The 52,500-nt window shown below is 42.6% G+C and overlaps 1 protein-coding gene across 6 annotated transcripts; it reads left to right on the top strand.

The window, feature by feature from the left end:
* Positions 1-11,537: 11,537 nt before the first annotated feature.
* On the top strand, positions 11,538-48,544 carry PPOX (protoporphyrinogen oxidase). Of its 6 annotated transcripts, XM_085852301.1 has the most exons (14): positions 11,553-11,681; positions 11,844-11,873; positions 20,227-20,361; positions 21,830-21,945; positions 22,406-22,541; positions 22,675-22,825; positions 23,227-23,429; positions 38,175-38,235; positions 42,195-42,304; positions 42,395-42,508; positions 42,667-42,714; positions 43,064-43,228; positions 47,794-47,836; positions 48,049-48,544. In XM_085852301.1, the coding sequence occupies exons 1-14, from the start codon at positions 11,592-11,594 to the stop codon at positions 48,183-48,185; spliced, it is 1,539 nt and encodes a 512-aa protein (XP_085708427.1). In that variant the 5' UTR covers positions 11,553-11,591; the 3' UTR covers positions 48,186-48,544. The 6 variants fall into 6 exon arrangements, with proteins under 6 accessions (XP_085708436.1, XP_085708453.1, XP_085708427.1 ...); XM_085852310.1 differs by lacking the exon at positions 11,844-11,873 and having other exon boundaries at positions 11,538-11,681; XM_085852320.1 differs by lacking the exon at positions 42,667-42,714 and having other exon boundaries at positions 11,555-11,681.
* The last annotated feature ends 3,956 nt before the right edge of the window (positions 48,545-52,500 follow it).

The raw sequence follows: 52,500 nt of genomic DNA, 5'->3' as shown, positions 1-52,500 counted from the left end.
CTAGCATTTTTGCCTGGGCTAAGTGTAAAATAACATATCTGAAACATAAATTATAAATGTAAAATCAAACAGCAGCAAAATTACATGACAAAACCTCATTCATCAAAATACAATTTTGAAATACAGGACTGTACATGAAAACTCCCATTTTCATTGCATTTCATTCTTCCAAGTCTTTGGTGTCCCAAAAACATAACATAACAAGTATCATCACCACTAATTCTCACCATTGCACGCTGCACTTACAGGAATATTGTTCTATAATAAATGCAGATGCAGCAATACAGACTTCCATAGGACTGGAATGTTTCCCCCTGCACCCACCACCACCCGTGCAGTATATCCTAAGGAACAATAACTTTTTGAAAGAGCAAATGAAGCTAACTGCTCACACATTAATAAATAAAATCATGGTGATTGTACTCGTTCTAATTCTCGACTTCCTGAACCTAACAATGCTAACTTCCCCTCTTCCCAACTTGATCCCCTCTTGTTTCTGCAGGTCATGAAGTGAATTGCACCATCATTTTGCTGAATTGCAATGAGCAAGCTACCAAAGCAACCAGTTGTTTTATTTAATTTATCCTTTTCTTGTTTTTTTAAATAAAGTCTTTTAACTATTAGCTTTCATGTTTAGTCTGTCTTATCCTATCTATATCTTATGGAGGTGCTATTATTACCTGGTTGGCACACAACCTTTCCCAATGAATAATCTTTAAATTTTGCACTGCCTTTAGCTAGCTAGTCGTTTCAACCCTTCACAGCTGCATTCTAATCGGATCATTTTTGTGAAATCTCTGGTTATATTCTGCAACTGTTCTAGCTGAATGGAAGAATTGCTGCCATTCTCCACCTCACCTGTGGTAGTTTCTCAATTTTCATGCACCTGACGATCAGTGTTCTACCGCACTAAGTCCGTTGGTTTGCATTGAAGTTCAGCAATCTTACTGGCGCTCGACTATCTCGATTGGTGATAAGAGTGCTCCCAGCTTCTAGGCTGTCCTCTGTCTGATAACCCAGTAATTCCACTAGACGATAGGGGTCTCTACCTCAGGTCCTGTTGCGTATTCTGCCATCACCAACAGCGTGGCACCTCGAGGAATTGAGTACTGGGTACCAACAGACATCACAGCTTCACTTCCACCTGCCACATATAACAACTACAGCTTCTCAGATCCCACCAACATCTTTCTTCAGACAGGAAATGATGGCTTATTTATTTATTTGTATCCAGTCTGTGGCTTCTTGGCTGCATAATTTTTCTGGGGCTGCAGCTGTACCACTGATGCAATGCCCCCTGTTACCAGAAAGCTGCTACTCATTTTGCCGACCTCAGAAGGATGACAGGCTGAGCCTGTAAATTCAATGGAATACTCACCGACCGTGCATACTATACTCACTGACCTGGTGTAAATTCAATGGGAAAAAAGGGGATTGAACTCAAGACCCTATGATCTTAAGCCAGCCACCTTAACCGTTAAGCCAACACCAGGCTTTAAATGATGGCTATGAGATACGGATCAACACAACTCTACCACCCATAACCTCAATTTCCAACTCATTTGTTCCCCATTCTAACCTAACAAATCCACAGCTTAAGACAAATGCGGTAACTGCATTGCTAACTATAGCTTGTGTTATTTTAATCATGAATTCAGATTCCACCCCTCTGCGCTTTTGTCTAAAATTGCCAGCCTTACAATTGAATGACTGGCTGACTTCAGATTAACAGAATGCATCTTGTACTTTGCAGCTAAGTCTCAAATTTCTTAATCTTAAATTTACCCCTGATTACTGTCACCAAAGAAGGTTCTTAGCACTGTCTACCCCAGCCAGATACTGGCCCACAGAACTGCTATGCTTGGTTTACTGTAGATAGGAAGTCTCAGATTTATCCTCATGCTTCCACACACATTCTGAACTGGCCTCCATTGTGCTATTGTTCCTCTTTGACCGAAAAGCAAAATTTCCGCATGGACTTAATATCCCACATTTGTAACAATTCTGGGAAACAGACTTTTAATGATTCCAACTGAGCCTGCCATCTGTTCTTCACAGTTTCGATGTTTGCTTCTTTGAGAATTAAAATGTGGATTTGCTTGGGTTTCTAGACCCAAACCCATATTCACAATGTAGTTGAGGGGGTACCATCTTCATACACTGATTCAGCATTGAAGTAAATGCATTCATACTTTGACTTGCACCTTGGGTAATTATATACCTTGTAAACTCACCTTCTGCCAATTCTCCTCCTTCGTGTGCAACACAAGGCTGCGGGTAGCATCATTGGCTGAGGGCGTGGCTGTGCTGCTGATGTAATGCCCCTATGACCAGTACACTGGTGCTCATGTCGACCTCAGAGGTATGACAGACTGAGTCAACCCCACTTGGTGTTAATTCAACGGTCGATGGGGGCTCAAACTCAGGATTGCTAATTCTCTTAACCAGCAACTACCTATTGCTCAATTATCAATGTACTCTGTTTACTATCTGCCTGATCTTTTTAGGATCATTAACATTGACTAATCCAGTTGCTCAAGTAACATTCCTAGACTGTTGCACCTTCATTTGGAAACGATGTGCCTGAAAACATCTATAAACCTCTCCAATGCTTGCGTCGTCCAGATTTAGCTCGGAAAAACTTGATATTACCCTGCCTGTCTGCTCATTTTCATTGTCCAATTCAGGCACCATTTCCTTTGCTTTTAGTTTACAGACTTATTATTGTGCTCGTTCTGTCATCGTGTTTGTTTTTTGTTTTTACAGGAGCAAGCAAGAGTCATGGAAGAGCAAGCGAGATATGAAAGTTGAACAAACATCGAGGGGATTTAACAACCCTGATAAGAGGAAAGGGAGGAGGGGAAAAAACACCAACAAGCAAGTAACATTGTTGGGTTAGGAAAGGTTAATGGGGGTAATAAAGATCTGGGACAGAATTGGGAATGACAAGAGTTGGCAGTACACTGCCTGCTTTTGAAGCTCTGGTGTGAGGAGTTAGAAAGGCCTCTGGAACGTGATTCCATAGATGGGAGAAGTGAGGAATAAAGAGATGATGATGTGTGCAGTCAGCCTGGATTTTGAAAGTTTAACCAGGAGCAGGTCATTAGAAGGAGTGCATCTTGGAGTAGATGAGGGTTGGAGAACCTAAGATAGCAGAAGAATAATATTGGAGAAGATGTGGTTGAAAACGGAGAAGCAAAGAATAAAAGGGACGAAAAGCACAGTGATGGTAAGATGGTGGTCATACCCCTGGTGGCTAATGTTAATAGCTGCATAATTGACGTGTAATGGTCAACTTACCGCCTTCATCTGGTACTTTTGGCACAATTTATGCTATTTTGTGACTGAGATCTGAGTTTGTGATAGTGGCATCCCATAAGCCTTTGTGTGAAGGGTAAAAGGTCAGAGTATAAGCTCTGTTACACCTGGCTGTACTGAAGGTTATCTGGTGGTTTGTGCACACTGCTCCCCATCTCTGTTCACTGCAGCTCCATTTGCAGAGCAACAACTTCCAACATCATCCACCTGAGCTACCATGACCCCTCAACACTGTTTCCTCTTTGTAAACGTAGCAACATTTTCCAATATCCGCTGCCAAGGAAACGCCATCACTGTCCTGCACTAACGCTGTTATGAGGCATGGTGACTGACCGCAGTCCTCGCTCTCTCCAAGAGTCTCATCACCTGCAGATATGTACCACTTCCTCATCCACAAACCTTACATACAATGATACATACTTCACCAGCTGCCACCTATCTTCGCCTACACCTGTAGTACATGCAACTTGTGTTGCTACCTGTCATGGCATGCATATACTCAAGACAGCATAATCATCAGTGAAGATTCTTTCTGTCATCGTTTTCAATCACACACAAACACTTTTAACCCCTTCCGCCCGGTCCACGTGCTTAGCTCTCGTGGCCACTCTTGCCCGTCATCCATTCCAATTCCCACAACTCACCTACATCTCCCCCTGCCCCCAGCAAGGCATGGTGAGTTATGACAATGGAGAAAGGTAAATTTCGCACAATCCAATTACCATGGGGGAGGTGTTTCAATGTTGGCAGCGGCTGCTGTAGACAATCTCATTGTAACCCATGCCAATTAAAACCCAGGGCTCACTTTCCAAACTGAGCTTATGCAGATACTCTGGTTCGTTTCATGTAGGTGGTATTCAAACCTGGGTCCGTGTGGTTTGACTGGCATCCATAGACCAGCTGAGCCTGTCATATAGTCACATGCTGGTTGTCCCGGAGACTCGGGGAGATGCTGCTCGGTCACATGCCACCTCAGGCCCTTACTGGTGCCGCCAATGTGCGGTCTGCAACACCTCTCCCTCGTGGTCCTCTCAGCACACCATCATAGGTGCCCAAGAGGGACCATCTCAGTCCTCCGAAGGTCTCAACCCCCTCCAGGGTCCAACGACCCCACTGGTCCGAAACTCGCTTGGACGCCCGACACCACCAGACCCCCATGGGTCCCGGGTCGTACCATACACACGGTCGGAACCTATGTCCAAATCCTGCAAGGCCAGCTCTCCAGCACAACCCAATTTATGAATGGGGCGATCTTCAATGAGATTAACCCCATCTGGTACAAATTCTGCAGCCTGGGGCCCAGGTCCTGCTGAGGCTGCTTTAAAATAAATTTTAAAATAGACCAGTGGACCTGTCGCTTATCTGGGCCCTGTCCTAATGTTGTAATCCATATTTGGTAACATTCTGACTGGTGGGTGTGGAGAAGATTTTTGAAGGAATTTGCACGACCGCCATTTTAACACACTTCCTATCACGTGATCGCCATGGCCTCTGCAATTTAACATCAAGACCTTGTCCTAATATTGTAACCCAAATATGGTAGCATTCTGACTGGTGGGTCTGGAGAAGAAGATTTTTGAAAGAATTTAGGTGACTGCCATTGTGACCTACTTAACGTCACGTGACCGGAATAAGCTTTGCAATGCCCATTACCAGTCAGGAGGGGAACCTTACTGCCAAATTTCAACCGGAGTGGCCCAGTGGTTGGGCCAGAAAAGTTGAAATAGGAGACGTACAGATGGTGCACGATGACAATACCTTATCTTGAATTCCAAATCAGCTAAAAACCCGAGGCTCCCGCTTCCAAAATCCAAATGCAGCTGTGTACAACTACCCCGTTACTGTCAGGCCATGATGCCCCTCCCTGCAGCTGCTCCTGGCCTTGACTCTCCTGCTCCAACATTTCTCTGTTGTCATGAGTGGCCATGTACTCACAACTCACAATACGTATATCACCACAACAAAAGCATTTCAAAACCAAACCGGGCTCAAGTTAACACCGGGCCACATTGGCCTGTCTCTTTCTAAGCTCTACCGCTAAACCTCCTCCTTATTACCCTCTGCCACACGGCCGCAAGCACACACCCCATGCACGGTGGGTCGAAGACTATGGGCACTGAGTCGACTCTCACAAGCTCTATCTCGAACACCCCGGGTCTTAGTACGGCCCTCACCTACCGACAGGCGTTCGGTCCAGACATGCTCACTGGTGATCTAAACTCGATACCACACTGCGTAGGTTCACCTGCCAACTTATACGTCGCAGGCTTGAAGACCTGGTTCAGATTTGGCCGCCCGTGCGTACGCTACAGCTCACGTCATGTCGCACCCTGTCGGTCCCGGGCATACCAAAAGGACCCCTATCGGGTCCAAACGTCCTGCGAGTATCATTCTGCACACAACGGGGCTCGCTCATTTATCCCCTTCTAAATCCTCCACTCGATTAGTCACTGTAATAGTGTTTTTGCCCTGGGGCAAAACGACATCCACATCAGTGTGATGTCCTTTCAGGCCATAACCCTAACAAACATGCCCCTCTTTCATTTTCCTTTATCTCCCGAAACCAACCAACCCACCATTCCACTTTCAGTTAGTGGCCCCTCCTGTGCCCATAAATTTTCATTTATTCGTAACCCCTGCATTTGTTCTCCTATTTGCCCAATTTTCTCTTCTAATTTCCTATTCAAGCCTGGTGTTAGCTTAACGGTTGAGGTGGCTGGCTTAATATCTTAGGGTCTTCAGTGCAATGGGCTCAAGCCTGAGCCCAGTTTTGGGGGTTTGGACTGTGGGGTCGTGTTTGGTGGTGGGCCTGGCTGCTGGAGGTGTGTTTGTTTGTTCAGTTTGTGCATTCCGGGCATCTCCAGATGGTGTCTGACCCCCTCGGAGAGATCCATTTCCAGAGCAGGTAAACAGGGTGACAGCCACAATTTTAATCGCACACTTCAAGGAAAGCCCATGTCATAATCTCTTTTAAAATGGTAGTGCTGTTTGGAAGTCACGGGTGGTTTTGCTAGCCTGTTTGAACGTGCTGTTTTAAACGTGCGTTTTCTTTTTTTTTTAATCCAATATGGTGGAGGCCATATTGGATTTAAAAAAAAGATTTTGGACAGAAAAAGTCTGTACTCCATTTCCACCATTCAGGCCATCTGTTCAATATTCCTCCTGACTTACCTGTATCTGGGATTTCAAGCTGTGGAGGGAACAATGGGATGATCATGTCTCGTCGATTGTAGTCAAGCTCATGAGCAATTAGCAACTCTTTGGAACTATGTGACACAGGGCATGAGGTCAATCCTCAACAATGCCATTGATACGAATTTCACATCGGACACACTTTCCGTCGAGAATGTACTTGCCAGCAGCACATCTACGAGGACAGCGCCACATCATTCATGATCAGGTTGATTTTTTTATGAGAGGCACCAGGGGGTGTGGAGAGACCTTCAACTCGTTTTATTGTGCGCTAAAGGAGATTGCTGCCAATTGTGATCTGTCATCCATGACTGTCGAACAACAGTTTGTGATTTGGATCATCACTGGCATATCTGATTCAGAGGTGTGTCGTAAGCTTATGGCTGAGAGAGATTTCAAACGACAACATGCTCTGGTTGGATGTCAGCGAGGAAGCCAGCAGGAAGGTTGATGGCTGGACCGGACGTCAGTCCTGAGCTGTCATCTTTAAGAACTCTTGTTATCCTCACCGAAGGAGAGGGTATTGCATTAGGGTCTGTTTGTTACTTACAACATCAAACATTTTTCAAGTATATTGGTCAGTCGATTTTGTTATTCTATCTGTCTATGTCATTCGCCTACAAGTCACAAATGTAAACCAATCGTCATGAAACTTTACCAAGTCGTAGAGGTAGTCTCAACTGAGAAACCTATTGATTTTGAGGTCAAAGGTTATCTTGGAGGTCATATTTCTAAAAATCATCATTTTTCATCCAATTGACTTGAAGATTAATCAGCAATTTCATAATAGTTCATTACTGAATTGGGAAACCAACTATTTTTGAGATCAAAAGGTCAACTCAAGAGCAAACATCTAAAATCATTACTTTTCAACTGAAAAGTCGTCAATTTACATCCTATTAACTTGAAAGATTAAACAGCAATTGCATTGTCCATCATTGAATTGGGAAAGTAACTATTTTTGTGGTCAAATGGTCTACTTAAAGTCAAACCTCTAAAATCAGCAAATTTCATCTGAAAAATTCATCAATTTTCATCCGATTAACCTGAAAATTAAACAGCACCTTGTGCAGTGCATGACTGAATTTGGAAACCAACTACTTTTGATGTTCAAAGGTCAACACCAGGTCAAACTTCTTAAATCATCAATTTCAATCTGAAAAATCATCAATTTTCATCCGATTAACCTGAAAATTAAACAGCACCTTGTACAGTGCATGACTGAATTTGGAAACCAACTAGTTTTGATGTTCAAAGGTCAACACCAGGTCAAACTTCTAAAATCATCAATTTCAATCTGAAAAATCATCGATTTTCATCCGATTGACCTCAGCTTTGATTGAGGTTGTCAAAAGATCTTCACCACAATCTAATCCATTTTGTCAAGCAGGAGCAGGAGGGTCAAGGCAACCAAGTTTTGTTGGAATCCATCCATAACCTTTTGAGATATTGTGCTACATATCCTTTTTGGCCCCATGTCTCAATGGTGAGGAATCATTTTTAGAATTCTCAGATCTGGATCCGGATTCAGATCTTCACCAAAATTAAGTGTTGTTGTCCTTGGCCGGTCACCTACACAACCAAAAACATTCAGAACGATTGCTTGAAAACTGTGACCAAAAATCGTGTGACAAACAGACAGACAAACGCAACTGACCAACATACTTGGCGAAAACAATTTTTTCGCCAAGTAACAAACAAACCGAGTAAAAACTGAGTACAGCAGTGTACAATAATTATTGAAGTATGAAATGCACGTTTCAATAATTAAAACAAGGAGAGCACCCACATTCTGTGGGAGTTTGCACGTTACTTGCTGAAAAAAAGTATAGTCTGTATATTGCAAGACGATTTTGAGGTCTGTGTGGTGTGTATTTAAAGGTGTCTGAAGGGTGTAAAAGTTTTGAGATTCTCATGGATTCAAAGGGTTTATAGGTGGTCTACAAGGTTCTAAAGGTTTAACAGGTATGTTCCAAGACAAGTTGGAGTCAAATAAGTCTAAAGCCATTCACAGGGTTTTAATGATATGGGGTCTGAGGATATTGAGGGGTCAAAGGCGTGTCTAATGGGTCGAAGCAGTGAAAGGGTCTAAAGGTTTAAAGGGTATGTTCCAATAGTACGTCATTAATAGATGTTGTCATGTTTCAACTGACGTTCCAACAGTACGTAATTAAGGACATACTGCAAGTACATATGTAACTTTTACACAGACAGACATGAATGGCTTTTGATAGTATATATTATTATGAGTACTATATACATAACAGGGGGTATGCCTCTGAGTATTTGATTGGTTGTAGTATCGTGTTGTGTCCGACTTTGTCATTCCGGGGAGCTTATGGGATGGTGCATCGTCCGTCCGTCTGTCCACAAATAATACTTGCAACTTCTTCTCTGAAACTACACATACGATTTCAATGAAACTTGACTACAACCTTCATCACCCTGTATGTACCACAGTTTGTTCACACCATTAAAAAAATAGGAGTCTGAGGGGGGTTTACAGGGAAGTTGCCCCCCCCCCCCAAATAGTTATTTGCCTTCTTCTGAAAAAATTACACACAATTTCAATGAAGCTTGACCACAACCTTCATCACTCTGGATGTGCCAAAGTTTGTTCACAGCATTACAAAATGGGGGTCTGAAGGGGGTTTACGGAGCGAGTTTATAGGGAGGTTGCCCCCTCCCTCCCCAAAATATGCATTTGCTTTCTTCGCAGGAACTGCACACATTTCTGATGAAACTTGACCACAACCTTCATCACTCTTAATGTACCAAAGTTTGTTTACACCATTATAAAATGGGGGTCTGAAGGGGGTTTACGGAGCGAGTTTATGGGGAGGTTGCCCCCTCCCTCCCCAAAATATGCATTTGCTTTCTTCGCAGGAACTGCACACATTTCTGATGAAACTTGACCACAACCTTCATCACTCTTAATGTACCAAAGTTTGTTTACACCATTATAAAATGGGGGTCTGAAGGGGGTTTACGGAGCGAGTTTATAGGGAGGTTGCCCCCTCCCTCCCCAAAATATGCATTTGCTTTCTTCGCAGGAACTGCACACATTTCTGATGAAACTTGACCACAACCTTCATCACTCTTAATGTACCAAAGTTTGTTTACACCATTATAAAATGGGGGTCTGAAGGGGGTTTACGGAGCGAGTTTATAGGGAGGTTGCCCCCTCCCTCCCCAAAATATGCATTTGCTTTCTTCGCAGGAACTGCACACATTTCTGATGAAACTTGACCACAACCTTCATCACTCTTAATGTACCAAAGTTTGTTTACACCATTATAAAATGGGAGTCTGAGGGGGGTTTATGGGGAAGTTGACCCTCTTGCCCCCCCCCCCTGAAATAGTTATTTGCTTTCTTCTGAGAAACTACTAAAAATAGTGTTTTTCCTTGCGACGACATTGCGAAAAGGCAAAATACGTTGGCGCTAATTGAATAATTGGCCATTCAAACTAAATTGCGAGTAATCGTAACTGCGATATGCGAACTTCCAGATAGTGATGACTCACTGTATTATAATAATTTCTCGATTTCTTATCCGCATTTATAGCGAACGCAGTGAGCTTCATACTTAACGCGTGTACTTGAGAGAATAGGAAACATCAACAACAACAACACATTACCCCTGGCTATTTGGAATCTGTGTCGTTAGCTATGACCTTTTGCTTCAGGTTGTTTTTAAACGCTGTGCGGTGTATAAACACGGTTGGGTTTTATTTCCATCTTGTGAATATTACTTAACGCGTGCACATGAGAGAATAGGAAACAACAAAAACAACACAATACCCTGCCAATTGTAGTCAGGCCCACGGGGAGGGGCATGATGATGGGCGTGATGGTGGAGGTGTGGGCGAGGGATATGAGGTGTGCACGCCGTCTGAGGTGTCGTAGTAATACTGGAGTCGGCCGGCTCGTGAGTGTACCGCATACGGAATAAAGGAGAGCCGCGGGCACAGTACGCTCTGGCTCGCACTCGTGCAACACAGCCCGGCTCGACTGTTTCTCCGCTTCGTGTCTGCCTGCTAAGCATCTCCCATCCCAGTACAGTACAACCTTTTGCTTCAGGTTGTTTTTAAACGCTGTGCGGTGTATAAACACGGTTGGGTTTTATTTCCATCTTGTGAATATTACTTAACGCGTGCACATGAGAGAATAGGAAACAACAAAAACAACACAATACCCTGCCAATTGTGAATCCGTGTCGTTGGCTATGACCATTTTGCTTCCGTTTTTGTTTTGTTTCTGTTTTTTTTTTTGTTTCCGGTTTTTGTCATGGGGAATGATGCATGCCGGGAGATCATGACCGGAAGTGTTTATTTATTTATTCAATTATTTTTTTCCCAAAGTTAATTTTATCCTACCGAAAGTGATTTTTTTTCATGACAGGAAGTGTTTATTTTGTATTTAACATTACCGGGAGTGATTTTGAAACTCTTTCCGGAACTTTTAATTTCTTTTATTCTTGACCAGAAGTGATCGTTTATTTATTTATTTATTCAATTATTTTTTTCCCAAAGTTAATTTTAATAAATATCTCTCCCGCATCATCAAAAATATTTTTTTTTTATCGTGATTTACATGATTTGATCGCTGATCCCGAATCCAGGCCGAAGTAACCGGAAGTTGCGTCAAAATCATCAGCTGTGCGGCGCTTACATGTACCACGGTATAGTTGACAAGTATACAGTTGTGAACACGTATTAGGTAAAGTCAGAAGCGAATGTAAGAAGAATTCTACGTTCGCTTCTCGGCTTTACCTATTCCATATTAGATAAACACAATGCCCCAATCCAGTCTTCGTTTACGAGAGCGAAGGAACGGCCTGTGCATTTGTTTGAAAGTTTTTGTTGTTGTTTTGCACGTACGGGCATGCGCTAGTATTAAGAAAGCGATAACACGAGAAAATGTAAATAAAGTTAATTTGAAGCAGAAAAATTATATTGAACCTCACATATACTCAAGGTTTCTGTATAGGAAAAGTCCAAAATTGAAAGCAACATCTCCACCCACTTGGTGACGTCTTTTTCATTTGGTACAACCCAACAGCAGAGAGGAAGGCGCCAAAATGGGTCGAACCATCGCTGTACTTGGGGGGGGAATTACCGGACTTTCAGCCTCCTATTACCTTTCTCGCGTCAAGGCAGGAATAAAGAAGGTAAATATGGTTTCATGTCCTATTGTAATCCATTAATTGTAACATGTTGTTAAACCATCGGAGAAGTCGGCCTTTTTTTAGGGCCTTGCTACGATCCAGGTTGCCTCATCGTTATTGCGTTTGCGTAACTCTGTTTTATCCTCACGATATGTTGTTCCTCAGCACGAGAAAGAAAGAGAAAATTTACTTCAAGTGAGATTCATGTTATTTTGTTGTTGTTGGTTTTTTTTAAACGTTGAATGGGTAGATTAACCTTCCGGTACGTGAGATACTCTCTGCTCTTTTTGCGCTTAAAATACCTGTGGTAATTTAATTACTTCATTATATGTTTTTTTTTTGGTTGAATGTTAAAAAAAAAAATTAAATTGTGCAGTTTGTATCAACGTTTAGATTTATTACTTCCGGGGAACAAAATGTAGTTTTTAGGATTTATAGTTTTTTTCTTGTAATTATCGCTTTAAACATCTGTACTTTCGTTTTGTGATACTGTCCGTTCGTTTCATGTAATAATATTCGTTTTTAACGATTTTTTTTATTAACATTTTTTTATTCGTTTAATTTTTATTCACACATAAAACTTCCCACATTTTACCTCTTCCTCGGCAACATCCGCTTTTATTTGAGCACCAACAACAACACGAACAATTTTCAACTCTTTTACCCACCGAGTCGTACCCGTCTCCATCGGGTTCGAGTTGGTGGGTAAAAAAGGTTGTCGATGATCAGTCCAAACTTCACGTGTTCTTATTGGATAATTGGCTTTTATCTGAATTTGTGGATGAGGACGACTGACATCCACATCCCACACATCTTCACCATTGTATCACGTGATTAGGCTGAGGGCGTGGAAGAAACTTCTAACACCGGCAGGCAGCACGACAAATAGCACGACATCCCCTTCACCTCATTCCCCCACCACCCCTTCACCTCATTTCCCCACCACCACCTTCACATCATTTCCCCACCACCACCTTCACATCATTTCCCCACCACCCCTAACCTCATTTCCCCACCACCACCTTCACATCATTTCCCCACCACCACCTTCACATCATTTCCCCACCACCCCTTCACCTCATTTCCCCACCACCACCTTCACATCATTTCCCAACCACCCCTAACCTCATTTCCCCACCACCCCTAACCTCATTTCCCCACCACCACCTTCACATCATTTCCCCACCAGACCTGTTCACTTAATTTCCCCACCACCACCTTCACATCATTTCCCCACCACCCCTTCACCTCATTTCCCCACCACCACCTTCACATCATTTCCCCACCACCCCTTCACCTCATTTCCCCACCACCACCTTCACCTCATTTCCCCACCACCACCTTCACCTCATTTCCCCACCCCCACCTTCACCTCATTTCCCCACCACCACTTCACCTCATTTCCCCACCACCACTTCACCTCATTTCCCCACCACCCCTTCACCTCATTTCCCCCACCACCACTTCACCTCATTTCTCCACCTTGTACACAGATACGTACCACTATTTTGACACTATTGTTTAGTTAGATTATAGTGACAAATATAATGCAGACCAGTCACACAAATGGGCACACATTTAACACTGCACACAAACTACAACAGAGTCTGAGTTTATACCTAAGTGTTGGGGCAGGTAACGACGACACATTCTCTTATAAATCCATATAAATTATTAATACTTGTCAACTTTGAGGCACTTATTTGCTTCGCTTTTATCCTTACCCCTGCCATCCTTCATCTATCTATAATTCCAGCTGTGTGTCTGTGTGTGTGTGTGTGTATGTGTGTGTCTGTGTGTGTATGTGTGTGTATATGTGTGTGTGTGTGTGTGTGTGTGTGTATATGTGTGTGTGTGTGTGTGTGTGTGTGTGTGTCTGTGACCGCTGTTTCTCGACAACCACTGGTCCGATCTAATTGAGACTTGCCAGGTATATTGCTGGAGACCTGAGGATGTGCCTTTTCGAGGTTTGATATTAATCAGACAAGTGGTTCCCAAGTTATGGCCATTTATTTATCAACCAATGACAGGACACGTTGCTGCGTAGGCCGGTGCGCGGCCAGCTGACGATGACATCACGGGCCGTGCCGGTTACATGGCAGCGAATGTCATGGCAAGCAAAGACAGGGAGGTAAACTTGATTTTAATTTGCATTTTAATTAACTCTGTGCGTGGAAGTGTGGTTGTCGCGAGGACGAGAGAGCGAAGGAACGGCCTGTGTGGTTGTCGTTTCTGGCTCGCGGTTTGAAAGTTTTTTTTTTTTTTTTTTTTTTTTGCACCTACAGGCATGCACTAATGGAAATAAATTAATCAAAAGGTGGAGGTTGGGAGGTTTGAATACTTTGGGTATCTATTTGCTTCCCTTTCGTACCTGAAAGAAGGGACGAGGTTTGTTTACGGATGTGCTGCCCTTGTTGAGGAGTGCTCCTGCAGCCCAAAATAGTTTTCTGCACAATAAGGGGCAGCTGCGTGCCTTGCCATCAAGCTTTAAATATCCAAACCTCCCAACCTCCACCGTTTGCTTGATGATCATAAATTTATTGCATATGTATATACAAAAGAAATCCCCATTTCCCCCCCACACCCTCCCCCACCTCCTCACCCATATTCCAATTATTCTTACCTCCTCGACCATTACTCTTACCTTTACTCAACCTCCTCTAACTTCCCACGCTACAGTGCCGATAGAAAGTCTACACCCTCTTTCAAAATGTTCACCTTTTGTTGCCTTCTCGCTTGGAATTAAATTGTATTAAATCAGACTTTTTCCACTTTTATTTACACCTCGTAATCCACAACTTCCAAGTGAAAAATAAATTGCACAAATTTCAGAAAATTGATTAAAAATACAAAACTAGAATATCTTGGTTGGATAAGTGTCCACCACTCTGAGTTAATACTTGGTGGAAGCACCTTTGACAGCAACTACAACTGTGAGTCTGTTGGGATAGGTCTCTACCAACTTTACACACCTTCATTGGACAATATTTGCCCATTCTTCTGTGCAAAACTGTTCAAACTCAGTCAAGTTGTGTGGGGAGCGTTGATGGACAGCAATCGTCAAGTCATGCCACAGATTTCCGATTGGATTTAAGTCAGGGCTCTCACTGGACCATTAAAGGACATTTATCTTTTTGTTCCTTAGCCACTCCAATGTAGCTTTGGCTGTGTGCTTCGGGTCGTTGTCATGCTGAAAGGTGAACGTCCGTCCCAATTTCAGCTTTCTTGCAGAGGGCTGCAGGTTTTCCTCTCGGATTTTTCTGTATTTTGCTCCGTCCATTTTCCCTTCTATCCTGCCAAGTGTCCCAGTCCCTGCTGATGAGAAACATCCACATAACATGATGATGCTGCCACCATGTTTCACAGTTGGGTCGGTGTTCTTTGGGTGATGTGCTGTGTTGAGTTTGTGCCAAACATAATGTTTTGCATTTAAGCCAAAAAGTTCCATCTTGGTTTTATCAGACCACAAAACTTTTTGCCACATGGCTTCAGTATCTCCAGAGTGGATTTTTGCATTCCTCAAACGGGACTCAAGGTGAGCTTTTTTTTTAGTAATGGCTTCCTTCTTGCCACCCTACCGTACAGGCCAGACTTGTGGAATGCTTGGGATATTGTTGTCACATGCACATAGTGACCAGTCTTTGCCATAAAGGCATGTAGCTCTTTCAAAGTAGTCATTGGCCTCTTGGTGGCTTTTCTGATCAGTCTCCTCCTTGCTTGGTCATCCAGTTTGGAGGGCCGGCCTGAATTCGGCAGGGTCTTGGTGGTACCATACACCCTCCACTTATTAATGATTGTTTTGGTTGTGCTCCAAGGGATATCCAAGGCCTTTGAAATATTTTTATACCCATTTTCTGATCTCTGCCTTTCCACAACTTTATCCCAGAGGCTTTTTGGAAGCTCCTTGGTGCTCATGGTTGAGTTTTAGCTGTGAAATGCATTACCCAGCAGAGGAAACCTACAGGGACAGCTGATTTTATTATGAAATAATCAGAATTACTACAGTTTAACACAGGTGGAGGCCAATTAACTTGGTGTGTGATTTTAAAGGTGATTGGTTACACCTGAGCTAATTAACCTCCGCCATCGAAGATCGGCTGTTTTCACCCCTTTCTGTTTGTTTGTTTGTTTGTGAACAGTATTATGGAAAAACTCCTTGACGGATTTCGACAAAACTTAGTGGGGGGATTAGGTATGGTCCAAGGATCATGCCATTAGATTTTGGACTTGGTCCAAAATCCAATATAGCCGTTATGGTGGCCATTTTGAAAAAAGATTAGAATTTTTTTTTTTTGCATTTCTACATGTTTTAAGTGATTTCCAACAAAAAACATGCAAAAATTATAATTGCGGCTGATTTTGGAACTTCAGGTGGATATACCCACGTAAAATCAATTTCTGTCTCAAGGAATCTAGTTACGACGAATGAGCTGAGTATGTATAAGGGAAAGTTGCAAACTATAACTCTGTGAGCACTGTTGATGTCAAATTGAATGAATAGGATATCAGGTTCACTTGAGTGACCGAGCAGTATTTGCGGTGGAGGTTTTGCACTCTACCGAGTGCTCCCCCTCTAGTTTATAATTGCTATTATAAGGGATGTGGACACTTATCCAACCAAGATCTTCTAGTTTTGTATTTTTAATTAATTTTCTGAAATTTGTGGAATTTATTTTACACTTAGAAGTTGTTGGTTACGATGTGTAAATAAAAGTGGAAAAAGTCTGATGTAATTCCAGGCTACACAGCAACAAAATGTGAAAATTTTGAAAGGGTGTAGACTTTCTCTCAGCACTGTATATACCACAATATCTCAAAAAGTTGTGGATGATTTAAGACAAAACTCTGTGTATGAGTTGGTTAAGTGACAAGAACAAGCCGATTCGATTTTGGTTGAGGTCCGGTTTCAGATCCGACCTATCGGTGGGATATAAGACGTAAACTGTTCGCCTGGCGGAGGTACACGCTCCACCGAGTGCCATTCTAGTTACCCTCACCAGAGGAGAGGGTATTGCATTTGTGTCCATTTGTTGGATTCGCTATATATGAGATATCCCTTATTGTCGGGTTTTCCGGCTGTGTGTGTGTGTGTGTGTGTGTGTGTGTGTGTGTGCGTGTGCGTGTGCGTGTGCGTGTGCGTGTGCGTGTGCGTGTGCGTGTGCGCGTGCGTCTGCGTGTGCGTCTGCGTCTGCAACGCGAGGCTCCACAGCACGAACCGATTTCGATGAAATTTTGCCAACAGGTGGAATATATACTGGGAATGTGCGCGTTTGAATTTCGTTGCCTCGCAACCACCCGTTGCTGTGCAGCGGCAGAAAAACCGCATACAGTATTTTCAATACTTGTCCTTCAGTTTTGAATGGAGAGAAACAAGACTTCGGGATTAAACACTTCGAGATATTTAGAAAATTTTACTCGAGCCGATTTTTGATTGAGGTTTTATTTTTCAAATTGTCGTCCTTCAAAAATCAGATGTCTATTTACCGTCATTTAAGGTGTGTATACAGTGTTTGTAAGGAGCTACACCGTCGTTCCACCTTCGATCTCCTCGATCCAAATGTTATTGACCAAAGTGAAAAGGATCCAAAATAAATGGAATCACTGTCATTTCTGTCTTTGTGGATTTCTTATAACATGTTTATTTATTTACCGAAAACGATTCCGCGACCCACACACTACCTCCAATTATTTATTTATTTACCGTAAACGATTCCCCACCCACACACCACCTCCAATTATTTATTTATTTACCGAAAACTATTCCCCACCCACACACCACCTCCAATTATTTATTTATTTACCGAAAACTATTCCACGACCCACACACTACCTCCAATTATTATCTTGCCAAAACGAAGTTTTTGCAAGATCTGTTACTTGGTAAGTTTTTTTGTTGTTGTTTGTTTGTCTGTAATCATTGAATTTTTCACCTTTATAGCACTCTGTAGAGCACAATTCTCATCGGAAACTCTTGTGGGTACACATATCGTAGTATTATTACAATACCCTTCAGCACACATAAATGTCAAGGTCAAAGGTCAAGGTCACTTTGCAGTAAATCATGGAGGTTGACGAAACCCTTATTTTTTGAGTAATTTTAATTGAATCATCTCCAAACTTTATGGGAATGTAGTACATGGTCTGGCGCTCAGCTGATTAGTTTTTGGTGGCGATTGGCCTTGACCTTCATGGTTAGCGCCTGAGGTCAAACATATTTGACCCCAAGGTCAAATTTTCAAGTTTTAGGAACCATATCGTGTAGTACCTCAAATTGAACACCTCGATGATTGCTTTCTTGATATATCAAGCTTGAGACATTATGACGTCATTTGGTGATGTTATGAGGCAAACGTATATTTTTCATGGTTACTCTATAGAACGATTCTCATCGGAAACTCTCGTAGGCAGATATTCCTCAAGGAGTCGCTCCTGGTGGATAGCAGCTCTGTTCACCTCAGTGTGACCTTAAAGACCTCACACGTGGTCACCTTTTGGCAAGATACGGGTCACCCTACCGGTGACATTGGTTTTTATTTATTTACCGTAAACGATTCCACGATCCACACACCACCTCCAATTATTTATTTATTTACCGAAAACGATTCCACGATCCACACACTACCTTTAATGATTTATTTATTTACCGTAAACAATTGCACGACCCACACTCTGCCTCCAATTATTTATTTATTTTCCGTAAACAATTCCACAATCCATACACCACCTTCAATTATTTATTTATTTCCTGGAAACAATTCCTCGACCCACACACCACCTCCAATTATTTATTTACCGAAAACGATTCCACGACCCACACACCACCTTATTTATTTATTTACCGAAAACGATTCCACGACCCACACTCTGCCTCCAATTATTTATTTATTTACCCTAAACGATTCCACGATCCACACACCACCTCCAATTATTTATTATTTAAAGTGGGCGTGGCTTATGAAAAATATTGTGTGGCTCAGGAGGTGTGGTCAAACAAGAGCATTGAGAGAAATTTATCGGGTTTTCCGTGTGTGTGTGTCTGTGTGTGTGTGTGTGTGTGTGTGTGTGTGTGTGTGTGTGTGTGTGTGTGTGTGTGTCTGCAACGTGAGGCTCCACAGCACAAACCAGCAAACCGATTATTTTTCAAATGGTAGTCCTTCAAAAATAGGGTGTCTATTTACCGTCATATTTTATGAGGAGTGCCAGTTGGCAAAATACGCAATCGGAAAAATCTTGCCAGGCAGAGGAACAATTGTATGTGAACCAATACGTCTTGGCAATGAATCTTCGTCGGTGGATCAGTCAGAATGAAAAGCGTCGTATCCAGCGCTTCGATTCTAGCGAATCCCTCGTCGCCTACCGGCTTGTTTATTTATTTACCGAAAACGATTCCACCACCCACAAACCACCTCCAATTATTTAATTATTTACCCTAAACGATTCCACGATCCACACACCACCTCCAATTATTTATTATTTAAAGTGGGAGTGGTGTAGGAAAATGGGCGTGGCTTATGGAAAATGGGCGTGGCTTATGAAAAATATTGTGTGGCTCAGGAGGTGTGGTCTAACAAGAGCATTGAGAGAAGTTTATTGTGTGTGTGTGTGTGTGTGTGTGTGTGTGTGTGTGTGTGTGTGTGTGTGTGTGTGTGTGTGTGTGTGTGTGTGTGTGTGTGTGTGTGGGTGTGTGTGTGTGTGTGTGTGTGTGTGTGTCTGCAACACGAGGCTCCACAGCACAAACCAGCAAACTGATTATTTTTCAAATGGTAGTCCTTTCATTAATAGGGTGTCTATTACCCTTCATTTTTTATGAGGAGTGTCAGTTGGCAAAATATGCAATCGGAAATATCTTGCCAGGCAGAGGAACAATAGTATGTGACCCAATACATCTTGGCAATGAATCTTCGTCGGTGGATCGGTCAGAATGAAAAGCATCGTATCCAGCGCTTCGATCCGAGCGAATCCCTCGTCGCCTACCGGCTTGTCTTGTTATTTGTCTGTTTGTCCACACATAACTTGCTACTGTAGGCCACAAACACCACCTAGTGGTAGCTACTAGTACACGCTATCTTTTTTTCAACCAAGTACCTCGATAAAGTCTGTACAATTGGAATGCGAGTACGTCTATGAAATACGTACGATAACACCACACAAAACAATTCCAGGTGAGGGTATGCAATCTTTGTTTGCTCGTACTATCTCGAGCTAGAGGTCGTTCAGGGTGCTGGCGATAGTTCATCGACTCTTCCTGAAGGAGACTGCGGGATATTTTATGTCCACCAACTAATGCAAGCAGATAGGATTCGCAGTTCAACGTCCATCTGAGGGACAGAACGCACATTGATGAAACACCCGGATGACAGGTTATAGTGAGGTCAGGATTAGAACCCATACTTTACAGTTAAGAGGCGAGCAAGTATGGATATCTCTATGCCAGCCAGACATCCTAGTGGATGACTTGAATAACTATTATGGAATTTGTCAACATCTTTGCAGCAGCACCTGACTGAATCTCCTGTTGTGAAATTAAGTCATTGATCGACTTCAACAGGTGGTTCTTGTGGAGGCATCGGGGCGTCTTGGTGGCTGGCTTCACTCCTTACGCTTAGACAGTGGAGCCGTGTTTGAACTCGGACCACGTGCACTGCGGCCGGCAGGAAATGCAGGAGCCAATGCACTCAATCTGGTGATTATTCACTCCCTTGTAGACTCACTCTTTGCATGTCACATCCTTTTAATGATACTACAAGTCATAATTTGTGGTATTGGCGGGAAGTAAAAAAACGTTGTTTAAAGGGCACTGGTCTCCCTTCGCAGTCGTTTGTTTTTATTCAAGTACTGACATATTGCTACCTCCGCCACCGAAGGTGAAGGAAGTTATGTTTTCACCCCTCTCTGTCTTAGTTTGTTTGTCTGTTTGTCTGTCTGTGTGCAGGATACCTCAAAAAGTTGTAGATGGATCCGGATGAAATTTTGTGTACAGGTTGGATGTGTGACATTGACAAACTGATTAAATTTCGGTGAAGATCCGGATCCGGATCCGACCACTAGAATTTTTAAAATGATTCCTCACCATTGAGAGATGCAGCCAAAAATGATATGATCTGATATGATGACGAGGAAGAATTGATTCAATTTTGGTGAAGATCCGAATCTGCATCCAGATCTGATAATTTTTTTATTGATTCTTCACCATTGAGAGATCGGGCGAAACTAATATAAAGCACGATATCTCAAAAAGTTGTGGACAGATTCGGACGAAAACTTGGTGGTCATGTTGGGTGTGACAAGGCCGAATTGATTTGATTTTGGTGGAGATCCGAATCCGTGTCTGAATACGAAGATTATTTAATTATTAAAGCTATTCTTCACCATTGAGAGAAAGGTCCAAAAACTATATATATATATATATATATATATATATATATATATATGTATATCATGATATTTCAAAAATGTAATGGGCCCGATATGTTCTTTTGGATCAGGCATTGTGTGGCGGAGGTATGCGCTCTACCGAGTGCCCTTCTCGTTTAACATGCATTATCTCAATACCAGTGCAGTATAATGAAAATTGATTATCCCTATATGGAGAAATTAACAAATGAAGGACTTATGAGGAGGAGTCAAAACACTCTCCCATTTTACATCTTTAATGATGTTTGGAAAATACTTCTGGGAAGAGTGTGCGAGCATGGCTGGAAGTTGTAGAGAAAACGACTGAACTCTGCAAAGTTTTGCTTGTGCAGCACCATGTCCTCATTGTTCTGGGGCAAAACTTTTTCACTTGTATCAATTCACCTCATTGGTCGAAATTCTTGCCAGAACATTCAAGCACATAGAATGTAATTTTATGTCGATATTTGCAGCACATTTCAACACCGCCAATCTGCTCTTGTGATCAGGCAAATCATAACAACTCAAGATACAGTATATCGACATATTTTCTATTTAAGAAGTTGATACATGTGGTGGAGTTCTTGAGTTCACAACATGCTCAATTTAATTTATTTCATGAATGTTGAAACAAACATTTTGCCGCTGTGTCATGTGCAGTTGTTTATTTTTCAAAACTTGTACATCGATGGTGGTGAAGGTGAGGTTTAGTTCCATGGATGTGCGATACTACGATGATTGATGTGATGGCTGTGCAGGTGGAAGACCTGGGTTTGTCCGCAGAGGTTCTGCCCGTGTTGAGGAGTGCTCCTGCAGCCCAAAATCGTTTTCTGTACAGCAAGGGGCAGCTGCATGCCTTGCCATCAAGCTTTAAGTATCCAAACCTCCCAACCTCCACCCTTTGCTTGATGATCATCAATTTACTGCTTATGTATAAACAAAATAAATCTTGATTTATTTTTTTCCCCACTCCCCACTCCTCCCTCCCCCACCTCCTCACCCATATTCCAAACATTCTTACCTCCTCTCCCATTACTCTTATATCCAGTCAACTTCCTCTACCTCCCTGCTCCAGATAGCTTTCACACTCATCTACCCTCAGATGTCTCCTTCCTTTGGATTTTCTTATCTTCTCCTCTTCGCTTTTTTTTCTCTAATTTCTCTCATTTCCACAAAAACCCAGCCCCCAACCCTCTACAAAATGTGTACAGAATACAGTATGTCGATGGTTTTTCAGTTCTGCAAGCTTGTCATTGCTTTTCAAATCAACCAGACATTTAATGTCTGCTCCTACTCAACCTCTCTCTTCCTTTATCTCACACCATCTGCCATAGAGGTCTTCTGAAGGTGGGAGGCCTATTATCTCGCCCTCTACTTTGGACTGCTCTCAAGGAGCCGTTTGTAAGAAGAGGAAGCAAGAAAGAAGATGAAACCATCTATGGGTTTTTGGAGAGGAGAATGGGGAAAGAGGTGAGGAGGAGCAAAGTTTGGGTTGGGTTGATTGAAAAAGTTGGGAGAAGCGGTCTGTTGAGAGTAAAGGAAATGGTCTATGGATCAGACAGATGTAAATAGCAACATAATCTTGCTTTGCGCACTTGCACAGGTGGCCGAGCTGCTTGCAGATCCTCTGTGTCGAGGAATATTTGCTGGAGATGCTCGATACTTGAGCCTCCGTTCCTGCCTACCAGCTGCTTATGAGGCTCAGCGCCTCACAGGCTCACTTCTGCTAGGACTTGTTCTTGCCCGAAGCAAACGTATGCTCTGACTCACCATGATCTACTTCACTTTGAACGTTTGGCATGCTCGCGATGTCATGGCTTCGTAATTGTGCTCTTTTCTGTAGCATAATCACATCTGCACACATTCAACAGTTTAATGGCTTTGTGTCATGCTACTTGGTGTTCCCATCTGAGCACAGCTCACAATACCAGGATCTCACGTTTTAATCCGATGTGCTGTGTTCATTTGTCCATTATCTACTAATCTCATGATTCATGCAAAAGTGAGCTTTGGCTACTTGTGAAGAAAATTGTGAAAAATTTGATGATATGATCAGCTTTTAAAGTTTGAGTTTCATTTCCATTGAAACATTTGCACTTGAGTTGACTTCCTCAACTCTCATCCATCCCTTTGTGCAATTCCCTACTTTTCCCAGGTGATCATTTACTGGAACAATGTGAACTTGTGCATCGAGCAAGAGCTGAACAATGGGCCCAGTGGTCTTTGGCCCGAGGTTTATCAAGCCTACCTGAAGCCTTAACCCGGGCCATTAGCAGTAGTGACCAGCAGCCATATTCAGAAATTGTGCTGGGTGAACCAGTACAGGCCTTAAGGTTTACAGGAAATGGCCAAGCTGAGGTAAGCCCGAGGTCAGGGATTTGACAGCCGAGACAAACCAAGGCATTTGAGTGATGGTCTCGTGCTCTTAGGAATGTGTGTTCAACCCTGACTATAAGTGAATAATCATTTCAGGAAAATTGTTTATCTGGCATTACCAACATTAGTCAGGTTAATGAGGCCACATTGTCATAACTTAAGTATTATCAGGTCATCTCATCTCGATTCTCGAAGGAATGAACTTATAAAATGGGTCGTGATGTCCGGATATCTGTCCGTCCGGTCGTCCGTTAACTTTTTGATATTTTTCCTACTCTTCCGTTATCACCCAGCTGATTGTTCTGAAATGTGACACATGTACGAGGTGTGTTCAAAAAGTATCCAACCTTAATTTTTCGTGCGTAAAGAAATGAAGATAGGGAGGCGTGGTTTGGTGCACGTATGTAGGCGATCCTAATCCGTATGCGTGAATATTTTCCCGCCTGCAGAAGCTGTCAGTCGCCGACAGACCGCCGATGAGTGAGGAAGTGTAAGTGAGCACCGTCGGATTTTCGTTTTTGACAAAATGACGGAAAAACTTTAACAATGCAACTGCATCAAATTTTGTGTATAGCTTGGCAATTCCCAAGTGGAAACGATCCGCAAGATTCAACAGGCCTTTGGGAACGAAGCAATGGGCACCACACAGATAAAGGAGTGGTACAACAGCTTCAAAGATGGTCGCACATCAGTGGAAAGTGAAGCACGTTCTGGTAGGCCCTCAACATCCCGAAATGAGACCGTCATTGACCAAGTGAGGACCCTGCTGATGCAGGATCGTCGAATCACGATCAGAGAACTTGCAGACGAGGCGGGCGTCAGCATTGGATCCGTTCATTCCATTGTGACTGAGGATTTGGGCTTAAGGAGAATCTCAGCGAAGTTCGTGCCAAAGCTGCTAACGATCGAGCAGAAGCAACTCCGTTTGGAGATCACACAGGACATGCTGGAGACTGTGAACAGCGATACTAACTTCTTCAACACAGTGATCACTGGCGATGAGACCACAGTGATCCATCATTTTGTCAAAAACGAAAATCCAACGGCGCTCACTTACACTTCCTCACTCATTGGCGGTCTGTCGGCGACTGACAGCTTCTGCAGGCGGGAAAATATTCACGCATATGAATTAGGATCGCCTACATACGTGCACCAAACCACGCCTCCCTAGCTTCATTTGTTTACGCACGAAAAATTAAGGTTGGATACTTTTTGAACACACCTCGTATGTATACAAGACAGTAGACCCCATAATCGCTCCGGCTTCGCTTTTTCGATTTTACATCATGGGGGCTCTAAAGGTGGGGGGGGAGGTTCCCCCAAAAACTTTGGATCCCTACTCATCCCTTATTTACCAATCGATTGTTCTGAAATCCTTCGACTTGATGGTCCACATGATCGCACTGTCTTAGATTTTTCGATTTCCGATCAGGGGAGCTCCCAGGGGGATCCCCAAAATAGATTCCAGTGTAACGCCCATGACATTTCCCACATTTTGGGTTCAGCAGAGGTCTGAACTACGACCTCAAGAGATGACTGTCAGCCCACTCGGAGCTATTTATTACTTAAGATGTTGGAAAATATTTGCGTTGAATTTGTGTTCAAAAAGTTTCGAGTATATTAATTTGTTGATACATGACACATCAAAAATGGCATTTGTGTGCAGAATAATCCTTTTGTACAGTGATTTAGTATGCCATGTATTGGACTGTCAACTCGTACGTTGTGGGTACAAATTAGGCTGAAGGCATTAGTAAAAAGGATTTGGATTCTAAGCTCGTGAAGCTGGAGTCGATATTTTTATCGACAATCCAATAGTGGCATGACCATGTCAATTAGTTTGTCACTAAATGCTTATCTGGCTCATTAATTGCCTTCGAGGAGTTGTGAATCGTCTGTCCCATCTATTTTGGCATATGTTTGGTGCAATTCCATGATGTATGGTTCACTCTTTAAATGCCTCTGGACAACTTAAGATGGAAACCGGAATGCGATTTGTAAATTTTCTGCTTCACCCACATCCCACAAACTGAATAATAATAACAACTAGAAGCGCGTTTTATAACTGCGAGCAGTTATGGCCGGGTACGAAGCCACCCTGCTTTGATCAGACACCTGGCACATGGCATCATCTTTAAAGTTTTGCATCGATTGATGAAGGTTTTTTTTTTTAATCCAATGTGGCTGCGAGACCATGTGACCGATTTTTGACGTTTTCAACCAATAGTCCTCGTGCCAAGTCGTCAGTCGATCATATTAAAAAATTATTTCTCTAAAACTGGTTAACCTATCAATGCGATACTTTCCAAATATGATATACCCACTACCATTGGTGCATATATTTTGATAATGATGACATCATTAGTGATCTGGTGCGGAGGAACACTGGTTTCAAGGAAGATCTTAAAAAAATTATTTCTCTGAAACTGCTTCACCTATCGCTGCAACGACGTTACATATATGAAGATAATTAATGGCCTTTTTTTTTCTTCACTTTCCTCACTCATGTCATCACGACTACTACTCGGCGGACGCATCCGAGATAGAGTTCACAATGTCGTGCCATGAGTATTTGTCCATCATCAGTGTCTGCAAGTCCGCTATGTCATGCTGGATATCCCTTGCTATGCAGTTGATGTAGTTCAGTGGCCTTCTTCCTCTGGCTGGGCAAGGCAATCTCAAGCAGATCACGTCAGATATAATTTGGTCTTTGGCGCGGAAACAGTCACCAGCAAAATGTGTTCTGCGATGAGCTACAATGGTAGAAATGGGTGGTATGTCTCCGTAGATCTCTGCTTTTGTTCTGTGTTCCTGCCAGCTGAGGTTCTGAACTCTCATAAGAAGCCGAGTATATGTGCCATCAAGCCGGTCCTGCAGGGCCTTCTTCATGGTCCACGTCTCTGATCCATAAAGGAGTATGTTCTCTTGAAATGTTAGACTGCCAGATGTGATGCAGCCTGTTACATGCACTCCAGGCTTGACCTTTGCATGATATGAAGTCCTTCTTGGAGTCAGCTACATAAGACCCAAAGTACTTCGAGTCTTTGACTTAATTTAGTTGTGAGCCATCCTCGGAGAAGATTGGTAGATGATCAGCATCCTCATTTACTGTCATGTATTCTGTTTTCATGGCATTTAGAAACAGATTGACCTTAGCTGAAGCATCCTCAACAGAAATTAGAAGGTCTTGAGCATCCTTCAAAAGTATCGCTGTTAAGGTGATTTCATCTGCATAGTCATGGTCTGTAAGATGCTTATTTCTGTTTTGATTTGATCTTTTTTGTTTGATGTCAATTCCTTTCTCTTTCATGGTCTCTACTGACTGCCTGAGAATGTAATCCACAACTATAACAAAAAGATAAGGAGCAAGGGTGTCCCCTTGGAGGATGCCTGCTGTTGTGAAAAACTCCGTGGTTGGGCCATCCATACTTTGAACATAGCTAGAGGGGTTGTTGTACATTATGGCAATTGCTTGCACTGTTTCTTCTATGATTCCATAGTTCAAAAGAATTTGAAGCATGGCCTTCCTGTTGACACTGTCAAAGGCCTTGGAGAAATCCACAAATGCTAAGCTTGCTTTCTGCTTGGAGATCTTTAGTTCTTCTATGATCCTCCTTAAGGCAAGAATCTGAGGTGTTGTAGATCTGCCATTCCGGAAACCATTCTGGTTGCGTCGGAGAATAGGATCGAGATTAGGGGTAATCTTATTAAGCAGCATAGACTTGTAGATTTTTGAGACGAGAGGTGACAATGTTATACCTCTGTAATTAGATGGAAGAGAGAGGTTGCCTTTTATAGGCAGAGGGATGATGGCAAATTTGGAGAAGGTTGCTGGTTTGTTGCCTCTATAGGTTTCGTTGCAAAAGTCTCGCAGCTCTTGATTAAAAAGTGGGCTCTTCCAGACAACAGCTGGAATGTTGGCAGGGCCAGGAGTCTTGGATCATTTGAGCTTTCACAGGCATTTCTGGAGTTCCTCCATAGAGAACGGACCAGTCTTGACGGGAAGAATGTCAACAACTTTGTGTTTGAAGAATGGATCGTCAGTCCTGGTGTTCTGCTCAGGTTTGCCTCGAAGATTGCTAAAATGTTTAAACCAGCAGTCTCGACGTTCCTCTATAGTGTTACCTTTGATACGGATAGCTGGAGAAGCCTTCTTATTGGTGATCTCTCTCAGGACCTGCCAAACTGTTAGAAGAGGGCAAAGAGGAGGGAGGAAACAGCAAAGCGACAGGTTGTATTTGCTCGTATTTTATAACAATGACTTCATGTCATCAAATGCCTCATCATCATAACTACAAATTTCTGGATACATTGCAATGCTTATAAACGCCCGGAGACACCAGCATTTGTGGCTTTATTTCATTTCCGCACATGCCATAACCTCTAAAGTCTCTTATTCTGAGCCGTATTTCAAAATTTGAGCTTCATAATTGACCTCAGCAGCAGTTCCCACTGCTTAAAAAAAAGTGTTCATTTGTTCCTTTCGGACATTGCTTGACATTCCGGGCGTCTCCGGGTTCATATGACCGATCGATCGCTAATCGCTTGCCGAGCCTGCCATTCCTTATCAACCGTTTTGTTGGAGTGCTTGCTTGAGTGCTTAAGCCACTTGGCGAGCATGTATACAAGCTGCTTGGTTGTTCGTTTCCAAGCCACGACCATACACTGCAAAAGTATTCCCACTGTCACTGAATATATCAATCGACTTGAGCAGAGTTCAGGGCCCACGCCTGCGTATAGTCCTGTGTTGTCGTGTGGTGCCTCGGGTGGTGGCTCACCCGCTGAAAATGTGCAATTTTATTTTACACCATGTTTCCCATTTTTGTCGACCTTCTTTCATGATGCAACCTGTCACTTCTATGTAGATCGATACATATAAAAAATAGATTAAACGTTTCGTTTTTAATCGTTTCTTCAACTGTTTCATTGGAGTGCTTGCTTGAGTGCTTAAGCCACTTGGCAAACGCTCTTCAAGCTTCGATGACAATCCTTGGGCACGACTTTCTGTGAGGACATCTCCAGAGTTAGGAAGGCAAAATAAATTTGATGATTACAATGAGTACAAAATGTTTTCGGTTGTTACAAAGCAATTAATTGCCACGTGACGGCAGGATAACCGAGAGGTATGCATGCTCTCTCTCTTGGCTGTCAAGCCTGGGTTTAAATCCCGACCCAGCTATAAACTGTCATCTTGGTGTTTCACAGACAGGGTGATTCATCAATGTGTGTACCGTCTTTCAGATGGATGTTAAACTGGGCATCACATCTGCTGGAATCCCCCCCCCTCCTCTCTCCCTCCCTTCTCCCCCTTCCCTCTCCCCCTCCAGATGCTCCCCTCTCCCACCCTTTTCCCTCTCTCTCCCATCCCTCCACCTCTGTTAAGGGGACTGTTAAGAAGTGACGGTTAGGCCATGAGCCAGATCCGGTAATTTTTGGCCACCGGTACCATCCGAAGAGAATAATGCTAATTGTAATTTTTGGCAGGGTATACATCTCTACAGTCAGAAACTATGTGATAGCCTTTTGTGTGTTATTAGCCGTTTAGTAACCCCCATCCCAAAATATACTTTTCTGAAACCGGCGTAAGAAAGAAGAAGACATTCTATTTATAACTCATGGTTCTCTCTTATTATAGGCTATATCTTCTTGAAAATTGTTAGGCATGTAGCTCATGTTATTTGCTTTTCAAAACAATTGTTAAAACTAGCCTAGCATTTAGTGTTTGCATTTACAGGCACTGATAGTCCAGTGCTGATACATTGCAGAACACATCCATCTTTGAGTCAGACAATGGAGAAAGTTTAGATGAGGATATTGAAGAACTGGATAATGATTATGATTTTTAAGTTCATCTTGAACATTTTATATCACTGACAATCAGTGCATATGATCAGAGATGTCTTAGAAACTATAAAGGACCTGTCTTTGGTTCATAAGACAACCGGGCGTAGTGGCGTGCGCCTGTAATCCAGCTACTCGGAGGCTTGGGTTGGAGGATCGCTTGAGGACGGGAGCTATGCGCTGGACCTCGCTATGAGATGGTGTAGGGCATCCCGGAATCATGGCGAAACCCAATACTTATCCCTGTGTCGTAAGAGGCGACCAGGGTTGCGTCAGGAAGGGCATCCGGCGTAAAACCTGTGCCAAATCAGTATGCAGATCATAACGGATGATCCGCTGTGGCGACCCCTAACGGGAGCAGCCAAAAGACGAACAACAACAACTTTGGTTCATAAGACAATATGTTTATCAGCAACACATTGGGTCGAGGTAATAGCCTTGTTCGTCTGGAACATCACATTTGTGTTTCTATTCTGTAATTTTATGCCCAACAATAGAAGATTGTGTTTCATTTTCACCTTTGACTCATTCATCAGATTGCACATGATTAAACATCTTGCGATTATCTTATTGGTTTATATTGTGTAATACGGGTGTTTGATACCTTCATATGTGCATTATTGAGTTTCTAAATCCCTGAAATTCTGTATTTTTTGAGAATTTGCAGGGAAGAAACATTAATCTTGTTCATAAACGTGCTATCATTTACCTTTGTTTGATGCTTGGAAAGTATCCTTCATTAACAACAGGGAAAATATCATCACATTGACCAAACTACATAAAAAAATTGTCCAAATTCGGTATTTTTTTCATTTGGGGGGTGGAGTAACATTGTCTGCTATACTGATCTTAATATACAACATACAAAAAAAAAATTTAGATTTTGGGATTTCTTTATAAATCTGCGAAACACCCATGTAATTATATTGTTCCAGAACTTTTATTTACTTTCCACAGTAAATTATAGACAAATACTTTTCTAAAGGTGGAATGATTTATCACACAGGAAATAGACACTGATATATGTGTCACCAATGACATACCTTTCAACCTCGACGTGTTTTTGCACTTTTTTGTTGAGAAGCAAATAATCCAAGCAAAAGGTGAGACATTTTAAAGTTAATGTTTGACTGATAAAAAAAAAAATGTTGTTAAGTTGAAGTAGGATGTCTTACCTTGTACTGGCCATTTTGCACAAAAGCTTATTTAAGAGTAGGCATATAAACAGGGTGATAACAGACAAAAAGCTACCACCGATGCAATGCTAACACACATTTTCTAACTCTAGGGTTATATATCTTGCCAAAAATCACGATGAGAATTGTTCCCCCCAGATGGTACCGACCAACCCGACTGGCTCATAGACGAGGTTTAGTTTTGAATTTAAAATGGATTCCCCATCGTTTATAATGTACAATTCAGATTCAGAGTGAGCCGACCGGAGAGGTGCAAAGGTCGCTGCATGAGCAAGTATGCATGCAGGCAGGCAGGCCTTTGACATGTAGATGGCGTAAGTTTTAAATTCTCCCGCCAAGTTTTATAAGGAACCTTGTGGTTAAAAAGAAAATGTTGCTGTTTGGTTGTGTTTTATCGCCTTTCTCTTCCCCTAACCTCATGCTGCCTCTTCTTCCCTTCCCCTCATGCTGCCTTCCCTTCCTCTCACAATTCCCTCCTCCCAAACCTCCTCCCCTCTCTACCCCCATGGACATCTCTAGGCGATCTCCATTTTCTGTATTAACATGCTGTTTTAATGTACCCCATTTCATTCAATCCTGTACTCCCCCCCTCACCCCCCTTCTCCATAAATCCCACAACCAAACGCAAGTCGATCACCCCCTTCTCTCATGCTTACCTACTTCCAAACCTGCTCTCCTCCCCACTTCCCCTCACCCCCTCCTATTTCCCCCATCTTTTCCTCATCCCCCCTGAGTATATGATGATGTTTGCTGAGGCTTCGCTTTCCTCACCCTCCCCTTCCTCACTCTTCCCCCCTTCTTAGCTCCTCCCTTCCCCCCCCCTCATCACTTCCCCCTTCTCACTGCCCCACCCCTACCCTCCCTCCTCTCACCCTTTCTCCCATCTCCTGCTTCCCTTTCTCCCTCACCTCCATCTTATCTCCTTCTCTCCCTCCTGTCTCTCCTCTCTCTCCCTCTTTCTCCCCCCTCTTGTTACCCCCCCCTTAATATTCCCGTCAGCAAAGCGACAGGTTGTATTTGCTCATATTTTATAATGATGACTTCATAAGTCAATGGTGTGGCAGCCACATCGGGTTTAAGGAAATATAAAAATACATATTTCTCTGAAACCGCTGAAGCTATCAATGTGAGACTTTGTAGATATGATCCACTACCCTTGCTACATATATTGATACGTTTCACATCGACCGGTTAAGCAGTTTCAGAAAAGGTTTTTAAAGGATCTATTTTAAAACTAATATGGCTGTGCTGTGTTTGTGCCAGGTTTGAACAAATTTGGACCATGCATGTCTGAGAAATGGTTGTGGACACATTTAAGAAACAAAATGGCTGCCAGTCGGCCATAATTGATCTGATCTCGAAATAAAATGACATGCATATGTAAGCCATCATTCATTATCTGTTTGCCAAGTTTGACCAACATCGGTAAATGCATGTCTGAGGTCCCTGCCACACCTTGACGTTTTAGCCAGCGTATGGCAAGGTCTCAAAATGTATGTAAAACGCTGGCGTACGCTGAACTATTGATGTTTTTTAAGTTTTGAGCGTATAATAACGTGTTGGACGTATGCATAACGTGTTAGTAACGTACACAGAACGTTTTAATCACATATAGATAACTTATACCAACGAATACTGAGCGTGTTGTCGGCGTTCACAACCTATGCCCAACGATAGTCTAACTTCTGCATAGCGCGGCAGCGTATCGCCGACGATCACGTGGCGTAGGCTATTCATAGGCTGCGGCTCAGCGATTCAAATCATAACCGCACTAGACAAGTAAGTGTGAAGCCGCTGTCACACCTTGACGTTTTAGCCAGCGTATGCCGACGTATGAAAAATTTGCCGAACCAAGCTGGCACACGTCGAATACGTTATGGGTAAGTTTTGTATACGTTAAGAGCACGCTGGCATACGTCGTAGTACGTTAACATTCGTCGTAGTACGCTGGCATACGTCGTCATACGTCGTCATACGCCGAGTACGTCGATAAATTTTCAGCATGTTGAAAATTTCTCGACGTACTCTGCGTATGACACACGTTCCGCATACGCTGGCCATAAGTTGTAGGCACGTTACGTGATCGCTGACACACGTAGACACACGTTACTTGTACGTTACTCATAAGTCGAAACACGTCAAGGTAATGGTGAGCGTCAGTGTTCCAGACTCCCTGGTTTTTTTTTTTGGTTTTTTTTTTTCTTCGGTATGATGGTGATGTTGACACTTCGATTTCTAGTGCGGTTATGATTGAAATCGTTGAGTGGCAGCCTATTAATTATATTATATCATAACCACACTAGAAATCGAAGTGTTAACATCACCGTCATACCCGAGAAAAAAAAAACCCCAAAAAACCAGGGAGTCTGGAACACTGACGCTAAACATTACATTGAGGTGTTTCGACTTATGAGTAACGTGTGTCGACGTGTGTCAACGATCGCGTAACGTGCCTACAACACGTTACTCATAGGTTAGAAATAAGTTTCGGGTACGCTATACATTACCTCGATGTGTTTCGACTTATGAGTAACTTACAAGTAACGTGTCTCGACGTGTGTCAACGATCGCGTAACGTGCCTACAACTTATGGCCAGCATTATGTGGAACGTGTGAGTCATACGTTGGCATACGTCGAAAAATTTCCAGCATGGAAAATTTGTCTAACACCTCGGCGTACTATGACGTACGCCAGCGTACTACGACGTATGCCAGCGTACTACAAAAAAAAGCCAGCATACTACGACGTATGCCAGCGTACTACGATGTATGCCAGAGTACTACGAAAAAAAGCCAGCGTACTACGACGTATGCCAGCGTGCTCTTAACGTATACAAACTTACCCATAACGTATTCGACGTGTACCAGCGTTTTAGCCAAATTTTGCATACGTCAGGCATACGCTGGCTAAATCGTCAAGGTGTGACAGGGCCTTAAGAAATGCTTGAGGACGTGTTCAATATCGTTTTTTTTACAACTAAAATTGCTGCCAGTCGGCCATCTTGGATCTGATTTCGAAACAAAATGACTTGCATATGTAATCCATCATTCATTATCTGTGTGCCACGTTTGAACACGATCAGTAAATGCATGTCCTAAAAATGGTTGAGGACGTGTTCGATACCGGTTTTGTTTTTACAACTAAAATGGCCGCCAGTCGGCCATCTTTGATCGCGTAGTGAAACAAAATGATGTGCATCATGTACCATCATGTGTTGTATTTGTGCCAAGCACAAATAAAATTGGTCCATACATGCCCGAGATATAGTTGTGGACGCACGCATTGACATGAAAATCGAGACCAACTCCATAAGTCCCCATTTTGGACTCGGTCTAACGGGGGCTAAAAAGGGCTGGGACAGAAATGAAGTGTGTAACACAGGCAAAATGAGGCACAAAACAGAAATATGTGCAAGTTTTAGAAGGCAGGCTTATGCTTTATACTAAAGCTGAAAATACATATCACGGCAGGTGCATTGTGACCTGGAAAGAAGAATGTAGAACTCCACCGAGCCACAAACTTGTTTGTTGTGAGATCATAAGACAGATGTTGTTGATAGCCCAAATGATGCAACATTCGAACTGCATAAGAAATTTCTATATGAGATCTCATGAGTCCCTCAGCGGACGTAGTAAAGCATACTTCATAACACTGTACCGTGGTTTTAACTCCTTGGATGACTTGAAAACTTTTAAATGGCTGCAGGGAAAGAGTAAAGGTGGGTCTTTGGTAATCAATTTAAGTCTGTAGTGAGCAAACAACATGGGTGGATTCAGCATTACCTTGGATTACTTCAGAGTACTGTAATTAAAACTCGTTTTTATGCCTCCGCCGACAAAGTTGTCAGAGGCGTTATGTTTACAGGTTGTTTGTCTGTCCGTCCGTGTGTCCGTCCATGGTCGGTTTTCGTTACCGTGATAACTTAAGAACCGCTGAAGGGATCTAAATCAAACTTGGTACAAGTATGTATAATGATGGAAAGATGAACCAATTAGATTTTCTCATCAAGAGATCAAAGGTCAGAGGTCATGTCAAGTAAAAATGTGATACTTGAGAACAGCTGAAGGGATTTAAATCCATCATGGTACAAGTATACATAATGATGTGATAATGTGGGTGGAGGCATACCGGTCGACATCGCGATATCGGAGAGTGCCCTTCTTGTTCTTTCGGGTTTATATTTACTGTTTTATCTAACCATGACAAAGGAGTTCGGAGACATAACTCGCATTTTACTGTCATTATTATCATTTTTACAATTCATCCGAGAATTAGTCACTTATGTCAGGAAAAAAAAGTTTCACCTTTAATACAAAAAGCAACAAAATGGTCAAAAGAAGTTTGCTAATGCAAGGTGTTGCATAATGTATCCTGTTGAGTGATTGTGTACTTTGAGGACAGGAGACAACACACAAGGGTAATCGTGGAGAAAAATGCTGAGTGAGTTCTTGAGAAAGGTCAAGTAAGGGTGAAATGAGGAGAAAATAAAGAACTTAAGTTTGGCACTAAGAACACCTTGCCCCACAGGTAATGGGAGTTAGTTTTGTTGCTCTCACAGTTCAAATCAAAGCTAAGGAATCTTTTAAGAATAATTGAGGTGATGGATTTGGATCAGGATGAAAGTTGTGATGTCAAACCAAGTAAGAATGAAAGAGTTGCCTGTGCTGCTTCTATTCCTGTTCTGTATGTTGACCATGATAGGATAGTTACCTCTGCCACCGAAGGTAGACAGAGGTTATGTTTTCACGTCTGTCTGCTTGTCTGTTTGTCTGTCTGTGAGCAGGATATCTGAAAAGGCCATTTACAGATTCGGACAAAACTTGGTGGACAGGTTGTGTGTGTGGTAAGCCAAATTGATTAGATTTTGGTGAAGATCAGGATCTGGATATAAGAGTTTTAATATTATTTTTAAGGGATTCGTCACCATTGAGAGATAAGGCCAAAACGATAGGGGAGAGTGGAGCAAGATGGTCCCTTTTTTGGTTTTGTCCGTTTTGCCGTCAGATGATTTGCCAGCCAAACACCATTCAATTGCCATTCGTTCGTCCATCTATCGCCCCAAGTAACTGCCCAATTTCGAGAATATTAGAGATCATTGAATGTCTATAAAAGGCAATTCAAAATTTGTGGTCGAAATGCTCAACTTGCCCCACCCCTGGGGCGAGTCGATCATCACTATGGGGGAAAGATGATCATGGTCCTTAGGAAACATGAGGACAGTCTAAATAAGCGATGTGTTAGAATTTTAATGAACGGAAAATAATTCTTCATATATATATATATATATATATATATATATATATATATATATATATATATATATATATATATATATATATATATATATATATATATATATGTATGTATATATATATCCATCAAGGATACCAACTTGATATTTCCAAAACATTGTCCCATACACAACCGGATATGAACGTCCATTTTCACGTCATTTATCTTTGTGTTCCAGTCTTGATGTTTAAATTTGTAACTCCCACTGACTGACGGATCAATTTTGAATACCATTTGCTTTGATTTTCTCAGGCTTCCCTTTAAAAATTTGGTTGGAGGTAGTTTTTTTAACGATGTCCTCCTTGGAAAAAGTCCCACAATCTGTCTCATCCATGATGAACGTAGGTCGATCGAAGTTCATATGAGAAGGTACTTTGTGGAGAAAGACTCCCTCATATCCATCGTCGTCGATTGCCTCTACACGCGCTATGTACAGAATTGATCGCGCTTTTTTCCCATCTATTTTTGTAATTACAAAGTCTCCTTCAATATCATCATTATTGTCATCTGGCTCTGAATCTTCGTCTCGAAGCTGGAAATCACCAGCATCAGCATCATCCAATGATTTACTGTCTAACTGTAGGCCTACACGTTTTCGTGATTTCATTTCCTTGAACAGCTTTTTAGGTTTCGTCTGGGCAGATTTGGCGGCTCTCCAGGCCTTGGCATCGCTCTTTTTCTGCTCTAGTTGTTTTCTGGCTTCCGTCTCGGCGGCGATTGCATTTCTCACGGGTGTATCCGTGAGAATCCTGGTCGTGCCTTTCTTTCTTCCACCTATCGTTTTCCTGGGAGCTGCTTTCAGAAATGGAATAATATCGGACGGCAAGACATACGCCTTGTTAACCTGGCTACTGTTTGAACCAGATGCCGTAGGTGTTGGTTTCCTATGTTGGGGTTCTGTCCGGAGAATCCTGTAAACAGGACAAGATGATCTTGGTGTGGGGCAACATGATCACCTGATCAACTTTCCCCACAACCACGTGATCATCCTGCCCCACCACCACTATTTTTACAAAATCGTCTGGCATTCATAAATTACAGCAATGAGCTAGGCAAAACATACACGCAATATGGGCATATAAGCTACGTATCTACCTATATTCAGATACCATTCCTACTACACTTATTCATAGAGATAATACGTACTCACCGGTGATTTGAAAATTTTCTTTTTCAGGAGGAAAATGATGTTTTTCTGATAAAACGAACGCAGCGTTTTTTCTCGTCATGTGCCTTCCACAGTGGAAATGTAGTTAATCGATCTATCGTTGGGTGGCGCCACTGTCCAATGTGAGCTTTATTGGAGTCGTGAGAGGGGGGTGATCATCATGCCCCAGGGATCATCTTGCCTCACTCTCCCCTATACCGTGAAGCCCTGACATTCACGGATTCGACATTCGTGGACCCCGTGTATTCGTGGTTCATAAAATGTGACCCGCTTCTCCATTCGCGGCCCAGTGATTTGCAGTTTTTGTGCTCGCAAAAACCATCTCCCACCAGCCGTGTACATAACACAGCTCTATAACCATCTCCCACCAACCACACGTAAAGTACCTCGACGTGTGCATAAACCATTCCCCACCACCATGCACCAAAAACAATGGTCACACTACCCACACCTCCTCTATCTACCCACAACCCCTGCACGGCTACTTAAATGCGTGGTCTGTGTCTCATTCTTTCTTCTTGTCCCGCTGCCTTTACCCGCTAACCCCAACCCTCACCTGCATCCCCTTCAGCGCCCTCACATGCCTCTCCTTTGGTGCACGACTCATCAACACTCACTTGCATCCTCTTCACAGGAGTTCAATTGATTCTTATGTCGTATCTTAAATATAAATTGGAAACAGTACCTACTGCTGTTGTTTTTATATTTGTAAGCATTTTTCATAAAACAGTAATGATGTGCATTCATGTTGGTAAAACTTTTAAAATTTCCCTTATGAATCTTGAACCGCCAGGAACCTATCCCCTTTTCCCCCATTGAAACAATGCCCCCGATTCGACATTTGGGGCATTTTTCAGGAATGTTATCCCCCGCGAATGTCGGGTCTGGCTGTATAGCACAATATCTCAAAAAGTTATGGACGAATTAGGATGGAACTTGGTGGACAGGTTAGGTGTGTGATGAGAACAAGCTGTGTAGATTTGGTGTAGACCCAGATGCCGTTCCGGCCTATCAGTGGGATAAAAAAATGAAACTGTTCAGCCTGACGGAGATGTGCGCTCTACTGAGTGCCACTCTAGTCAGTACTTGTGTTCAGTTGTTATTCTTGAAGTAGCTTGGCAACTTTTTTTTTGCTGTTTGGAATGCATTCACTTTCAGATTTTTTTGCTATATTCTGACACTGAAAGGATTTCTGTATCCTGATCATTTGTTTGTTCTTTCTTGCCCAGATCACATTGCCAGAAAGTAAAATTATTGCTGACCATGTGATCAGTTGCTTGCCAGCACATGGTAAGATCAGAACGCTGTTGTTGCGACTTGTGCAATGCTATAACTTAAAAGTAAAACAAAGCTACATTTCAAACTCGTGAAATCAAAACGTCTGTTTCTTTCTGAAGTTTAACTTCACATAATTATATAATTCTGCAAAAAGGCATCCATTAAATTATCAGGTATTGAATTGAAATTGTATGAGTTTGATTATTTTCCCCACATTGTAACATGAAATTATCATCTCAAATGGCATTCTTTTTCTGAGTGATCAATAATCTATGGTGAAAATGTGCCGGAAGGCATTGGAAATTTGTCAAGCTATTGTTAATATGCCATTCAAATACTTTACATTTCACTCCATGTGATTTCTATATCAATCAATCAAATGTATTCCATGTACTCTTGACAGAGCATCAGTGCTGCCAAAACAGGTCCTGGCCAGGGGTTATACTGGGTAGTTTGCCGTTGTCCTCATTGCAGTCAGTCAGAGCAGGAATTTGTAATTTGTTCAGGGTGTTTGTGATAACTCGCCAACTCTTAGTAAAAGACACTGAAGGATCTTTAACAACCACCAACAACCAGTAATGGCCTATTGGTCCTCTGGCTTAATGTTCATCCAATGGAAGGTGCACACAATGAGACCTCGCCCTGCATGGCAGTTTAGAGTAGAACCGAGATTTTTAACTGAGGCTCGACAGCTCAGAGGTGAATACATTTTTTTGTTTGTTTGTTTTGGTATACATAGTCGAAGCTTGTGGAAGAGCTACAATTAGTACACTGAGCTGATCGAGACACGACAGGATAAAAGTTGAGAGATGAGGGAAACAACAACAGCAGAGTTGAAGGCCAAGATAGAGGCAGACTTGGACAAACAATCAGTATGGGGAGGAATGGGGGCAGGAGAGGATGCATGGGGTGGACAAGATGGATACAGGAGGGTAAGCTGGAAATTTGGAAGTAAGAGGGTCTGGGGTGGGGTGCGGCAGGGGTTAACGAGGGTGGAAAATATCATGGTTTTGGATTGGGGATGATATGAGGTGGTGGTAAACAGCTGTCTTGAAGATCTGGAGGGAAGAATGAGATTAAAGATAATGTGGGAGTTGGTTTCCACATGTGGGAGAAAAGGGGAAAAGAGGAATGAATGCATGAGTGGAGGTGAGCAGTGATCCTGGATTTAAGTGGTTTAACCAGAAGGGGGTTGATGGTGGACTATGGGTAGAAAGGTCAGAAGGATAGCAAGGAGGTGACAGAAGATACAGAGACCACCGACCTTTCTGTGATGGCATAGCAGAAGACCAATATACTCAGCCTCTTCATCATGGGACGTTACAATGATCTTGTAGGCTTTGGTTTCCATGACATCGAGCTGAGCAAGGTGTGAGGCAGGGGAGCCAGCCTAGAGAAGACAGCATCAAGCTGCAGATGAAGGCCCTGGAGGTGGATAGGAGTTGTAGGTGGACAGTGGATAGGAGTTTAGGTGTGCCAATTTATATTTAGCATCATGAATATTGTTGGTAAAAAGTTGGTTTTAAATACCATTTGCTCTGAGTTTCACCACAACACAACTGGGTACATGAAATTAAAATTTTAAAGCTTCCTTATTTCCCTATTGTACTATGGGGGTTTTTTGTAATATAATCGACAATCTAGCCCCAGCATGATCATGTGCCTTTTCAGTAGAATCAAAGAACCTTTTCAATTTGCAGTCGAAACATGAACCTTATCTTTTACTGCAAGAGATTAATAGTCGGGCAACTTAGCATAACAATTGTGCATTTTGTGAGGAAAGCACCAAATTTGGCACACTAGTAGCCTAACATATTATGAACAGATTTGGATTTTGGGCCATCTCAAATTCAGCCGCTGATGGCTGTGGCAGCCATTTTTCAAAATGGCCGCTAGCGGTTAATATAATTTCACTCTAACATTGGTTTGAACATTTATTAAAAGGTGAATTAAGAAAAACACCTGTAGCCACCTCAAGTTTAAAGATAGCCGCCATTTTGCAAGATGGCTGCTAATTATTTGTTGTACCGGACGACTATCTCACTCATAGAAATTGGTTGTTGAGAATGGTGGCAAACGAATCAAGGCGCCGCGTCTGATTGATATGAATACCAACATCGCTTATGTAAAGTCAGTGGTTGTTGAGCATGGTGGCAAACAAATTATGGGCTGCGTCTCATTCATATGAATACCGACATCTCACTCATAGAAATTGATTGAGAGATGTCTGACTTAAATGTTCTGAATCAGTGACACAGTCTGCTCTGTTAATATCCTCTCAATTTTGTGAGCACTCACACACACACACACACACACACACACACACACACACACACACACACACACACACACACACACACACACACACACACACACACACACACACACACAAAGCTGTGCATTCAAGTGCGGCCTTTTTGCACTTGCAATGCTTCAGACAGCTCTTCTTGCACTTGCACGATACTAGCTCATAGCAGGTGTGGGCTGCTTTGGGTAGCTTCGTCCAGTGTGGCTCGTACACCCCCTCATCATTCTTGACCCAGCCCCAGCTGGATGGAGGAGGCAGCTCTGGCGTTGGTAGCAGTGTTTGACCCCACACATGGCCTCCTTGGTCGGCCGCCCTCTTCATATGCTCCTCCAGAGCTGCCTTGGTTGGCGGGATCAGCTGCACGTTGTTCTTCTTCCCGAAGTTTCTTCCGGGCCTTGTCAATGTCGTTGCACGTGTTGGTTCTGTCATAGAGCAATATGACGAACCTCTCGATGGTGTGCATGACATCGTTTGGTATGCCAATTGGTGCAGAGGATAGCTTCAGCAGTGCGTCTGTAAGTTCTAGCAGAAAGGTCCAAATTGTCCAAGCAGTCTTCTTACCATGTTCATTCCCAATACGACCGAATTCATCCATATTTAGATTACTTTGAGCCGATGTGCTGAGATGTGTTGCGATTGACTGTAAGAGTCAATAAAAACGCAGTTTCAGAAAATGGAAGGGTTACTCAACAAACTGACCAAAACAAATTAGCTTAGCCATGAAAATGGAAACTAGAATCGAAAACTACTTACAAATGGTTTGGCAATGCCGTCAATCGAACGAAGATAACCCGAAAAGTAACGAGTCATCATGGTAAAGATATCTCGCCAACACGCCGGTACGAAGAGAGAACTTCCTCACTCAGTAGCAAACTGGAACTGGCGCCGTGAAGGCAGAACGGAAATACATGCAGAACCTCGTAACCCGGTAATCCGTGACTGAGATAATCCTATGACCAAACTGCACCCCGCAAACCAAACTCAACTTGATGAACTACGGTTCACAATGGGATAGCATAGAGAACTCTATGGGCACAGAACAAAATAACAATGAATCGAGTCAACAAGTGTAAGCTGGCAACTCAACCGTGCGCGATTCCGGGGTCAATATGCACGTACACCACTTCTACTACCATGTGCCAAGCCAATAGTGCTATGAATGTTTATCATTGGCTTTCATTCAGAATTTGTGTCTTAATAAGACTAATTAGTCCACTTTAACCTTTTTTTTCTCAACCAAATCAAATTGTTACTTTCTTTGACCATTATTGGACCTTTATTAGTAAATAAACTTTCACTATCAACCTGCATTCCTCTCCAGTAAAGCAGATTTGTGTCATAACAGTAACCACTGGCGGCCATTTTGAAAAATGGCTGTCACAACCATCAGCGGCTGAATTTGAGATGGCCCAATATCCAAATCTGTTCATAATGTGATAGGCTACTAGCGTGCCAAATTTGGTGCTTTCCTCACAAAATGCACAATTGTTATGCTATATTTAGCTAAGTTGCCCCACTATAATGCATGACTCATCATCAATTTCTCTGAGTTAAATAGAATCACTGTCATGAATTTGTATTTCCAGCTTCATGCTGGGATTTCTTAGTCTTTTTCACTTGATAATATAATATGTTTCTGGTCCTTTTAACTTCATCTTTGCAGCACTCACCTCTATCCTGCACCCTTCACTTGCTGCTCCATTAACTTCCATCCAATCAGTTACTGTGGCCGTTGTAAATCTTGAATATCCGGGAAATGTCCTTCCTGTCCAGGTAAATTGTTCTTGGTGGTTTGGGTCAAAAATTTAAAACTGATACTTGAGGTTTAATCCAATCAGTAACCTTGTTTGCCTGTTTGCTTAGGGGTTTGGACATCTTGTTCCTTCATCAGAGGAGAAAGGGGTTCTTGGCATCATCTACGACTCGGATGCATTTCCAAGTCACAACAGGCCTGGAACAGCCACCACTCGGCTAACGGTATAATTGACCGAAGCTGCATTTTTTTTTTGTTTAATATGATCATCTGTAAAGCATGGCAGGTCTCTAGGACTGAACACATAATTACCTCTGCCACCAAAGGTGAAAGAGATTATGTTTTCACCCCCAAGTCTGTCTGTTTGTTTGTCTGTGTGCAGGATATCTCAAAAAGTTGTGGATGGATCCGGATTAAAGTTTGTGGACAGGTTTGGTGTGTGACAAGGACGAACTGATTAGGTTTTGTTTAAGATGTCGATCTTAAACCATGATCCAGATCCAACAACTAGAATTTTAAAAGTGATTCTTCACCATTGAGAGATTGGGCCAAAAATGATATAGTACTGCATATCATGATGTTTCAAAAATGCAATGGGCCTGATATGTTCTTGTGGATCAAACATTGTGTGGCAGAGGTATGCGCTCTATCAAGTGCCCTTCGAGTTTCATCTTGTTTTTCCATTGTCAAACTTTTGCTCTTACTTTATTCTTCATTACTCTTAAAATTTTCTTCATCGCTTGTTGTGGTTCCCAACATTAATCACTTGTTTCCACTAGGTGATGTTGGGAGGTGCATGGTTTGAAGAAGTATTTGGAGAAGTAGGAGAGGGGAAGAGAGATAAGTCGAGGGAATACTTTCTTCGCTGTGAAGCAGTGTCAGCTGTGGTCCGGCACCTTGGTGTGATGATCCCACCAAGTGTTGTGAAGACTTCTGTACATCAGGTAAGTAGGTGATTTAGTTGTTGTCATGGTTACATCTTCCATTTCAATAATTTATCCCATTGTCACGTCAGAGACTCAGCTAATGTGGACGCTCTGAGCCAGAGGTATGAAGACATCTGCGAATGACTGAAATGATGTTCGAATTGACTGCTTTTACAATTAAATATTACGATTGCCCAAGGATTGCCCAATAAATAAACTGAACTTGGGAGTTAGTCCAGGCACATGCAAAAGCAGGAAGGTGGGAAGATGTTTATTATAAACATACAGTGCCCTGCAAAAGTACTCACTCTCCTCAAAAGTTTTTACATTTTGATGACAGTTGAGCTTATTTCATGATTCTTTCAACTGGAACTGGGCCAACAAAGTTTTTGCAGATGTGCCAGCAGATGAGATTATAAACTCTGTTGTGTCGTTGTGTGTACAGCTGTTTTGACATGAGTTTGTTTTTGTGTTCGGTCATTAGGCATAACGTATCATTCTCTTTACTAACCCAACCTCCACACCTCACCTTTCTCTCCTCTTTTTGTTCTCTCTCTCTCTCTCTCTCTCTCTCTCTCTCTCTCTCTCTCTCTCTCTCTCTCTCTCTCTCTCTCTCTCTCTCTCTCTCTCTCTCTCTCTCTCTCTCTCTCTCTCTCTCTCTCTCTCTCTCTCTCTCTCTCTCTCTCTCTCTCTCTCTCTCCTTTCTCCCTTTCTCCCTTTCTCCCTTTCTCCCTTTCTCCCTTTCTCCCTTTCTCCCTTTCTCCCTTTCTCCCTTTCTCCCTTTCTCCCTTTCTCCCTTTCTCCCTTTCTCCCTTTCTCCCTTTCTCCCTTTCTCCCTTTCTCCCTTTCTCCCTTTCTCCTTTCTCCCTTTCTCCCTTTCTCCCTTTCTCCCTTTCTCCCTTTCTCCCTTTCTCCCTTTCTCCCTTTCTCCCTTTCTCCCTTTCTCCCTTTCTCCCTTTCTCCCTTTCTCCCTTTCTCCCTTTCTCCCTTTCTCCCTTTCTCCCTTTCTCCCTTTCTCCCTTTCTCCCTTTCTCCCTTTCTCCCTTTCTCCTTTCTCCCTTTCTCCCTTTCTCCCTTTCTCCCTTTCTCCCTTTCTCCCTTTCTCCCTTTCTCCCTTTCTCCCTTTCTCCCTTTCTCCCTTTCTCCCTTTCTCCCTTTCTCCCTTTCTCCCTTTCTCCCTTTCTCTCTCTCTCCCCCCCCCCTTCTTAATACTCCCATCAGCGAAGTGACGGGTTGTATTTGCTAGTACTTAATATATAGTCTTCACAAACTACTCCAAAGTGATAAAGCTAAAAATGTGGATAAAATGTGAATAAGTTGGATTCACCAAGAAAATCAGATGATTCTCAATTGCATAAGTACTAAAACCCTTTGGCTAATTAATCCTAGACCAGAAAGACTTTTAATTTAATGGTATAACTTCTCAAACAAGCTCAAATGAGCTAAGATCCTCTTCCTCTTAATGATGACATCACAAAAACAAGTATGACGTCATTGTGATGTATCAGGTTTGCGATAAATTATCTGTGATAATGCCTGGCTTGATTCCCACAAACAAAATTCAAACAGCTTGCCTAGTTTCGGAGATAATGGTATAGGCGTTTTCCATTAGCGGCGATATTATGACGTCAACTTTTTATAGGAAGAATTTCCAAAATCGGAGATGGTTCCTGTCTGCGCGTGGGCTTTCTGCATATACATGGCAAGTTTCACGAAGATCCGATGAAAACTCTGGGTTGTGAAACAAAAAATGTCAAAAAATAGGAATGACGTCATAAAAATTGATATGACGTCACAGTGATGTATCATATGTGCGGTAATTAATCTCTGCTAATGCCCTGTTCGATTCCCGCAAACAGAATTCAAAAAGCTTGCCTAGTTTCGGAAATAATTTTTAGGCGATTTCCATTAGCGGAGATATTTTGACGTCACAACTTTTTTTCTCGGAGGAATTTTCAAAATCGGAGATGGTTACTGTCTGCGCAGAGTATATATATATATATATATATATATATATATATATATATATATATATATATATATATATATATATATATATATATATATATATATATATATATATATATATATATATATATATATATATATATATATATATATACCAAGTTTCTGGAAGTTTCGATGAAAACTGTAGGCTGTGAAACAAAAAAGTCCACAAGAAGAAGATGAAGAACAACAACGTAAGACTTAGAGATCTTCCACGAGGATCTAAAAAAGTGATGTTCTCCTGCATTGTCTCAAAAGTGAGCAAAAGCGATGTTATTTTTGTTGAATATGGTGTTAAAATGAATGCTGTTATTATTATTTTGACAATGCGTTGGATATAAATTCGCAAAATTTCTGGAGATTGATACACATTCCAGCAAGATGGGATATACTACTAAACTCACAGTTGAATACAGTGTTAAGTTTAGCGTTGAGTCAGTCAGTCAGTTGACTGACTGACTGACTGAAGTCAGTTGAGTCCTTGGGAGTGTGGGGGTGAAAAAGGGTATAAATAGAGACCGAAGGAGAAAGGAACAGAACTAGATAAAATGTGTGATAGATGTTCAATGTGGGCCACATGAAGAATAGGGGAAGCAGAGAGTACTTAATGTTGCAGGAAGTGTAAAGAAATAACCCACTCAAGGAGAGTTATTACAAGGTTGAAGGAACAGATCGATAATTTGCAGCAAGCAGCAGAATGTGAGAAATTTGTAGATAATAGTTGGTTATGGTTGTAGAGTGAGGTTGCTGAGGATATTGGAAGTGGTGATGGTGTAGCGGGAGTGGGCAGTGGTGATGGTGCAGTGTGAGCAGACAGTGGTGATGGTGCAGTGGGAGCAGGCAGTGGTGATGGTGCGGAAAGCACAGGTGCTGGTTATGGTGCGGATAGCACAGGTGCTGGTTATGGTGCGGATAGAACAGGTGCTGGTAATGGTGCGGAGAGCACAGGTGCTGGTAATGGTGTGGAGAGCACAGGTGATGGTAATGGTGCGGAGAGCACAGGTGATGGTAATGGTGCGGAGAGCACAGGTGATGGTAATGGTGCGGAGAGCACAGGTGATGGTAATGGTGCGGAGAGCACAGGTGATGGTAATGGTGCGGAGAGTGTAGGCAGTGGTGAGGGTGCAGCGGTGGGGCAGCGGTGGGGCAGTGGGCTCGGGCAGCGTATGGGCAGCGGGCGCAGGCAGCAATAAGTGCAGCAATAGAGATGGGTAGGAATGAGGTCTGGAAGACAGATTTTGTCGGTGATGAGATTATTAAGTATGTAGATTCTTCATTCTGCATGAAGGATCATAGACACAGAAGTCTGTGCAGTTTTGAATGAGCAGGAGTTTGGGACATTGAAGGAAGGCTAAATGATATTGAATCAGGTCATGGCAGAAAGAAGTTGGTTGTGGTACACCGAGGTGAGAATGATGTTGAGAAAGTTTATTCTGAAATTTTGAAAAATAGATGCAGGATATTGGGTAAGTGGCTCAAAGCAAAAGGGTTGTGAGGTCATGTTTTCTGGGATTCTCCCAGGATTAGGAAATTATACAGAAATTATGAGCAGGGCGATAGATATCGACCAGCGGTTGGAAGTATGGTGTAGACTGCAGGAGAATTGAGGATTAATCCTAGCCACCTGGGTTAAGTTGATTAGGTGAGACCTGATTGGCTATTCCCTCTATTTACAGGTGTGAGAGATGTGGGTGGGTCTTCCTTTATTATATATTGATTGCTTTTGACGTTTGCACGTGGTACATGCTTGGGAGCCTCGTTTGTATGCATTCCTGTCGACGTTATCGCTGATGATTTGCCAAAAAGTGATGAAACCGGTCCGGAAGCTGATGGAGTGTGCAGCATGGAAATTCTCACATGTGTACTATGTGTGAACGTCTTAATAGTTGTTGAGGAACTCTGGGAAGGGTTCGAAACAGCATAGCCCTTACCTTGTGTAAGTCTTTTTGGGTTGCTTTATGCAGCTTCTTTGGCAAGAGGAATGTGGGAGGGGTCAATTATTTATATAATCCTAGCCACTTGGGTTTCGTTGATTAGGTGAGAGCTGTTTTGCTATTCCTTCCATTCACAGATGAAAGATGTGGGTGGGTGTATACTGTATATATGTATGTATGTATATATATATATATATATATATATATATATATATATATATATATATATATATATATATATATATATATATATATATATGTATGTATGTATGTATGTTTTTATATATATACATACATGTATATTATAGCCATAATAATGCTGTAATGTTATCCACAGTTGTTTCATTTGTTTTGTTCTATTATGTTTCACCTTCATTGAAACTCCTTCCTTCAGCAATTTATAATTTTGCCACAGAAAAGCCTATTTTTTTCTGAGATTATGCAGATTATTATTTCCCATGCTTTCCTCTGTGAATGTTGAAGGAAGATGTATGTGTAAAAGGGAATTTTTGATAATTGCTGAATGAACATAAGAAATATAGGAGAGTGCGAGGGATCAGAAGGAAGAATGTTGGATGCTCAATATTAATTATCAACACCAAAGGATGTTGTTTGATTAAAAAGAGTTTTTCTCTTCCCCAGAATTGCATTCCTCAGTACCATGAAGGCCACTGGAAAATTGTAGGTAAGTAACATCACAATTGAGTTGAATGATCAACAAAACATGGGTTCTGTTTCTGTGTTGCTTTGATCGTACCCGAGGAAAGTTTGATCTTGTGACACAACTAATTGTGGTATTGAACCTCATTTTGAAATAACCTCTGCCTTTTGAAGCTTGGTTCTTTGTGTATTTTTATTCTTTCTTCACTCACCATGGTATTTTCTCCCTCTTCTTAGAGACGATGCAGAATGCAATTTTGGCACAGCACTTACCATTGTCTCTGATTGGTACACCATTCACCGGGGTCTCAGTTCCAGAGTGCATATACGCGGCCCGTCTCGCTGCAAAAAACATTACTGAAAGCAGATTATGAACCCAGAACCCCATGTAGGCCTCATCTGAACCCTGTCTGCATCCTCTTCGTCCAGCATTTGAATGTAACTGCAGGATGAGCCCGGGCTCTTTTTTTTTGGTGATCCAGTCATTGTGCGATATAAAATCCATTTTTCATAAGCACTCGGTGCTTGCCTGGGGTGACATTAAGATAAATAAACCAAACTTATGAAGCTAAGGCCTCGGGCGTTAAACACTATCTTTCAGAGTTTTTCACGGTGAATGTGCTCGAGCTGTGCCTTCTCGTTAATGAGCTGGTCTCGGTTGCCCTTTATTTAGTTCGCTGTTTGTTTTCTGTATGTTTTACCTGTATAAATTTATATTTGTCATGAGATCCAACGAGACTCTCTGCATTGCTGCATGTGTAACCAGTGTAGCAGACTTGCATTGCCAGCATTACTTGTATTGGGCTGCCCCACAGTCATCCAAAGCTCATCCTGTTATTTCCCCTCAACTGCAACATATCCATTAATGGTTTAATACATACATTTAAACATTATCAGTCGAACAAACGTACTCTGTGCTGTACTTGCTTCAATACTGGGAAAGAGGTCATTTTTCACTCCTATTTTGGTTATCAATTGTGTCTTCAAAGCCAGACAAACACCAGAAAGGTACATTTGTACAATCGGAGAAGACACATTATCTAATTGGCATCGACCAACTTCAAAAGGAGGAACACAAATTATATTTGGTTCATTTATTTTACCACCTCAACAGCCCTAGCAGCATGAAATCATTGTGTTTGTATGTGAGAGAGAGACAGAGACACAGACAGACAGAGACACAGACAGACAGAGACACAGACAGACAGAGACACAGACAGACAGAGACACAGACAGACAGAGACACAGACAGACAGAGACACAGACAGACAGAGACACAGACAGACAGAGACACAGACAGACAGAGACAGATATATATATATATATATATATATATATATATATATATATATATATATATATATATATATATATCTCCACCAATCTACATGGACCATGACCAAAATGAGGCATTGTGGAATGGGTACATGGATTTGAAAAAGTTTTTGTCACAGACAGGGGGACATTGAAATGAACTGCGACCACCGACCGATTATATCTGTCCACGTACTTTTGTGTACGTGATATGTCCAACACCATTGAACATTTTGCTTTCATATTGCAGATATCCATTCCTCATGACATTATTTCAACCGGATGAGATCACAGCTGAGATTGGCTGAATTATGTTGCCATGGCAAACCATCTCGGTAACTTGGCTTGTCCACTCAATATTTCAAAAAACGATCAAGATTTAACTTTCACATTACACCGATCTATTTGTCACTGTCATATTACACAGATCTTTTATGGACATCACTACAAGTTGTACGAGTGTGGCTGTGTAAACTCAAAGGTCAGAACAAGATGAGTGTTTTTTGTGTTGTTTTGCATATTTTGTGATCGAGATTTGTGTCGGGTGTTGTGGAATTGTATTGAAAAGCTGTATTTGTGTTTACAACAGTTTTAGTGGGTATTTGGGTTAGTTTACTGAACGAAGCAGGGGGAGGCCGAATGTTAAGTTTAGCGGTTAACTCAGTTGGGGCCTTGGGAATATGGCAGTGAAAAAGGATATAAACAAGTCTGAAGACGATGATGGTTCACGAGCGGTATTTGACGATGTAGATCGTTTCAGAAGTCAAGGATGAGACAATGTGATAATGTTAAACCAAATTATAAAAATGATCAACATGATGTGGTACGAGTGACGGGTTATGAGCTGCAAAATGTTGAAACCTCGGTTTCGTTCAACAACTTTCAAAATTTGACCTTTGCATAACCTTTAAAGGTCACAAAACAATGTTGTGGACATTAAAATAAGGAAACAGGATACGTGCTATAGCTTATTGGAGTTAGTTCGTCGAAGAAGGTTGAAAACCCGGTTCGATTCCCACAACTTTGAAAATTTGACCTTTGTGAACTTCAAAGGTCAAAGGTCAAGGATTATGACCTTTGGTGCAAAACTTCCTCTGGAACATTCCAGGAACAATATGACGTCATATAGGCTATATGGCATTTCACACTCCTCGGATTATCCATACATTGATGAAATCAGCGTAAAAACAAACTTGAAGGGGGCGCCACGGGCAAAGTGTTCGAGATAGAGCAAAATGGTTTCAAGACTTTAGGTGGGGAATGACCTCAAGATTATGCATAAAAATATTATCATCCGAGCTCTCAAAGTTTGGGCGGTCGTATGATTTTTATGTCAAAATTCGCAATTTTCTAAATTCGTGACCTTGACCTTGGGACGAAAATGAAAAATCGAGCTCCGTGGGGCTATGCAGGTGTCATTGGGCTAACCAAATACCGAAACCCTCATACGAGCCTCGACCAAGGTATACAAAAAAAAAAAAAACCCGTCACATTTGACAAACCCCCGAGGAGAAGATGCAAATTGAAATTGGCTACCCCCTAAAAACACACGTTTTTGGGGCGTGGCTCCGCCCATAATGGGTGCACCACGCCCACTCTCAGTAAAACACAATTAAATCATGATATAAACCTCCCACCAAAATTTTATCAGGATTGGATCAAAACCCACGGAGCTATGCTCGGGAAAGACAGACAGACACAAACAAACAGACAGATACACAACAATAACGAATATAGTGGTCACTCATTTTTTCGTGAACCAAGAGTGGAAAGGAGAAAGGAAGATGAGCCATAAAAGGTGATAGATGCTCAATGAGGGCCACATCAAGAATAGGGGAAGCAGAGGGTTCTTGCTGTTATAGGAAGTGTGAGGAAATAGCCCCCTTGATGATACCAATAACGAGGTTGAAGGAACAGAAATATCATTTGCAGCAAGGAGCAGAATGTGAGAAATTTACAGATAATAGTTATGGTTATGATTGTGGATGCTTAAGATATTGGCAGTGGTGAAGATGCAACAGGAGCAGGCTGTGGTGAAGGTGCAGCGGTAGCAGGGTGTAATGATGGTGCAGGGGGAGCAGGCTGTGGTGATTGATGAGCAGGAGCAGGCAGTGGCGATTGTGCAGCGGGAGCAGGCTGTGGAGATGGTGCAGCAGGAGGATGCTGTGGTGGTGCAGCGGGAGCATGCTATGGTGATCGTGCAGCAGGAGCAGGCTGTGGTGATTGTGCAGCAGGAGCAGGCTGTGGTGACTGTGCAGTGTGAGCAGGCTGTGGAGATTGTGCAGCAGAATCAGCGATGGTGCATCAGGAATAGGCTGTGGCGATTGTGCAGCGGGAGAAGTCTGTGGAGAATGTGCAGCAGGGTGGGCTGTGGTGATTGTGCAGCATGAGCAGCCTGTGGCGATGGTGCAGCGTGAGCAGGCTGTGGGGAGCAGGCAGTGGTGATGGTGTCGCGGGAGCAAGCCGTGGTGATTGGCCAGCAGGAGCAGGCAGTGGAGATTGTGCAGCCGCAACAGCGATTGTGCAGCGTGAGCAGGTTGTGGTGATCGTGCATCGGGAACAGGCTGTGGTGTGCAGTGGGGGCAGGTTGTGGTGATTGTGCGGCAGGAGCTTGCTGTGGTGATGGTGCGGCAGGAGGATTCTGTGGTGGTGCAGCGGGAGCAAGCTGTGTTGATTGGCCAGCAGGAGCAGGTAGTGGAGATTGTGCAGCGGCAGCAGGCTGTGGTGATTCTCTCGTGGGAGAAGTCTGTGGTGATTGTGCGGCGGAAGAGGGCTGTGGTGATTGGGGAGTGGGAGCAGGCGGTGGTCATGGTGGAGGAGTAAGCTGTGGTTATTGTTTTGAGCAGCAGGAGCAGGCTGTGGTGATTGTGCAGTGGGAGCAGATTGTGGTGATTGTGCACCTGGAGCAGGCTGTGGTGGTTGTGCAGTGGGAGAAGGCTGTGGTGATTGTGCAATGGGAGGAAGCTGTGGTGATTGGCCAACAGGAGTAGGCATTGGTTATTGTGGAGCGAGAGCAGACTGTGGAGATGGTGCAGCGGGAGGAGGCTGTGTGAGGGGGCAGTGGGAGGAAGCTGTGGTGATTGGACAACAGCAGCAGGCAGTGGAGATTGTGCAGCAGTAGAAGAGATGGTGCGGCGGAAGAAGGCTGTAGTGATGGGACAGTGGGAGCAGGCTGTGGTGATGGTGCAGCGGGAGCATGCCGTGCTGATTGTGCAGTGGGCGTAGGCTGTGGTGATGGTGCAGCGGGAGCATGCCGTGCTGATTGTGCAGTGGGCGTAGGCTGTGGTGATGGTGCAGCGGGAGCATGCAGTGCTGATTGTGCAGTGGGCGTAGGCTGTGGTGATGGGGCAGTGGGAGCAGGTTGTTGTGATGGTG

This window comes from Eptatretus burgeri, chromosome 2, assembly GCF_056783735.1.
Source record: "Eptatretus burgeri isolate ZD-2024b chromosome 2, Ebu_testis_v1, whole genome shotgun sequence".
NCBI classification, from domain to species: Eukaryota; Metazoa; Chordata; class Myxini; order Myxiniformes; family Myxinidae; genus Eptatretus; species Eptatretus burgeri.
This window is presented reverse-complemented; position numbering and strand designations above follow the sequence as displayed.

Coding starts and splice junctions, on each gene's coding strand:
- PPOX (XM_085852301.1), top strand. CDS start 11,592: ATGGGTCGAACCATCGCTGTACTTGGGGGGGGAATTACCGGACTTTCA. Junction 42,715..43,063: donor GGATTAAAGTTTGTGGACAG/GTTTGGTGTGTG, acceptor TGTTTCCACTAG/GTGATGTTGGGAGGTGCATG. Junction 43,229..47,793: donor TGAAGACTTCTGTACATCAG/GTAAGTAGGTGA, acceptor TCTCTTCCCCAG/AATTGCATTCCTCAGTACCA.